Source organism: Engystomops pustulosus, chromosome 5 (assembly GCF_040894005.1).
Source record: "Engystomops pustulosus chromosome 5, aEngPut4.maternal, whole genome shotgun sequence".
Classification (NCBI taxonomy): Eukaryota; Metazoa; Chordata; class Amphibia; order Anura; family Leptodactylidae; genus Engystomops; species Engystomops pustulosus.
In genome coordinates, this window is record NC_092415.1 from 91049588 (window position 1) to 91107592 (window position 58005).

The 58005-nt window shown below is 40.1% G+C and overlaps 1 protein-coding gene across 1 annotated transcript; it reads right to left on the bottom strand.

Annotated features, from left to right (window-relative positions):
• Positions 1-15486: 15486 nt before the first annotated feature.
• NUP153 (nucleoporin 153) lies at positions 15487-56103 on the bottom strand. The gene is made up of 22 exons (XM_072152651.1): positions 55658-56103; positions 46767-46998; positions 46400-46648; positions 46147-46286; positions 44643-44765; positions 43825-43938; positions 42563-42604; positions 42133-42186; positions 40861-41013; positions 39535-39587; positions 38521-38635; positions 37270-37395; positions 36580-36675; positions 35478-35562; positions 32815-32937; positions 28119-28718; positions 26362-26559; positions 25242-26120; positions 19191-19916; positions 18749-19012; positions 17996-18146; positions 15487-16693 (listed from the first exon to the last, which is right to left on the bottom strand). Exons 1-22 carry the CDS (start codon positions 55772-55774, stop codon positions 16621-16623), a joined length of 4713 nt encoding a protein of 1570 aa, XP_072008752.1. The 5' UTR covers positions 55775-56103; the 3' UTR covers positions 15487-16620.
• Positions 56104-58005: the final 1902 nt, after the last annotated feature.

Genomic DNA, 58005 nt, shown 5'->3' on the forward strand with positions numbered 1-58005 from the left:
AGCAACCGGACAAGTGGTTTGTGACTGTGGGAAGGGTCCAGAAAACAGTTCCTCAGAGTATGCCGGTTCAAATGGCAAATTTTGCTGGGAGGGGGCAGACTGGGGGGGAGGAGGCTGAGGTGCAGGAGCTGGAGGAGTGCCGATTTCGGTGACATGGGTGGACTGCGTGGAAGACTGACTGGTGGACAAATTGCTCGAAGCATTGTCGGCAATCCACGACATCACCTGTTCGCACTGTTCTGGCCTCAACAGTGCTCTACCACGAGTCCCAGTAACTTCAGACATGAACCTAGGGAGTGTAGCTCTGCGGCGTTCCCCTGCTCCCTCATAAGCAGGTGGTGTCTCACCCCGCCCAGGACCACGGCCTCTGACCCCTGCAGTAGTTGGACGCCCACGTCCCCGCCCTCGTCCTCTACCCCTAGCCCTCGGGTTAAACATTTTGAAAATGAGAGTTATAACTTTAATTTTTTTTTTAACTTTTTTTTGTGTTTTTTTTTTTTGTGTGTGTTTTTTAGTTTTTAAAACCAAACGATGCTATCCTATTGCTATGGCTATTTTCTAGCCAAGTATGAAAGCACACTGCTATGCCAGATGAGATGACACTGAGTTATTAAAAAAATAAACGTAAAATAAAAAAGGAAATGGCAGACTGTGCCTAATTGAAATCCAACCCCGGGCCCTAATAAATTTTCCCACTTCGGTCTTTGCGATGGATATGTGCGTCAATAAGCGCAAAACACAGTGGTCGCAAGTCTCACTCCAAATTGCTCACAATTTGCTAGTAGATGCACTGCAGCAACTACAGCCACCAGCAGATCAACCAGAAATCAAATATATATAACGCTACTGTAGGCGTAAGTAAGCCGTTTGGATTCTCCTATGGCTATTTTCTAGCCAAGTATTAAAGCACACTACTATGCCAGATGAGATGACGCTGAGTTATGAAAAAAATAAACGTAAAATAAAAAAGGAAATGGCAGACTGTGCCTAATTGAAATCCAACCCCGGGCCCTAATAAATTTTCCCACTTCGGTCTTTGTGATGGATATGTGCGTCACTAAGCGCAATACACAGTGGTCGCAAGTCTCACTCCAAATTGCTCACAATTTGCTAGTAGATGCACTGCAGCAACTACAGCCACCAGCAGATCAACCAGAAATCAAATATATATAACGCTACTGTAGGCGTAAGTAAGCCGTTTGGATTCTCCTATGGCTATTTTCTAGCCAAGTATTAAAGCACACTACTATGCCAGATGAGATGACGCTGAGTTATGAAAAAAATAAACGTAAAATAAAAAAGGAAATGGCAGACTGTGCCTAATTGAAATACAACCCCGGGCCCTAATAAATTTTCCCACTTCGGTCTTTGCGATGGATATGTGCGTCACTAAGCGCAAAACACAGTGGTCGCAAGTCTCACTCCAAATTGCTCACAATTTGCTAGTAGATGCACTGCAGCAACTACAGCCACCAGCAGATCAACCAGAAATCAAATATATATAACGCTACTGTAGGCGTAAGTAAGCCGTTTGGATTCTCCTATGGCTATTTTCTAGCCAAGTATTAAAGCACACTACTATGCCAGATGAGATGACGCTGAGTTATGAAAAAAATAAACGTAAAATAAAAAAGGAAATGGCAGACTGTGCCTAATTGAAATACAACCCCGGGCCCTAATAAATTTTCCCACTTCGGTCTTTGCGATGGATATGTGCGTCACTAAGCGCAAAACACAGTGGTCGCAAGTCTCACTCCAAATTGCTCACAATTTGCTAGTAGATGCACTGCAGCAACTACAGCCACCAGCAGATCAACCAGAAATCAAATATATATAACGCTACTGTAGGCGTAAGTAAGCCGTTTGGATTCTCCTATGGCTATTTTCTAGCCAAGTATTAAAGCACACTACTATGCCAGATGAGATGACGCTGAGTTATGAAAAAAATAAACGTAAAATAAAAAAGGAAATGGCAGACTGTGCCTAATTGAAATACAACCCCGGGCCCTAATAAATTTTCCCACTTCGGTCTTTGCGATGGATATGTGCGTCACTAAGCGCAAAACACAGTGGTCGCAAGTCTCACTCCAAATTGCTCACAATTTGCTAGTAGATGCACTGCAGCAACTACAGCCACCAGCAGATCAACCAGAAATCAAATATATATAACGCTACTGTAGGCGTAAGTAAGCCGTTTGGATTCTCCTATGGCTATTTTCTAGCCAAGTATTAAAGCACACTACTATGCCAGATGAGATGACGCTGAGTTATGAAAAAAATAAACGTAAAATAAAAAAGGAAATGGCAGACTGTGCCTAATTGAAATACAACCCCGGGCCCTAATAAATTTTCCCACTTCGGTCTTTGCGATGGATATGTGCGTCAATAAGCGCAAAACACAGTGGTCGCAAGTCTCACTCCAAATTGCTCACAATTTGCTAGTAGATGCACTGCAGCAACTACAGCCACCAGCAGATCAACCAGAAATCAAATATATATAACGCTACTGTAGGCGTAAGTAAGCCGTTTGGATTCTCCTATGGCTATTTTCTAGCCAAGTATTAAAGCACACTGCTCTGCCAGATGAGATGACACTGACTTACTGGCAGACTGTGCCTAATTGAAATCAAACCCCTAATAAATTTTCCCACTTTGGTGTTTGAGGTGGATATGTGTGTCACTAAGAGCTAAACACAACGGTAGCAAGTCCCCCTGCTAATTCCTCACAATATGGTACTAGCTGCACTACTAGTGCCAGCAAGCCCAGCCACAAGCAAATAAAAAAAAAAAGTATAACGTTATTGTAGCCCTAAGAAGGGCTGTTGGGTTGTTGTAGAATCACTCCTGCCTAACAGTAAGCTAATAGAACACCCTAACGCTTTCCCTGACCAGCAGCAGCTCTCTCCCTAGCGGCATCCAGACAGAGAATGATCCGAGCAGTGCGGGCAGCGGCTAGTCTATCCCAGGGTCACCTGATCTGGCCAGCCAACCACTGCTATCGACGTGTAAGGGTACCACGTCATGCTGGGTGAAGTGCAGAGTCTCCTGGCTTGTGATTGGCTCTGTTTCTGGCCGCCAAAAAGCAAAAACGGCGGGAGCTGCCATTTTCTCAAGCGGGCGAAATACTCGTCCGAGCAACGAGCAGTTACGAGTACGCTAATGCTCGATCGAGCATCAAGCTCGGACGAGTATGTTCGCTCATCTCTACTACGGACCAATAGGTCTCGTAAATTTTTAGAACGGCGTGCCGTAACACTAGGTTGGGAATTGATGTATTGTGATATTGTGGGATCGGTTTGTAAAATCGACCAATGTTTTAACAAAATGTCCCTCATATGCTGCCATATATATATCTGTTCCTGCTCTGTGTACCACATCCCACCCATCCTGACCTGAGTTATCCCTCAGGGTTTTTTTGAGGTAACCGTCTTTACGGTTCCCACTTCTACTCATTTTATTTGTTGTTGTATTTCTATATTTTTAACTTACATCTCATTTTGTCTTGCCACAGTGTTTTTTTGAGCCATCTGACTTTCCGTGCTAGGTTTACGTGCTGCTGCTGGAAATCTCTGCGATTCATCACAATATCCATGAGCAATTGATGGTAGATTTCCTTTAAGGGGGGTACCTGCAAACAACATTTGACCCCCAAGTAGATTATATGGTTGGGTAGGTTTTTTATGTTTATTGATGAACACATAACAATAAACAAAACAATAGAACAACAGACAATACATCCAGAAAGTAATGTAAGTATTGTGAATATTATGAATACAGGCAGTCCCCTGGTTACACACAAGGTAGGTTCCATAGGTTTGTTCTTAAATTAGTATGCAAGTTGAAACTATATTTTTTCATTGTAAATCCAGACAAAAAAATTTTTTTGCCCCAGTGTAATGGGACCAAGAACTATCAAGCTTCATTACAGACACCTGACAGCTGATCATTGCAGCCTGGGACTATAGTAAAGGATTCAGAGAGCTTCACCAGAGGTCACAGTGGGGAGAGGGATCCATCTTATACTAGGGGTCGTCTTTAAGTCAGGTGTCCTTAAGTAGGGGACCGCCTGTATACGTATTGAAAATTATAGAATATGGCAGAGCACACAAATATTAATTGTTGAAGGGGAGATATCTTTTCCCTATATACATTCTTTGGCTCTATGCATTGCAAGGCGCCTGATGGTAGGTAGTAAATAACTCAGATGTAATATATATGTAGAAAATGTGATTCAAGCACTCCAATATGCAGATAAGGGTTTTTAACCCCTACGGGACTAAGCCTCTTTTGGCCTTAAGGACGCGGCCCCATTCTTCAAATCTGACCTGTTTCACTATAAGTGGTTATAGCTTTGGAACGCTATGAGATATCCAGGGGATTTTGAGATTGTTTTCTCGTGACACATTGTACTTCAAATTAGTTAAAAAATTTGTATGAAATCTTTTGCGTTTAGTTATGAAAAAAAAAACAAAATTTGGAAAAAATTTGGAAAAATTCTTTATTTTCAACGTTCTAAATTCTCTACTTTTGATGCAGATAGTCATAGCTCCCAAATAAATTCATAACTTACATTTCCCAAATGTCTGCTTTATGTTGGCATGGTTTTTTAAGATTCCCCATATTTTACTAGAATGTTATAAGGCTCAGAATTTAGGTATCATTTTTCGTAAAATCACCAAAACCTGTATTTAGATGGACCTGCTCAACTTCTAATTGACACTGAGAGGCCTAAATAATAGTGAGACTCGTAAATTACCCCATTGTGGAAACTACACCCCTCAACGTATGAAAAACCACTTTTAAGAAGTTTGTTAACGCTTTACGTGTTTTATAGGGGTTAAAACAAAATGGAGGTGCAGTCTGCAAATTGTAATATTTTTTCACAATACACTCATTTTGGGGGGAAAATTAAACATTTACAATGGATTAAATGAATAAAGGTGCCACAAAGTTTATTACCCAATCTCTCCCGAGTACACGGATACCTTATATGTGGTGGTAATCTGCTGTATGGGCGCACGGCCGGGCAGAGAAGGGAAGGGGGCACCATGCAGATCAGATTTGCTATGTCACATTGTGCAGGCTATTATTTTTTTCTTTTTTTTAATGTGGACCTATAGGGGCTTATTTCTTTTGCCACATGAGATGCACTTTTCTGGTACGTAATTTTGGGGAATCTATAGGCTAATTGGTGAGATTTTATTAACTCTTTGTTGGTGGAGGAAATGAAAATCATCACTTTTCAGGAAGATTTTTATGGGGTTTTTTTTTGGCTGTTTACTATACCATAAAAATAGTATATTATTTTTATTCTATTCAATTACAAAAAGACCTCATTTATATAGATTTTTTATTTTTCCCTATTTTTACTGAATAAAAAGTAATTTGGCAAAAATGTTGTTAATTTTAGCATCACCGTCTTTCATATGCATAACTTTTTTATTTTTTGCCTCACAAATCTGTTTAAGGGCTTATTTTTTGAGAGAAGGATTGTTCTTTTTAGTGGTCTTATTTTGGAGTTTTTAAATCCCTTTTTAGAGCGTTTTTATAGGGTATTAATTGAAAATGATCTTTTTTCTGGAGCCAATTTGGAGAAAATCTTGTTCATTTTAGCATCACCATCTTTTCATATGCATAACTTTTTTATTTTTCGGCTGACAAATCTGGTTAGGGGCTTATTTTTTGCGAGAAGAGTTGTTCTTTTTAGTGGACTTATTTTGGAGTGCATAACATTTTTTAAATTACTTTTTAGAGCATTTTTTTTATAGGGTATTAATTAAAAATGATCTTTTTTCGGAACGTTTTTGCGTTTTTTTTCTACGGCGTGTACCGTGTGGGTCCAGTAACGCTTCTGTTTTATTATACAGATTGTTACGGACGCGGCAATACCAAATATGCGGGGGGTTTTTGTGTTTTTTATACTTTATTAAGTGTTTTTATGGGAAAGTGACATTTTAGGGGCTTATATTTTTATGTATTTATTTTTTATTTATTATAATGTGTAGTGTTAAGTGTTTTTGCATATTTTTACTTATACATACTTGAACTTGAACCAGTGATGCTCTGATCACTGGTTTAAGTTCAATACACTGCTCTACAATACTATTTTATTGTAGAGCAGTGTAAACTGTCTGAGCAAGCTTGCGCATGCTCAGACAGTTTACAGTCAGACCCGGAAGGGGTCTGACTGCCATGGAGACCGGGCAGTTCCGGGGCACATGCCAGTCCTCGGAGCTGCCCAGAAGAGGATCGGATCCCCCGGTAAGCGGCACGGGTGATCCGATCCACAGCGCAAACACCCTTACACGCCGTGGTCATGTTTGTTGTGTTAGCGCAGGCTGTCAGCTGTACTAGACAGCTGACAGCCGCTGCTTCTGGTACCGGCTCCGTTCGTGAGCCGGTGCCAGAAGCAGGACGTTATAGAACGTCCCCGTGCGCTAAGCATCTAGCCCTGGGGACGTACTATAACGTCCTGGTGCGCCTAGGGGTTAAATTGGACACACGGGCAAAAAAATAATGTAAATGTTTGATATCAAATGGAGAGGCTCCATCTAGTGCAGGGGTCAGGAACCTGTGGCTCATTTGATGGCCGCATCTGGCTCGCCAATCTGGGAGCTGGATGTAGCAGCACGGGAGATTCATACAGAGGAGAGAGCTGCATACTCTGGAGACATCCAGCACCTGAAGAGTGAGAAGAAGGAGTCAGCAGCCAGAGCCAAGTCCTCCCTCCCCCCAGTGTCTCCTCACACTCTGCACTAACCCCTTAGTGTCCTGTGTGCAGGAGCAGGAAGCTCTCCTGAGACCCCTCTGCATCATTCCCACACATCTTCCCCCACCACTGCATTTCTATATTAATGTGAGGTTCTGCAGCAGCTTAGACACGTTATAGCTAGGACCCAAGACAAAATTGTGTTGCATGTCAGTAATAAATGTGGCACACGGTATGGCTACACAGTAACAGCCCCTTTAGATACACATTTTTCTGTCTTGGACACAGAGCAGCCGCCACACAAAACTGATGCAAACACCACGTTATAAATACATGTACAAGCTCCAAAGATGTTCTATCCAGTGCAAAGTCACCAGAAAACTGGTGCAGACACTTTAACCCCTATGGGACGCAGCATCTTTTGGCGTTAAGGACGCGGTCCCAATTTTCAAATCTGCCCTGTGTCACTATAAGTGCTTGTAGCTTTGGAACGCTATGAGATATCCAGGGGATTTTGAGATTGTTTTCTCGTGACACATTGTACTTCAAATTAGTTTTAACATTTGGATGAAATCTTTTGCGTTTAGTTATAAATGAATTCTTTATTTTCAACGTTCTAAATTCTCTACTTTTGATGCAGATAGTCATAGCACCCAAATAAAATCATAACTTACATTTCCCAAATGTCTGCTTTATGTTGGATGTTTTTTTAAGATTCCCCATATTTTACTAGAATGTTATGAGGCTCAGAATTTAGGTATAATTTTTCACATTTTTTGTAAAATCACCAGAAACCATATTTAGATGGACCTGCTCAACTTCTAATTGACACTGAGAGGCCTAAATAAAAGGCTCTTTTTTTTGGTGGAGGAAATGAAAATCATCAATTTTTTGGAAAATTTATGTTTTTTTGGTTTTTTTGTGTTATTATACAGATTGTTACGGACGCGGCAATACCAAATATGCAGGGTTTTTGGTGTTTTTTAAACTTTATTAAGTGTTTTTATGGGAAAGTGACATTTTAGGGGCTTATATTTTAATGTATTTATTTTTTATTTATTCTAATGTGTAGTGTTCAGTGTTTTTCACTTTTTTTTTTACTTATGCATACTTTACCAATGATGCTCTGATCACTGTTTCAAGTTCAATACACCGCTCTACAATACTATTTTATTGTAGAGCAGTGTAAACTGTCTGAGCATGCAGGCGCATGCTCAGACAGTTTGCAGTCAGACCCGGAAGGGGTCTGACTGCCAGGGAGTCCGGGCAGCTCCGGGGCACATGCCAGTCCTCGGAGCTGCCCAGAAGTGGATCGGATCCCCCGGTAAGCGGCGCAGGGGGATCCAATCCACAGTGCAAACACCCTTACATGCTTGAGGGGTGTGTAAGGGGTTAACACCCGCGATCGGAGTCGGCTCAGATCGCGGGTGTTAGCTGACAGCCGCTGCTTCTGGTGCCGGCTCCGTTCGTGAGCCGGTGCCAGAAGCAGGACGTTATACTACGTCCCGGTGTGCTAAGCATGTAGCCCTGGGGATGTAGTATAACGTCGTGGTGCGCCTAGGGGTTAATAAATGTATATTATAATGTTCTGCAGCGGTTCCATGTGTATTGGGATGTTCTGCAGCAGCTGGCGTGTGTATTGGGAGGTTCTGCAGTGGTTGGCGTGTATAATGGGATGTTCTGCAGCGGTTGGCTTGTATATAGGGAGGTTCTGCGGCAGATGGCGCATGTATTTGGGGGGTTCTGCAGCTCCTGTTCCTGCTTATCAGTGAGTTTAGTAAATTGAAGCTACAAGTTCCCTATGGGACTGCGCACCCTCTTTATATGTTTACTTTATTTAAGACCAACACTTTCAAAGGGCCAGTGCCAGTCACTTAGTACAGCAAGGAGTGTTCCAGCCACCACGGGACTGAAACAATCTTGTCCAGCACTCTGGCATCTTTCCTCTGCGCATGCCTGAAAGCAGGCATCTCTCATCATCACGTGGGAATAATGCCAGCTTCCAGTCATACACATTAAAAAGAAGCCAGAGTGCTGAACGAGATGTCATGCATCGCAAGCACCAATGTAAATTATCTATTTTACAGCAAATTACAATTTTTCCGGTCCAGTTGTGGCTTTGTACAGTAGGTAGGACCACTCCTTGCTGTGCTAATAACTGCTGGAGCGATTGTTCTGTCAGTCTCTCTTTAAATATTGTACGACTCCCGCAGAATTTTATTTTAAAATATGTGGCGCTTATGGCTCTCTCAGCCAAAAAGGTTCCTGACGGCTCACATGGCAACTCGACAAGGTATGTATTCGTTGTGCAGTTGGGCTGGTAATATGATTCAGTGTGCCTTCGTTGCCATGATAATCACGGAGCATCTTTCTTTTGTAATGTTTATCTAAAGAGGAAACAGAAAACAAAAATATATGATTAACTCAAATATTGCCCAAACAGAATATAAATGGGGTTACTCTTCATGATAAAAACAAGTGAACATAATATTAAAAATAATGTTAAAAACAATGTGGCTACCGTTAATACAGTGGAAAAGAAGAGAGGAAAATTTGTTAATCGAAACGATCGCATACAAATGAGACTACTATGTTCCATTGGATGCAAGTATAAATAGGACTATAAATATAATAATAATTAATCTGGGAAGAGTTCTAAAAGTGTGCAGAATAGAGAGGAAGATTTGTTATTTGGTTCTAAATTGTTATTCAATGTTTCTGTCCTGTTTATTTGTGTTTACTTTCATCACTGTTCCTCTGCGGACCTAGGGACCTGATTTGAGGTAGTCCAGAGTGATTCAATAATGATACAAAAATTCCTTTTTAAAATTCAAACCCTTGGGATGGCGTGTGTCTAAATGAAAGATCCAATATGCCTCCCGTTTGCTTTTTAAGCTTCCTCCTCTTGGGGGCCTGTAAACTTTTTCAAATGCAAATGTCCGAAGAGAACGGATATGTCCTTGATGAACATCAGTGAAATGCCTGGATGCTCCAGACATTCCTCTGAAGTCCTTTTTACTAATATCGTTTAAATGTTCTAGAAATCTCACTCTAAATTTGTGTCCCGTCTGTCCAATGTACATTAAATCACAATCTGTGCAGATAATGGCATATATCACATTAGGTGTGTTACAGTTGATGTAACTCTTTATTTGATATGTTTTGTCATGTGTACCGTTTCGAAATGTACTAGTTTTTTGTGTGTAGTTGCATGTGATGCATCGATTGGAACCACATTTAGTGAAGCCTTTATATGACAGCCATGTTGTTTCAGACTGGAGTGAGAAAAGTGAAGGTGAGAGAAAATTACCAAGTGTCTGTCCCCTCCGTGGTATTATTCTACATCCCGTAGATAGAATCTCTTCAAGAATGGGGTCTGTTTGTAGGATTGGAAGGTGTTTACGTATGGTATGTGTTATTTCTTTAAATTGTGAGCTGTAAGATGTTACCAGTGTTGGTGTGTAAGAATTTGGGGACTTATTCTTGATTGATTTTGAAGTCAATAGGGAATTTCAGTCTTTGTTGCCCACTATTGTTTTCGCACATGTAAGCATCCATTCCGGATATTTTCTATTTCTAAGTCTAATGCTAGTATTTTCTATTTCTTTGTTGTAATCACGATCAATAGTGCAATTTCTTTTTAATCTCGTAAACTCGCACACAGGGATTGCTTTGATGGTGTGTTTGGGGTGCTGAGAATGTGCATGTAAAATAGTATTGCCTGCCGTAGGCTTACGATAAGAAGAAAAATTGATATTTTCATTAACCTGGCCTCTAAGGGTCAGATCCAAAAATACTATTTCTTGTGGATGAATGATGCCATATGAGCCGTACTCGGAGTTGGACCCGCCGCAGAGGTTGGTGAGGAGTTTCTTCCTCGGTTGTGAGGTCCTTTCCTGGCCACACATCGCGAGCGGTGGTTATTTCATTATAGATCACATGATAGGACTCATCATGTGATCCAGTCACAAAATTTGACTCAACAACGCCTGTGTTGCCCTGGTAACCGGAAGCATCAGGGTCTTTTCTTATAATATGCATTCAATTTTTAAAACGATTGTCTTTTCTTTGTCTTGTATCAAATGCATTGTATGAAAAGCGAGTTATCATTTGCATTTATTATATGTGTAACACTTGTTGTTGCTTAGTACTCTGTCCAACCATAGTCTGACATGCAAACTTCCTGCTGTAGATCCACACCCTTTTACACACAGGTGGACCAATCTACTAGTGCATAAAGATGCAGACAAGACTTGGTTTGGACAGACCATGATTAAGGACGGTTAAGCCGTCGGAAACGCTTTGGTGGATAGAATCTACACTGTGGATGTTTTTTGATATTATTATAGAATAAAATTTGAACACTCTTTGGAACCTGGATTATTTCGACTAAAAAGGTTCCTGACCCCTGATCTAGTGGCTAACAAGTGATCCTCGGGTGAGACTGGAAGCACAGTGATGGTCCCAATTATGGGGGGAAAAAAAAAAAAAAAAGTAAAAAAAAATATGAGTAGTCTTCCAACAGGATAAAGGGAATGCAGTGTGATGGCTCCTAGGTATGGTACAACAGTACTCCAGGGGAACGGCGTGTGCTGGGTGGTCTGATGCAACGCTATTTGAAGGAATACCGCAGCCATGTGCGCGTGGTATGGTGAACCGCAAGTTGTGCAATTTTTGTACTACCGGTTCGGGGGTATATCGATGCCTAGCAACGGTTTGATGCGGTTGGCCGGAAGTTGCACAACTGGCTTCCGGTATTGACAGAATTAGGTAACCAAGGACGCTACTCAGGTGCTGCGCATGGGCAAAGGGAAGTTAAGTGAGTTGGACGGCTGTGTTAGTCTCCCCCACTATATTCTCTCACATCTCCAGACTGTATGGAGAGAGGAGGGGACGATTAGTGACAGGTAGTAAGGAAAGATGATGGAAAGAACTTGGGAGTTCTGTAAATATATATAACAATGGAAACTAGATGAAAATGAAGGAAATGACAAATGGAACTATATATGAAGTAAATGAAATAAAAAATAAAATAAGAATGGGAAATGAATAAAAAAAAGAGACAATGATGAAGAAAAAAAAATAAAATTATAAAAAAAAAACTAGGAAAAATTGTAAAATTATGAAAAGTAGAAAAAATGAATCATTTAATTTAATATTTTTATTTAATTTTATTAAGGGGAAGGGTGTTAAAGATATTACACTGGACTCAGACGCCATTTTCTATATTGTCGGACATTTTAAAGATTCAGTATTCATTTCATATAACTTTGTGTAGTGATAACTGAATCTTGGGTGGAGCTCATTCCTCTAGCAGAGCACACAAAGACTTAGTGCTCACTAGCACTACCTAGAGGAAGGTATCCAGGCGAACACCTGGGAAGTTTCAGTATTTGCATGTAGCCAATAGTATTAGACTCCTTTGTGTGAAGTTACCAAATAGTATTACATTTCCTGGGTGAGAACACCCAATTATAGTTGCTGCTTTTCTAATTACACGCCTTATGTAAAGTGCCTTATGGTTTTCTATAAATGTCAGTCCCTCAATAAAACTTATCAGTCTTGTTGTTTGCTAACTTCCTGCAAGGACAGGTCTTGTCTTTTCTTTCAAGTTAGCCAAATTCCAGCGCTGGACACAGACTCATTTAATTCGGAACCCACTTTTGCAATGTGGACGAGGATGGTTAAAGCCTCGTGAATCAAAAGACCCTTATGGTCGTATCTCCATGATAATTGACGCCCGACGCGGGGCTCAGGTGTGGACAGCTGACCACTGAGGCAAGCTTCATATTTGTCTGTGCCGCTCTTGTGAACTGAACTGACAATGGTGCACCCGAGGTAAGCAATTTAATACCTTGATATGTCACTTCACTTCATGGAATGGTTAGACAGAGTAAGGTTGCCTGTGTGTGTGCAATTTATTTAAACTGTTCACTATAACCTGAGTTCACTGTAATGATGATAAAGGACCTTTGCAAAGTGTGTTATAAAACTTTTTGAGAACCTATGTATGTTGTAGAGAAAGGTCTGCAGTGCCCTCTTGTGGATTGTTGAGATAGTTCAGAAAGTTTGTGATGGTGTTGAGATTTTCGTTTATGTAAGCGCTGATAGAATCTGGAAGTTTGCAGAGACAAATTCTGGCCAAATTTACGTATCGTTCCTTCGGGATTGATGCGGCCCCGTGATGCGGAAAATACGGTAGAGGCAGGAAGGACACTGACGGGAATTTTACAGTTGAGCGTAATCTCCTTGATTTCTGAAGTATTGTGTGAAGGTCTCTAATTTGTACTTACTGATAGGTAGCGGGGTAGTCTGGAGCTGTATGTACGGAGGATATCTATAGCCCTTGAACAAAATCAGGTATTCCACAGATTCCACAAAATGGGTGGAGTGGATAAAGTACAGTGCAGCTAGTCAAAACAAGACCGACTGTATTGTGTGTGGCATGGCTAGTTCACTGTTGTCCGTTCCTTTCCCTGCTACTCCATCCTCTGACCAAGACAGTGCTTTTGCATGCCTTATGTCTCTGTACCAAAACAAAACCTCTTCCTCTGCTAAGTGTAAACCTATAACTACCGAGTACCATACACTGCCCCATTATAAGCCCACTGCTGGAGCTCTGGGACACCCCAACCAGGACTACCTTTGCATCTATAGAGCTGACCAGATTGCTCCCAAGGTAGGAAACTTTACCTACGGTTGGTGCAACCAGACATACTTTAACATCAACAACACGGGTAATCATGTGTTAGCAGTGTCCGACGTGTACTGGATTTGCGGAGATGGAAGAATCAGGTCAGGCCTACCTAGAGGCTGGGAAGGTGAGTGTGCTGTGGTAAAATTTGTGCATCCCTTCCTCGCAATTCCCAGGGATAAGTTTGATCAGGCACATCAAGAAAAGGTAGAGAATTCCAAGGGAACATGGAGGTCAAAGAGAGAGGCACCCAAGGGGTCACTAGATGACAACGTTTATATAGACGCGGTAGGAGTACCAAGGGGGGTCCCAGATGAATTCAAGGCCCGTAATCAGATATGGGCAGGTCTAGAGTCCATTATTCCCCAGATAACTATTAACAAAAATGTTGATTGGATCAACTATATCTATTATAACCAACAGAGATTTGTAAATTATACCCAAGATGCTTTTAAAGGTGTTGCTGAGCAGTTGCATGCGACCTCCATCATGGCGTTCCAAAACCGTATGGCTCTTGACATGATTCTAGCTGAGAAGGGAGGAGTCTGCAAGATGGTGGGTGCGGCCTGTTGCACATACATCCCCAACAACACCGCCCCCGATGGGTCCATCACTCACGCCCTCGAGAAGATTGAGAGACTGTCTGTGGAACTCAAGAAGAACTCCGGAGTGGACACTTCATTCTTCACAGGCCAGCAAAGCTCAAAAGGGGGGAATTGTTAAAGATATTACACTGGACGCCATTTTCTATATTGTCGGACATTTTAAAGATTCAGTATTCATTTCATATAACTTTGTGTAGTGATAACTGAATCTTGGGTGGAGCTCATTCCTCTAGCAGAGCACACAAAGACTTAGTGCTCACTAGCACTACCTAGAGGAAGGTATCCAGGCGAACACCTGGGAAGTTTCAGTATTTGCATGTAGCCAATAGTATTAGACTCCTTTGTGTGAAGTTACCAAATAGTATTACATTTCCTGGGTGAGAACACCCAATTATAGTTGCTGCTTTTCTAATTACACGCCTTATGTAAAGTGCCTTATGGTTTTCTATAAATGTCAGTCCCTCAATAAAACTTATCAGTCTTGTTGTTTGCTAACTTCCTGCAAGGACAGGTCTTGTCTTTTCTTTCAAGTTAGCCAAATTCCAGCGCTGGACACAGACTCATTTAATTCGGAACCCACTTTTGCAATGTGGACGAGGATGGTTAAAGCCTCGTGAATCAAAAGACCCTTATGGTCGTATCTCCATGATAAGGGGGACCTATTGGACCTGTCAAGATCGATAACAGTGTAATATCAGGAGAGTCGCTTACCTGTGATCTGCGTATATGCTGCAAACACCTATCCCAGAACTGCCAGAGAGCACCACAGGTCGACCAGATACATAGCACACGTCTCCTCACTCTGTGCCACCGTGCCAACATGAGTCCAAGACAGAAGGGAATGTCATGTGAATTACTTTCGGTACCATCTAGAAATTGTATACCTTCTCCTGAGCAGCACATGCAGAAGAGTAAATAGAAAAGAGCGCTGCCATTCTTCTTTCGTTTTGGGTGTACCCAACTCACGTTCCCAGCTCTTAACAAATGTGAGTTCCAAAATGTCTGGGCTTGTGACAAGAGTAGGTAAATCTGTGAAATTACCTGTGTTGGAGGAGAATCTAGCCTAAACATTCCCTCACATGCTGTGAGGGGCTCAGCAAAGGCCGCAGTTGCGCCAGCTATGAAGGATGTAAGTTGTATTCGAACTACAGTGGCTTACTGGAGTCTGGGCGCAGGAGAAAGTTACCAAGGGGAAGGGGGAGCCCTTCAGAATATCGCAGAGACTGGGAGCCTTTCAGAATTCCCCAGTCTATGGTTGGGTAGGTTTTTAATAATGTATTCACTATCTCAATTTCTAAATGAAACCAATATCTCTACAATAGAATTTTCATGCATAGGACTAAAAATATTAACCTTTAGCTGGGAGGAGGGCACACTCAGACGTGAAATAGAAGGGTTTTTCTTAAAAGACAGTAGGTAAAAGTTCATTTTAATTCTTATGAACAGAACATAAATGTGAGAATACCTTATTGTATGCATGAACAACATCCTCCGATAAAATAAATCACTTGAAATCACAGCATAAACACTGTAGAGTTAAAACCATTTGTATTTTATAATTTTATTGATGGCATTTATCCCATGGTTTAACATGTTAATTATACTGTAATAAACATGGCTTTAATATTAAACTTACTTATTATCCAAAGTCACCACAGTCCATTTGTGTAAATATAAAAATATATACTTAATACTTTGTACAATACTGGTTTTTGGTCCAAACAAAAATGGATCAGAAAAGCCAATAACCTAATACTTTAAAGAATTTCCAATTTTCTTTAAAGACTATTTGTATGGAATTAGGCAACTTTGAATAATGAGATTTACATAATAAAATCTGAAACAAGTCTAAACAAAGATTTGCTGCAACAAAAAAAAAAAAAATTAAAATTTCAAGTTCACAGATTTTTAGGTTATGCTGAAAAATACTCAGAAAAAAGAAAGACAAAATCATATTTACATGAATATAATAAAAACGAGGAAAAATAAAGGAGAGGAGGCAAAAGAAGAAAAAAAAGGAAAGAATATAGGTAGAAAAAAAATGGTAAAGGGGAAGCATATTTATAGAATGAAGAACTACATATCTAACAAATCCAGAGCAAAGGACCATCCAAGAATCAGTCTCAGCTATCAGAAAAGTCTTGGTGCACAATACACTCAACTTCACACATACACCAGCACAGACGAGGCATAGAAATCATTCATCTTCCTCTACACTATACAGAACCCCGCAACTTGTAATTACAATTCCAAAGCGTCAGTAAAATAGTGGTGCAGATGAAAGAGGTATTATACAAAAGCCATTCGCTGTGCAGGCTAGATTGCTTGTAAAGCCAGATCATGCCGAGTTTGGTTCTACAGTTGCTAGAATTTTTTTTTCGGTTTTCAAAAATCTTCCTTTTGTCACATGAATTGGGGGAAAGTTTTTTTCTTTTTTCAGCAAGTCCTTGGGCAGATCTGACTTCCACTAAACACAGCATGAGGTACACTCCAGTATTTGCACAATGCAGGACACCATTATTTAAATTTATTTTTCTAACCAAAGGTTGGGGAGGGAGGAAAAAAACAAAATAAAGAATGGGGCAGGGCAGGAAGGTTTGATATATTGAAGCCTATTTTCGTCTTCTTGCAGTCTTTATTTTTCTATTAGAAATTGCAGAAGGAGTTGCAGTTCGTCCGTTTGCCCTATAAAATAGATGAGACAGTAAATGTATTTTGTGTTTGTAGAATACAGGATATTATTACACTTTGCGAGAGAGTTAATATGACTACTTTGTGAAGTAACCCACCACAAACTAACTGGATAAAGCTACTGCCAAGGCTAGATGTGTTACTTTATAATTCTCTTTATACTTCCGATGCATTTTGGGAAGTCTAAAGCGGCAGAATTGAAAATTTATACTAGTCACCCTTCTAACAGATCTAGGAACAGTTCACACCACTAGGTCTGCATTTCAATGAGCAAAGTCAGGAAAAAGGCAGCAACATTTTTGGCTTAATATATTATGATATTTAAATATAAATTGAGTTTAAAGGGAATTCTACCAGGTCCTGAAGTATAATTATGTGTGAGTACTCAAATGATGTGCATGTAGAGGGGAGGGGAAGTCCTAGAGGGAAATTGATGGCAGAAGATGGCAGATCCTGGCAGGCAAGACCTCTTCACCATTCCTTGTAATTCCTGCCCTCCAATCCCTCTTCTCCGTCAACTACTGGATAAGATACCAATGAAAATTAAACAAGGAGTGTAATAAAAGCCTTAAGGGGCGGAGTTGCAGGTAAAGAAAATATTAATCAGACTGGGCTAGTCATCAATTGTAAATTGGGATTTCCTAGGTTTGGTGGAGTGGAAACCAGCAAAGGAATGTTTGAAGAAATACTCTTAGTTTATATTATGTGACTTTGCAGTGTTAGGCTCCAAGTACATGTACACTTTGTGGACGGTGAACGAGGGAATGTGATCCTTTGTTTGTGGCTGTTTGACACAGGTAGGTGAGCACCTCCAACACCGAAGGTGTAAATACAAAATGACCGTAAAGACAAGCAGGATTAAGACCGGCGCTATTTTGTGGTGCGCACTAGAAATGTAGAGAAAAAGGTCTCATAGCTCTTCACTTCAGTCACCAGATATGTGAATTGTTGCTAATTGGTCAGGTGTATCACTTTGTTTTACGATGAGTTTTCAAGTCATTTGTATTATACCAAGACTAAGGTTTCTTATGAAGCCGAAACTCGTAGGTGTGCTGTACCTACACCTACCATGCACACTCCTTGTGAGCTGCATTTAATGAGTATTCAATAAAGACAAGATTTGGATTTTATCTTGATGTGCCCTGGTCTTCCCTCAGCGTTCCGGTGATTCACTATTTTGTGGTGAAGGCAGTTGGCTAGCACGTGGGACATAATAGAGCCTTGTGTAACTACGTTATTACACATTTGTGTACAAGAGGCCTTAATCCATGCACGAGTTGTAATGCATATACTCACCCCATATTAAATGCAGGGGCCTGGTTAAAGACAAAAGCAGGGTTTGCAGGCTGTGCTGGGGCAGGAGCGGAACCGGCTCCAAACTGGAACACTGCTTGAGAGTTTCCACCTGTGAAGTTGAAATTTGAGCTTCCAAACTGAAATCCAGAGCCTGAAAAAAAAGGTATAATATAATGTAATGTGTAATATCAGACATCCTACAAAGAAGGAAAACTGCATTGCATATTGCCACACGTTACTCATCCTCCAATAAGTTCAGAGGATTCCCGTTATCTTCCCTCCAATACTAAATGTATATTAAAGGGAGTCTTCCACCTCCAAACTGCACGGCGCGGCTCACCACTTCTTGAGAGTGGCCAGTGTAGTAAAACGGCGAAATATAGGACATGTTGTATATTTCACCATGCGTGAGGCAACATTTGTTCAACACACTGTGACCGGGCGCCATAGACGTCAATGGGGACCAATCTTCGGTCGCAAATTGTCCATTGTTCAGCAGCATAGAAAGAGGCCACACAAGTAGGCATGACTTTTCTCAGGGACCCAAGGGCAGTTTATCTGCATAAACATTGAAACAGAATGGCAGCAGGAAAGGGCATATCATATTTTTCGATATGCACAGTCACGGTAAAGTCAGCTCACTTCACCATAACCAGGCGCCATAAGCGTCCATGGGGACCGATATACAATATAATCAGTCCCCATTATGTTCAGGTTAATGACCTACAGACCTGTGAGCAGACAAATACTTACCACCAGCAGGAGCTGCACTGGATCCAAATACAGGTTGAGAGCTTTGCTGTCCAAACACTGGTGGCTGGACATTGCTTGTCAGCGATCCGAAAGCAGGGACATTTTGAGAAGTAGTATTAGGAAACAAACTAGAAGAAGTTGATGAGGAGCCAAAAGTAGGAGGGGCATTTGTCTGGCTGACAGGCTTCCCAAACGTGGGAACAGTGCTGGCAGCAGCAGTAGGAGCAGGTGCAGCACCGAAGATAAAGGGAGATGAGCCGCTACCTGGAAAGGAAAAGTAGAGGTATAAATGAGACGTCACCAGGCTGCTGTAGCTCTTTCCATTGCATAACATTGTTATTGGCCCTACAATGTAAAACATTTTCAAATATACCCATGTTGTAACCCCTCACTTTCTGAGAAGTGTCCCAGAGAATTCCAGCTATATTGTAGTATAGTTTACCTGCTACATTGGACGGGTTTGCTCCAGTGAAGTTAAAGCTTGGAGCTGCTGGTGCTGCACTTTGACCACTTGCTCCAAAAACAAAGGGTGTTGCAGCAGCTGGAGCACTGCTCGCAGAGGTCACTACAGGCTGGCTTTCCTGTCCAGAGAAAGCAAAGGTAGACTTGGATTCGTTGGGATTTCCAAACATAGAATTGCTTGCGGTGGTGGCAGGTTGTCCGAAAACAAAGGGTGTAGTTGAAGAGTTGGTGGATGCACTTGAACTGCCAAACATACTGCTGGAACTTGTTGATGTGTTTGTGGAAGCTCCAAAAACACTACTAGCACTAGTTGTATTTATAGGGGCAGCGGTGCCAAACACATTGCTGGAGTTAGAAACAGCGACTGAAGGAGTAGCACTTCCAAAAAGCGTGCTAGAATTTGCTGCTGTGTTTAAAGCTGCTGCACCACCTAACACACTGCTTGAGCCAGTGGTAGCAGGTAATGCAGAAGATGTGCTAAACCCAGTGCTGGTGGGTGCACTAGCCGCAGCAGTCGAGCCAAAGCCACTAGAACCAGATGTACTGTTTGTCTGCACCCCACTTGCAAATAGGTTACCAGAGCTGGACTGGGCACTGGGCTGCTGAACGCTACCAAATGCACTGCCAGCACCTCCAATACTGCTTGGCTGAGAAGCGGTAGAAGATCCATTGTTTTGAAATCCAAATCCAAAAGGCTTTGTAGCTCCTGTGTTATAATAGAAGGAAAAAAAAGTTAATTTAGCATTAATAACCAATGAACATTCCTCTAGCCCCAGTGATTCGTCATCTTAGATATACAAAATCAATTTTACTGCACATTTACCATAGCAGTTCAACTCAGTAAAAACTCAGGGGTTTAGAAAGGGACTTGGGGTGGAAGCCCAGTTGGAAAGTGCCTATACATGTCCTGGAGGAATAAACAGTTGGGGGCGGTATACCCCATGTTGGCTCTACAATACAAGGTCTGAGATAGGAGGGAGAGTGTGTTGGGCCTAGAGGGATTGAGAGCTCATATTCCCATATGGCATAGCTAGGCTTTCAGGGGAAACTCTTAAAGCTGGAAGAACTCTAGTTTTGGTTCAGCAAAAGAATCACAATCAGATATTCAGTGTGTGAGTGTGTGTGAAAGTGTGAGTGTGAGTGGATCTTAAAAATGTCAATGTTTTTAGAGAAATGTATCATCTACCAAATAATGAATTCTAAAAGGTATTTGAAACTTCATCGTGTGTAAGATTCCCAGAAGCAGGATCTTAACCATGGCATTGGCAGTGCTGTAGACATTGTTACTTCCTGGCTCATCCAGGAGGACTGACCACCTTGCAGTACAGGGCATTGAATACTGAATTTCTTAAAGGGTTACTCTTTCCTAGGAGGCCTAAATGGGAGGCAAGTGTAGGGCCGCCAATCACCGGTCCTCAGCGGTACACAATTCTTTCCTTGACTCTACCTCCGTGAAAGTGAGTGCATTTCACATTTATGGTTTATATACAGGGCTTACAAAACACCAGGGGTTGTGGTAACTGTTGGTATGTTCTTACTTTTGTTGAAAAAAAAAAATAAAAAAATGGAGGCACTGCATTATAAATGTTTTTAGCCAACAGTGGAATATATGCACAGCGCACTATACTTATAGTAGGTTTTCTGCTGGGATAGGATGTAGCTCCCTCTATAGGAAAATTGAAGAATCATCTCATAGAAACCAAGAACTTGGGTATATAAGATTGTTGGGTATATAAACACGCTAGTGTATGAATAACGTTACTTCTAGGCACTGAATACAGTGTGTAAACTCTACCCCTACTGACATTTATAAAAGTGGAGCTTACCAAAGAGTGAAGAGTAAATGAGAAATGAGGATCTTTAGGTTCCACCCCACCAACAAGCACACTGTATGTATTAACGTACAGATACCAAAAAACTGCCCACACTGGTATTTGCCTTTTCAGGTTCTCAACACAGTGAACACAAAATGCCAGGGATATCACCAGCGAGGAAGTGAGGAATGAGGATGTGCGGGCTCAGTGATCACTTCTGTGATACAACCGGCGCCCAGGTCATTCTCTATGTTGACAATACTGTGCCGCCATATGTACTGCCCTGGGACTTGTGTATTTTCACCATGGCAATTTGGGTGGACTTTGTCACAAAAAGCATAGCCAAAGTGGGTTAAACAATAATATAAGTGAACTGATCTAAGAGCTGTGACTACAAAATCACTAGATAAACACAAAACCACAAATAGGGTTTGTAGTTTCTAAGTACTTCCTAAGGAAGACAGTAAGTAGGCTTCCCCTCACCATTTGAGGACCTGCTGGGAGTTGGTATCACAAAGCAAATGTTGAGCCCTCACAGCCGCATTCCTCACTTATGTTGGACTGGTCTACCGTCACCGTTGTCTCCACAGCTGTTTTGGCATACAATGTAGTGCAGTGATGGGCCACCTATTGAGCCTGGTGTGTGAAGATTTGTTAAATTAAAAAAAAGGGGGGGGTGGGGGTGGCAGTATGTCACTTCAACAAAATCCATAATTTTGTGCCATTTGTAGCTCTAACAAAAAGTTATATTTTTCATATGATTAGAATGGTTGAGCAGTAACTGTGTTGGGGTACAGGGGCGCACAGTGAGGTCATGTCACAGTAACGGTCTCTGGTGAGGAGCTCTCTCCCCCATTATTCGTGTGGAATAACTGTGGTGGCAGCACGGCAAGATTTTGGTAACACTTTAAAATAATGGCTGGGGTGTAAGGAGCCATTATCTTTCCCCTGTAGTCACTGGAATGGACTTTAGTCCAGCCGTCTGTCACTGACAGGGCAACAGTTCTACTAAATTTAATGCAGACTTGCACCCAGAAACACTAGGAGAGACAAAGAGGACCCTTGCCTCACATTACTGTGGGCCAGCAAAAAAGCTCCTGGATAACATATGGCACGTGTGACGGGCAGTGTGTGTGTGTGGGGAGTGGGGGAAAGGGGGGGGGGGGCTTTAACTGTTTTTGAGAGGCCTAAACAACAGTAACCCCCCATAAATTATGCCATTTTAGAAACTACACCCCTCAATGTGTAAAAAAATCAACTTTAAGAAGTATGTTAACTAGAGATGAGCGAGTATACTCGTCCGAGTATACTGCTCGGTCGAGTATTAGCATACTCGGACCGGCTCGTTACTCGGACGAGTATTTCGCCGGCTCGAGATCGAGCAGTAAATTAATAAAATAAATTGAATAAAAGTATTTTTATTGTAAAAAAAAAAAAAAAAAAAAAAAAAAAAAAAAAAAAAAATATTACACATGTTTGCAGATGTTTTACTTGTAAGAACACATTGAAATAACACTATTCTTCACTTTCCAGGTGTTCGCGCGTGTCTCCCACTAGGTTCGGAGATGTTCGGAACATCTGGAATGTGAAGAATAGTGTTCTTTCAATGTGTTCTGCACTTAAATGGTCCTGTATTCACCGTTTTTAATGTTTTAATTCTATTCTTCACTTTGCAGCTGTGCGCTCGTATCTCCGAACCTATCGGAAGACACGCGCGCACAGCTGCAATGTGAAGAATAGAATTAAAACATTAAAAACAGTGAACACAGGAGCATTTAAGTGCAGAACACATTGAAATAACACTATTCTTCACATTCCAGATGTTCGTGCACATCTCCTAACTTAGCGGGAGACACACGCAAACACCTGCAAAGTGAAGAATTGTGTTATTTCAATGTGTTCTTACAAGTAAAACATCTGCAAACATCTGGAATTTTTTTTTTTTTTTTTGCACTGTTCTTTTACTGTTCAGTTTTATTAAAAAAATGCTCGGGTCTCCCATTGACTTCAATGGGGCTCGTTATTCGAGACGAGCACTCGAGCATCTGGAAAAGTTCGTCTCGAATAACGAGCACCCGAGCATTTTAGTGCTCGCTCATCTCTAATGTTAACCCTTTAGATGCTTTACAGTGGTTAAAACAAAAAATGGAGGTCTAATTTACAAGCTGTCATTTTTTTTAGGCAATATATTAATTTTGGCCAAAAATTAAACCGTCACAAAGTATTAAATGACAAAAAACTCCACAAAGTTTGATACCCAATGTCTCCCAAGTCAGAGGATGCCCCATATGTGGTGGTGACTATTGTATGGGCGCACGACCGGGCATAGAAGGGAAGGAGGCGCCATTCAGAGCAGATCTGCAATGTCACATCTTACAGGCTATAAAATGTTTATTTTTTTGTAATTTGGACATATGAGGGATTAATTTTTTGTGGATGAGATCCACTTTTCAGGTACATAATACAGGGGGGCTCAATAGCTAATAATCAGATTTTATTAATGCTTTCCTGGTGGTGGTTAAAAACAACATTAATTCTTGCTTATGGTTTTTAGCATTTTTTTCCTCGGACGTTCTCCGTACCATAAAAATAATGTGTTATTTTTATTCTATGGGTCATCACGATTATAGCGACACCGCATTTATATGGCTTTTTTATGGCTTGTTTTGCAGAATATAGAACTCATTTTGTGAGAAATTTGCTTGTTTTTGTATCGCCATGTAACAATGGGCAGAACATTTATATTTTTTTGTTTACAGAGCTGGTTTAGAGCTTACTTTTTGCGGAACAAGCTGTACTTTTTCTTGGTATCATGATGGGGTACATTTTACTTTTTGATCATTTTTTATACACTTTTTATGCGGTCAGATGTGAAAATGTAATAATTTTTGTGACGTTTTTTTTGTGTTTTTTTACAGCGTTCACCGTACGGGTTCCGTGACCATTTTATTTTATTGGACGGGTTGTTACGGACATTGTGATACCCAATATGTTGCGGTTTTTTGGTGATTTCCACTTTTTTTTTTGTTTTATTTGATTACTGCATGGGGCGGGACTTAAGGGGACTTTTATTCTTTTCAAAAAAAATTTTTTTATAGTTGCACTTTTTTTAAACTTTTTTTTTTACTGTTTTATTTTGTCCCAGGGTGGGACATGAACAAGTGATCATTTGATCACTTGTTCATTGTAATATGCTGCAGTACTAATGTATTGCAGCATATTACATAGTCAGCCTATGCATTCTGCATAGGCTGACAGCTGCACTGTTAGATCGTGCACAGTGCACGATCCTAACAGGCAGGTACTACAGGCAGCCCTGGGGTCCTGATCAGAACTCAGGGTTGCCATGGTAATGAACGGAACCTCCGTGCCCTGCACGGAGGGTGCCGATCGTCGCGCCGATGCACCACAGACCGCGGCGTCTATAGGGTTAAACAGTCGGGATCGTGATAGTAGCGATCCCGGCTGTTACTGCGGGATCCCAGCAACCGCGTACCGCTGGGATCCCGCAGCGATCGCAAGGGCTCAGCTTCTATGCCCGGGCGATCGCCATGACGCGATTCTACGTCAAGGTGCGGGAACGACCCGCATCCTATGACGTAGAATCACGTCAAGGTGTTTAAAGGGGTTAAAATGATGCTAATGATCAGATTATCAGAGGCCCCAGATGCTGCAGATTACAGGCAGTTACATTCTGAAGGAGATTTAGGCCCCTCCCAGTGTGTGCTCACTGTGCCGAGATTACAGGAAGTGCAGGGGCAGGTCAAGACTTACACTGCTGCAGAGTAATAGCTTATGAAGCAAGGACAACTTCTGTAACACGCCCATAGCCCTTCTAGCTCATTAGCATAATTTTAAAAGTCTTAGAAGGCCATGGATAACAAATAGAATATAACCAGTGTCACAATGCATGGATCTATGTGCAAGTTTCCCTGGTTTATCATGCTTAATTTCAACGGTAGATCTTCTTTAAAGATCAATGGGGTTTTTCATTAATCCTTTATAGTGTAGAATATTTTATTTACAATTTTTTTTTTTTTTAATTCCCACTCAGATTCCTGATGCATATTTTTGATTGATTGATGCTATAAATCCAAGTGTACATATGGCAGTTATTTGAGTTAATCCATACTTTGCCACTGATCAGTGATTAAACAACATAAAACTATTAAAATGCAGAGAGTTCCGCATTCTTTATGTCAAAAATTAGCACTTACCTGTGGCGGCAGCAGGAAGTCCAAAGGAAAAAACTGGCTTTGCAGCCTGATCTGCATCCTTTTTCTCTGCAGTGTTAGGTACTCCAAAAGAAAAAGCAACAGAAGCAGGGGAATCACTTTTGGCTGCTTCTTGATTGCCAAATAGAAATGGCTTTGGCTGCTCTCCCTCATTCTTTGATCCAAAACTGGATTTTGCTGGAGTATTAGTCTCAGATTTTTCATCTTTCTTCCCAAAAACAAAGGGAGAGGTTCCCTCTTTTTGTTCAGTTTTGCCAAAAGAAAAGCCACTAGCCACAGGAGTTTCATTCTTCTCTTCAGCCTCCTTAAAACCAAATGACACAGTCAAATTAGACTTCTCATTGGAACTAGAAACTTCTGAAATTTCCGGTTTAGGGGCAGAAGTTGATGCACTGGGCGCAGATCCAAACAGATTATCACCAGACAATGGTTTAGCAGTAGTGTCCTCAGCAGGCTTGCCAAAGCTAAATAAACTTGATGTTGAACTGTTGGTAGAACCAAGCGTAGAAAATGTAAAGCTTGAGTCTTTCTTCTCTTCTGCTGACGTTCCAAATTTAAAACCCGAATCTTTCTTCTCATCTGTAGATGTCCCAAATTTAAAGCCTGTGTCTTTCTTTTCATCCATAGAGGACCCAAACTTAAAACCTGTACCCTTCTCCCCTGTTGACTTAGAAGGTGAAGAAGAATTTATACCAAACTTAATCTCTCCAGAAAATTTGGGGAAAGAAAATCCGCCCGATGAAGATTTTAAGGAGTCCGTGGAGGCAATTGATTTAAGTTCTCCAGAGTTGCTTGTGGATTGTAAGCCAAATTTAATTGTTGGAAGTGTGGATGTACTTGAAGCAGAAGACGTACCAAATCCTAAAGAGAAGAAAAAGAATCCCAAAATGAAAAAAGTATACAAGCAGTCATATTAACCAAACCACTTCTAAAACCCCAAAAAATTCTTCACCAATCGCTCCGATTTCATTTCCTTTGGAAACTATTCAGAAATCCCAGACCAGGATAAATCCAAATCGCATTGGTTGGGCTGGCATCTATACGCCATAAATGGACTACCCGCCCCCCTCACCCCCCAAAGCACATTACATTGACTTCCCACCTGGTAACTCCGCTTTGCTTCCTGGTTTGGCACTCTGACAGGCGACACAACTTACAGCTTCTGCTTTATTATTTACAAGACAAACATCACAGTCCCAGGTTCCAGTTGCTTTCTTGAACTGATCTAATAATCCAAGCTGATTCTGAGTTGTAGGTGCAGAAGAGGGAAGTGACAAACTATTTACAGGTGTGGATGTTCCTAAACGAAGGAGGAAAAAAATTTGGCATTAATACATTTCCCATATTAACTATTGAATTTTCACCCAAATTATGTTTGCTTACAGGGATTGAAAACTCAAAATCTGCAGTATGCTAGTAATCTGGATATAAACATTGGTTTTACAGTGCAAATATCAAAAATTGTGGTTCCATTTTAACTTTTTTTGCCTTTGTTTATATATTCCAACAGCATTCACGTGAAAGTTTCTTGTTGGTGGCGCTTGAACATGTATAATACATAGCCCACAGGCTAATTAGCATAATTTTAAAAGCTGATTTTAGAAGGAAGGAGCCATGAATAAATATAATAGGATTGTCACAGTCGCAGTATCTGAATCTACAAGTGCCCCTGGTTTAACTATGCCCGATTTTGATGGTAGATTTCAGTAGTGAAGATAAACTTCAGTAAAGAAATATGTACGTGTTCCCTTTTCCTCATGCTGCTGAAAAGGAGTAGTATTAAAGGGTAAAAGAAGCAGTTTTCCCTTAAAGAATCATATACAGGCAGTTCTCGGGTTACATAGAAGATAGGTTCCATAGGGTTATTCTTAAGTTGAATTTGTATGCAAGTCAAACTGTATATTTTATCATTGTAGATCAAGACAAAAATTGACAATTGAAATTTCAAATTTTTGTTGCTGTAATGGGACCAAGGATTATCAATAAAGCAATACAGCTGATCAAATAGCTTCACCAAAGGTCACAATGGGCAGAGGGGTCCGTCTTAACTAGGGGTTCTGTAAGTCGGGTGTCCTTAAGCATGGGACCGCCTGTAAAAAATTATTATAAGCTGCAGGGCCAGTTTTGGACAAAAATAAAACTGTTTTATGAACAGTCGGTGTCAGTAAGAGGCTCTCTCTAACATGGCACAATAATAACACTGCCTCATACATTCCTTGTAAAGTACAATTTGTAGTATGGTACCGTAGGAGAAATGTATAGGAGATGATAGGGAGATTGAAAATAGATAAATATGACAGATTTACTGTATAGATGAATAAATATTAAGTAGATTATATATAGATAGCTAGATAGATGATAGCTAGATATGAGAGAAGAGTAGGAGAGATAGAAGATCGACTGATACAAAAAGCTAGAAAAAAAAAAAAGATCTATAGATAGGAAATGGACAAATTATAGGAATAGATATAGAGACATGAGATGTATGATAAGTATCTTCACCAAAGAATTCAACCAAAGGGGTATTAAAGGAGCAATACACCCTCTGCCCACAAAAGTCCAAATGCAGGGGACAGGAGGCCATGGGCAAATGCTCAGCTTGCCACCTCCTAATGCCGTCCCTGCTCAGCTGCTCTATTAATTTCTGCAATTAAAAAATTGCCTAATACAATGGCTAATATGGGTCTTTAACTTTAAACAGTTAATAGACTGTAAGCTCTCGCAAGCTGGGTCCTCTGTTGCTCTGTAGTGTCTTATTTTATATGTTAATGTTCCTCAGAATCGCTACAAATGCTCTCTAAATTTTGAATGGCGCTATATAAAGATTGTTATGTCTTAGAGCTGGTAATTTTTACAAACCTGGTTTAGGGGAAGTGCAGGCAATGCATTTACCATCTTCTGCTTTATTTTGCACGAGGCACACATCACACTCCCACGATCCGATGGGTTTTCTAGCCAATGCCTCAAACTTAAGGCTTGCAGATGTTAAGCTACTGTCAGAAGGTACTGTGGGGTTATCAGACTTAGATGTGGGGAATAAGAGTAAGGCAGCTTTAGCTGCAGCCACTGGCCTGGGAGTTTCACAGGCTATACACTTTGTGGTTTCAGGTTTGTTTTGTACTAAGCAAGTATCACAATCCCAGGTTCCTGGAGCCTTTTTAAACTGTTCTCCAAATCCCTGCATGCTTGTTAAAGTTGAGGTGTCCTTAGCAAGGGGGACTGGTGTTGAAGTGACGGTCGCTTTTAAGTCTCCAGTTGGCAGTTCTTTTGGCGTGCTGCAAGATGCACATTTACTGTCCGATGCCTTGTTATCAGCTAAGCACTTGCTGCAATACCAAATCCCCAAAGCTTGTTTACTGCTCTCACTAAAGGCAGTAGAAGGCTTGGAAAGGGGAGATGATGTGCTTTTAGTAGGAGTAAAAGTTGATGCAGTCTGTTGGGAACTTGAAGCAGAGAAGCCTAAAGGAAGAACGAAAATGAACTGTAAACAACAAATAGAAAAGCAATCAAATATACATATACTAAATCAAGATGTAGTGATCACCTGTATGACTGCTGATTAGCAATTTGAGTAGAGCAATGAATATGGACTCTACTAGATCTCCAGATAAATATACAAGATAGACGGTACAGCCTCGCTCTCTCCAAGCCCATCTGGTCACTTTTTCAGCCAAGAGGCGTTCAAGTGAAGTCAGCCTGAGCACAGCCACCTCATTTACATATTTTTCGTCGTTTTAGCTGCAAATATGCCATTTCTTTATGCATTAAAAATGGTTCTAATTAACTAGGACAAGTCAGTTTTGTTACCGGTAACACCCAATCATACTATTACTACTCTGATAGGAGTGCCACTGCAAGAGGTAAGTTTAAATACTTGGAGGCAGAGGTGACGCCAGACCCAAGGGATTATATTAAATACAGACAATTTAGAGCCATTGTTATCCAAATTTGCCAACAAAATTAAAGTTTGGTGCAAACTGCCACTATCCCCGATCGGCAATCTTATCAAAATGATGCGGATGCCTCAGTTGCTTTCCATACTTCACAATTCGCCAGTTTGGTTGTCGACAGAAATATTTGCAGGATTAATAGGTTATTTAGGAGGCGGATTTGGAAATGGCTTAATTACACTACAAAGGAGTAAGCTAGATGGAGGTCTGGCAATACCAAACGTTATAGCCAAAGGAAACTCGGCCAGTCGGCTAATAAGTCTGGACGAAACATACAACACCAGTGCATGCCCTGGAGGTGAAATTTGTTGGTGGGGCTATGAGTAGTAAGCCAACACTTTCTCTTATGTACAAGGTATGGCAAAAGACCAAAGAGATAATAGGTGTTCCCAAGTTAACTTCAGACACCCCGATCTGTCAAAATCCAGCCTTTCCAGAAATATTCCGGTTGGAAGGGTTCACTCCATGTGAGGAAAGAGGGGTAAAACATCTGTGTTCAGAGGGCAATTGCAAAGATTTTGATCAGCTACAAGCAGAATTTCAACTACCACATGCTGAGGCTGCTACTAATTCTTTCCCCTAGTGAAGCACATAGGATGTTGTTACTTCTACACAGGGCTTACAAATCTTCTCAGCTGTTACATCATATAGGCGTCAGACCCAACTCTGAGTGTCCTAGGTGTGGAACTGAGGAGGTGGGAATAATCAACACGATGAGTCCTAGATATTATACACACTGTCTATTTAAAGGAAACCTACCACTCAGGGTGAGCTGGTGCCGGAGCTTACCTTTGCTAGTGTTATAAACCGCTATATCGCGGTTTAAACACATTTTGATGAACAGCGCCGAAGCTACCTCGGGTCTGTTCATCAAAATGTGTTTAAACCGCGATATAGCGGTTTAACCCCTTAAGGACGCAGCCATTTTGTAGCTTAAGGCTCAGCCCGATTTTTTGGATTCTGACTTGCTTTGCTTTATATGGTTATTACTTTTGAACACTTACTTATCAAAACGATTCTGAGATTGTTTTTTCCCCACATGTTGTACTTAAGTTTTGCGTTTATTTACAAAAAAAAAGAAAATATGATAAATTTTTTGAAAAATTTGCCATTTTTGAAATTCAAAATCATTGCGTTTTCAGGCAGATAGATGTACCACCTAAATAAGTTGCTGAATAACATTTCCCATTTGTCTACTTTACATTTTCATAATTTCTGAAATGTCTGGATAATTTATTTTGATGTCACGCGGCTTACAAATAGAATATCGCTTTTCCGGATTTTCAGAATTAACTATTTTGGGGATAAATACAGTTTTGAATGAAATTTTACATATTTAGCATCAAAACCCCCTATATAATCTACCCATTTTCAAATCTGCACCCCTCAAGCTATCAGAAACAGCTTTTACGAAGATTGTTAACCCCTTGAGATCTTCATAGTAATTGAATCAAAATGGAGGTGAAATTTAGAATGGTCATATTGTTCCCTTATACGTTCATTTAGCACTAAAATTTACACATTTCCAAAATATAAAAAGAGAAAACCCACCATACAATTTGTACTGCAATTTCATGTGGGGGGTACAAAGACCCCCCACATGTGGCTGTGACTTGTTTTATGGGGGCACAGCGAGGTGCAGAAGGGAAGGAGCACCCTGCAGCTGCCAGGATTTTAGTTTCCTCATTGGCCCCTTTTGAAGGCTATAAAATTTTCGCTTTTTCGTTATTGGGGCCATGTGACGGCATTTTTTTTTGCGGGATGAGATGCTTTTTCCATTGTTACCATTTTGGGGTTGGTATCACCTATTGTTGAAAATTTAGGAACTTTTTTTTGAGGGCAGGAGTAGAAAAGCATCAATTCTGTACTGGATTTTTTACTTTTTCTTTTTTGGTGTTCACCGTATAGACTAATAATCATGTTAGCTTTATTCTATGGGACGATACGATTACGGGGATACCAGACACGAATATATTTTCTTATGTTTTACTAAATTTGTCAAACAAAACCCTAATATGGGGAAAAATCTATCATTTATGTATTGCCGTCTTCCAAGTGGCATAACATTGTTACTTTTTTGGCTACGGAGCTGGTTGATGGCTTGTTTTTTGCGGGACATGTTGTACTTTGCACCAGTATCATGTCTGAGTACATATGGTTTTTTGATCACATTTTATAGCATTTTTTGTGGGATTGAAAAGGTAAAAATCATTTTTGGAGGGTTTAAGTTTTTTTTTTACGGCGTTTATCGTGGGGGTTCAATAATGATTTACTTTTATTCTACGGGTTGTTACGGACGCGGTGATACTATATATGTGGTGTTTGTGTTATGATTTAGACTTTTTTTTATTTATATGTCTCTTTATATGTTTTGGGGGTTTGGGGCATTTTTAGTGATTTATGACTATTTTTTTTATTGAATAACTTTTTTTTTTTACTTTTTCACTTTTATACCATGGGACATGAACAAGCAATCATCTGATTGCTTCTTCATGATAATATTCTGCAATACTGATGTATTGCAGAGTATTATCAGTGTCAGCCTATACACTTGCATAGGCTGGCACTGTGCCAGTAAGATGACGTCACAGACGCCATCTTACCGGCAATTCTTGCAAGTAACTCTGGGGTCCAGATCGGACCCCAGAGTTGCTATAGCAACGATCGGCGCCCCCCGAAAACGGTTCGGGGGGGGGCGATCGTGGGGGAAAGACCCCCCAGATGCATGTTAGATGCCGCGGTCGCACTGACCGGGCCATTTAACGGGTTAAGCACCCGCGATCGGAGACAACTCCGATCGCGGGTGTTACACTGGGGTGCCGGCTATTAGTTACAGCCGGCACGGCTCTGATCCAGAGCCGAGCCGGCATAAGCGCCGTGGCGGATATATCCGCCAATGAGCGCTAAGTCACGGCGCTCCGTGGCGGATATATCCGCCACGGAGCGTGTAGGGGTTAAAACACTAGCAAAGGTAAGCTCACCCTGAGCTGGTGCCCGGTGTTTACAGCTAATACCTACCATTAGCAGTGGTAAGTTTCCTTTAATCACTGTTGAAGTGACTCCATTGGCGTGCCTACTAGGTGTACTTAACGTCCATAATCTGACAGAACCAACTAATGTAGCAATACAGAATTCCCAGTATCAAGCCAGGAAGGTCTTATGGGGCAGATGTTCTATACTCCTGGTTTACCTTCAGCTGCCCTAGTTAGAATTAGAGCAAGTCTAAAATATCAGCTATCTTTGGTGAAATCGTGAATGGAAGGTACATACACTGTAGATGATCTAGGACCGCAGGGTCCTGGGAAGGAGCTGGCTCATTGCGGGGAAGGGGTTTCTAAAGGGGTTTGTAAGGAATGTATTTGTGATAACGATGCATTAAAATGCAGGGAAAAAATGTTGAACTGGAAAATCTTGTAATACTTAAGTGGAACTGTACATTTGCAGCAATACAAAAAAAAAAACTGTTCTTATTAGTGCATAAAGAAACAAGTGTGTCATGAATGTGGGACATCTACCATCAGTCAAAATAGAGGTAGATGTCCTTTAAATTTGGGTAACAAGTCCTTATAGACATTTCTACAGCTGTCATTACAGCCATTTCTTACCTGGACTTTTCAGAATATCAAGAACACTTCCCTCTTTTAAAGTTTTTGCAGGTTTACAGAATCCACTATACTCCTCTTCTGTCTTTTTTACATTGCTGCTATTCACTGCAGCAGGAGTTTTAACTATGGGAAGGTGGGAAAAAAACTAGTTAATAAAGCGACAGAAATGACAAATATACAGCATAAAATGGCAGAAGACTCAATTACTATTTTTGCTTCACTACATTCAAATGGAACCAATTTTAGTACACATTTTACTTATGGCTTTTATAAACAAATACTGTTTGTTGTGATCACAGAGATACCAATTTACTTGTTTTAATACCTTCCATTTACTGACACTTACACAATGGTGTACAGAGCTGTAAAGTGTCTTTTTGAGGGGTGAGATGACATTTACATCAAATCCAATTTGGGAACTATAGAACCTATTGCCATTCGATGGCCAGCCATAGGAGCCTCACAGACGCTCCCAGGCATTACAGCAATCCATCAACAAAAAGGAGAGTGAAATGTGAAGCCTTTTAAAACCTATCATCAGAATTTGGCCTAATAAACTAATACAAGTAGGTGGTCTAGCAGATTTACGCCTTCCGGGTTTCTTTCATGACCATGCATGGTTCCATCATCCAGAAAATCAACTTTTAATTGAGATGTAAAGTCAAGGAGGCAGAGTAACACTAAAGTCAAGCTCCCCCTGCCTCTGAACACCCCTTCCTGAGGGGATTCATGCACTGGACTTTTGGAGATTTGCTTAGTGAAGTTTCTGGTGCAAGACCATCAATTCCAGTGAAGGTGGTGTTGTAAGGCAGAGAGAACTTGAATTCAGTGTAAAACTCTCCTCCTCGACTTTATACAAGCAATTTAAATCTCAACTCAAAGTTGATTCTCTGGATGTTCCTGCCACACTGGACCTTGAAATAAACAGTACCTAGTAGATGTTCAGCTGCTTGACACCACATCAATAGTGGTTTATTAGGTCAATTTCTACTGACAGGTTCCTTTTAAGCATGTGGTATGTTCCAGGATCTCCATTGCATTGCGTCCTCTGTCTGCTAAAATGTATATTTTGTTTCCCATGCAAGGGTGTATGTTGTGTTGAATATGCACCCATATACCTGCGAGCATTTAGGGGTGCCCACTATTAATGATATACCTACTTGTCTGTTTTGGTATATCTTTGCTTAATGAAGCGATTAAAAAAAAAAAAAATTCAAGCCACTTACAGTGGAAATCTGTTATGTAGAATTGATTAACTGACACTCCACTTCCCTTTTGTACATGTGCAGTACATGCAATTTTTTCCATTTTTGCAATTCCATTTTTAATCGCACTAGAGAGCAGAACACCACTGCTGACAGATTAAAAAGAGCCAAAGCCCTTTATTGAATCTGACTGGCAGTGGAGCTTCAAAGAACCGTTTTATTAAATGTCCCCCATATAAACTTCTAAAAAAAAAATAAAGGGAACACTAATAATACATCCTAGATCTGAATGTACAAAATATTATAATTGAATACTTTGTTCCGTACAAAGTTGAATGTGCTGACAAGAATCACAGTAAAAATATCAGTGGAAATCAGATTAACCAATGGAGGCCTGGTTTTGGAGGAATCCACACAATTAAAGTGGAAAAACACTACAGGGGGATCCAACTTTAATGTAATGTCAGTTAAATAACAAAATGAGGTTCAGTATTGTGCGTGGCCTTCACGTGCCTGTATGACCTCCCTACAATGCCTCTGCATGCTCCTGATGAGGTCTGTGGTGTAACGTGGTTGAATGAGCAAGACATGATGACCCATATGCGCTCAATCGGATTCGGGTCTGGAGAAAGAGCTGCCCGGTCCATAGCTTCAATGCCTTCATATTTCATCTGTGAAGAGCACAGGGCGCCAGTGGTGAATTTGCCAATCCTGTTGTTCTCTGGCAAATGCCAAGCGTCCTGCACGGTGTTGGGTCATGAGCACAACCCCAATCTGTGAACGACGGCCCTTATACCATCCTCATAGGAGTCAGTTTCTAACCGTTTGTGCAGACACATGCACATTTGTGGGCTGCGGGATGTCATTTTGCAGGGCTCAGGCAGTGCCCCACCTGTACCTCCGGTTCTGCTGCGGGGTTGTTGCCCTCTTTTAGCCCCCTCCAAGTCTCCTGGCAGCACCTTAGACAGACACAGCAAACATTCTTGCGACAGCTCTCATTTTTTTGCCACCCAGGATGAGCTGCACTACCTGAGCTGGTATGCTGAATATGGAGTTGAACAAGATCAGCATAGGTGATAGCTATAGGTGTGAGAGGTGACAACCATGTATCGACGAGCTACCCTTTATAAGAGCAGTCTTGTTTAACTTTCAGCACCAACCAATATTTAACATGTTTGTCATTGGCAAGTGAGAATTTTCTGCAAGGTTTATCCTGCTCTCACTGGGCATAATGGTATCCAGTCTAGACAATGTTCTGCAAGCTAGTCAGCCTAAACATAGGATACATTGTACTAAATTATATGAGTAAACTGCAAAGCTGTTAACAGCTCACAGACAGTTCAACAGACATACATCTCGGACATAAAATACTATGTACTTAACTAATCTATGCAAAATGCAATGCAGTGTGCAGGTTGGAAATTGAAAGAATGCCTTGCAGCTACTTATTCTACTTACCAGGACTGCTCCTTGCAGATAGGTTAATAGTCTGGGAAGAGAATGACGATACTTTCATAGCCGGCACACTAAACGTAAAGCCAACCTATAAACAGAAATGCACTTGTTAAATACCTTAGCAGGGTTTTCAATCTTAAGAAAAAAAAATGAAGTGGCTAACTTAAAATACAGTCCTAACTTGGTAAATGGCTACGCGCTTCATTGAACGTGGCTATCTGATCAGGACCATTCGTACTCGAAAAAGCCACTGCGGTTAATCGACGGAGTCTATTTTCCAAAACAAAAAAACAAGATGAAAGCGAAGCGAGATTTGCCTTGCTTTTTTTTTTTTTGGTTTTACACGTGTTATTGTATGTTTGGGCATTATAATATGCTTATTGTGTGTACACATGTTTATGATTGCAAGACTGTTGTTATGTATCTATTACAATCTACCAGGGCTGGTGCTTACATCACGCATGCTCCGGGAGGGTGAAGTCAGAGACTAGAGAACGCACTTTGCAGCTTAAAACGGCCCGTCGCCTTGCCGCATGTTGGCGTCCTGTACTGTCTGTGCAACCATTAAAGTTCTGATGGGTTACTCCGGTGAGTGCCGCTTCGTTCTTCTGTTTGTCTACATGATTCTCGCTATATTTCCCTGCTGAGCGCCTCCGGTTTCCTCAGTATTGCAGAAGGTGCCAAGACACTCTCCACTAAAATGGATACCCCTCTACACCTGGAGTGGTTTTGAATGTGGGAGCATTGCCAGTGACGATTTTCTTCTACTTAGTAATTCCTGACCAAAGGCAGGCAGCATGTGGTTTATTGTACACTTGCCTCTAATTGTTATATGGGACTTAGCTGCCAGTGAGGCAAACTACTACATGCAATTAGGAGGGCACTGATTGTTTACCCATCCAAAAGAGCATTAAAGTTCTGAGGCAATGAGCAACACTACTGAACTAAATAACAATTCCTTAAAGGAGTTGTACACGGCACAGTCCATGATCACGGCCATGTGCTTTGCACCTAAGAGTACGAATTTTCTAGTGACAGATTTAAAAAAAAAAATAACATTAATTTCCAATACGTGATATTATTGGAAATATATCATTCTACTTACAGATGACCCTGGAGATTGTGCATTGGATTCAGTTGATTTTACAATAGGAGATGAGAACGTGAACTCGGGATTGCTTGTGGAGTTGGTGGACTGAGCCTGTCAAGAAGAAAGGATATTTCACATAAAGCTTTGCAGCAAAGTGCACAAACGTTTCAAAATGAAGGAGAAAAAAAAACAGACAAAAGAAGCAAGAACACAAAAATAGAGTGCGAAACCCCTCTCCAAAGTGATGCAAGGCCAACGGGTGTAAACATGGGGAAGGATAGAACATGAAAGGGGCATTATAGAGAACAGATGGCAGTTTTGTAAATAACTGTATTCTCCATGACACACTAAATTGGTAACAACTACTTGACCAATGTCATGGCTTGTATAATGGAAAGTTGCTAAATTTTCCAATAAAATTTCTCTGCTTGCTGTAATTTAACTGGAAGTTTTGTTTACTTCCAATGGATAGAAATCTGTCCATAATCAGGTGATAAAACTTTTCATCGTACAAAATAAACAATAATTACTGGAATGATGCCCTGCACCTTCTTTCCAGATGAGATCCATGAGACTGTAGTAAAACACCAGGTTTTGCATGGTTATAACCAATATAGGAGAAACAAAAAAATGGGATAAAATAAAAAAAGTAAAAAGTTTTGGGGACTAGGTCCGTTCACTTATCAAAGAGGTAGTCTGACTTACTGTGCTAAAAACAGATTTACTAACAGTAGAGGGCGGTGGTGTAGTCTTGAGACCAAAGGATATCTTTGGAAGTGCCGACGTGCTTATTGGTAAAGAGATCTCCGGCAAATCTGGAGCCTCTAGCTCCTAAAGAGAAGACAGATAATTACCAACATAAACAGTGGAATCCAACTATAAAACATCATACAAACTCCTAAGCATTTCATGTATTTCATGAAGGCCACTTTAAACCTTTCAGTATCAGGTCCATTCCATACAAAAAGCCTTCACTTATTTTTTTGCATTTATAGAGCTGTAAATGCAGCTTGTTACGGGTATGGTATTACAGCAATACATTTTATTTTGATACATGCTGTACAGTTCTGATCTATGTAAGGAGTCTTTTTGCAGGATTGGCCATTTTCGTCTATACCATTTGGAGAAGTGTACGACAATTTCAAATGACTTTTATAAATGGCAAATGAGTCATCCTAGCCTGCATGGTACAGATTATACTGTTACTACCCCATACACTGATTTGGAGGGGCCAACTAGCTAGTTTTTTTCTGTGGTGTCCCAAGCGAATGGTAACAGAATGCAAATGTATTAATGAATCTATTTTACCATTCCTTTTACACAGATCTTATTTTGTAGGATAACCCTATCAATAATTAATGTAAACCAACTGTGTATAGAAGTGTTTTGGGAGATGAATCCTACTGTCTACATGTTAACTGCCCACTGGAAACAATTGCGGACGCTGAGGGGGGTGGGCGGGAGTTCTCTTTCATGCCCTTTTCTACAGCCATCTTACATGTGTATTTGGGACCCCCATACTAACAGTTCACTATTTTTTGTCATCTTTTCTTTGTCAAGTTATCAAATGAATGTATTTGAGCACACTACTGATCTCTGCAGTGGTGTGTAGTTCTCCATCATACCAGGTTGTTATATGCTCTTGTGTTCCCTTTATACTATGCCATTTTGATAACATTTTTTTAATACAGCTGTATATTTCATGAGCCATTACACAGATGTATTTTTAGTGAATTAAAAGCAAAGTTCTATTGGATTTTCATTTTCCTTCTATGCATTCTTTTAGCCATCTTAATGGACAGGAGCACTGGCTAATAAGACAACTGGCTGACCAAGGAAGCAATAACATGATGTTATACAAATTCATAAAAGGGCATTTTCAAGTAACATAAAATCTTTTACATACATCGGCAATGAAGTGGGCAGGCACTGTGAGCCAATGTTACAAATACATACCTCATCTGGTTGTTTTGTTGTGTAATGCGCACCTTTCTCCCTCATCATCTTGCCTCCACCTCTGCCCAATGGGAAACCATTAGATGCTGGAGTACTAAACTTTGGGTAGGTGAAGCTGGGGAGGAGAGAAAAAAAAAATAGAATAAAACAGCAATACCCATTTAACCCCTTAAGGATGCAGGGTTTCTCAAGTAATTTTTTTGCTCTCCGCCTTCAATAATCTATAACTTTTTCATTTTTACGTGTACAGAGCTGTGTGAGGCCATATTTTCTGAACAAATTTTTACTTCTCAAGGAAGTTATTTATTATTCCATGCCGTCTACTAAGAAGCTAAAATAAAAATTCCAAATGTGGTGAAATTGGCAAAAAATAAAACATTAGTATCACTTTCTTGTGGGCTCCGTTTTTGGAGCTCACAGTGAAAGTTGTAAAAAACAGCTCTGCTTTATTCTTTGGTTCGGTACGATCACAGTGATAATACATTTATATGGGTTTTATTGTGCTTTAATACATTTTCAAAAATTGACACAAACGTGTATGAAAAAAAATATACATGCATTTTCTGGCGCTAATAACTTTTTCATACTATGGTGTGAGCGGAGCTGTGTGAGGTGTAGATTTTTGCGAGATGAGCTAACCTTTTCATTGCTACCATTATGAGGACTGTGGGTCCTTTTGATCACTTTTTATAGCATTTTTTATGCGATGTAAAATGGTGTAAAAGTAGCATTACAGGCATTTGGGTGCGATACCAATCACGTTTACAGTTTATTTGGTTTTATATCAGTTCTTGGGAAAGGGGAGAGATTTCAATTTTTAGGTTTTTCAAAATGTTTACATTTTTTTTTAGACCTTCTCGGGTGCATTAGCCTTAGCTGGTCTAATTGTGAAAATGCTATATACTGCAATACAGTAGCATTGCAGTATATGGTAGGAATGCAGTATTCATAACAGAACTTGGGAACAATAATCCTAAATATCCCACTATAAAGTATATATTTTACCATACTAACCTCTCTGTGTGTTGTGGTGCTGGTGGATCAATGGCACGGCTATTTGGAGGTTGCTGTAACCAAAAAAACATTGACTTTCAATTATATGTGTAAACATGAGAACAATTTTACCAGTTGCAGTGGCACCTAAAAATATAATTCTGGTGTCATTAAAGATGAGAATCTCCACTTTAATACACGATGATTGTTTTTAGGTGTAAAAGAACCAAAGATATCCACCATTAAATTTACAGACCGTAATTGAGAGCTGTACATGGTAGTTACCATTTATTCTGCAACTTTCCCCAGCACCTAGAAACACAATCCTCATATATTAAAAGCGTGATTCTACTCGGTGCCATGTTACAGAAGATATAACCATTTGAAGTGGTTCACTGTCATGAAGTCTATCAACATGTTTCTGCACAGAGTGTTAAGTGGTTACTTTTATGGTCTTTGTTAATAGTAGATTTAATTCCTTCTGCCTTCTTGCCCCGGTTTTGTTAACAGCATTAAGTAATATAGTTTACAGTAAGCAAGATGTCTCAGGCACCAATAAGCGGGAGCAGATTCACAGATCTAAAGACATTTTTTCCAGGCATGTTCTGTGCATGAAGGAGGTGTAAATGAATTTAAGTCATCCATTGTCAGTAGTAGGAGTAATATTATTGCTAAAGTTTAAATAAACTTTGTTAGCATTATATTTGGCTGCAATAACACCCTTGTGACTTGCTTAATTCCTGCTTAGATGTTACCTGGAAAAAAGTGAAGAGGTGCAGAGAATACCCGTAAAGTGTATATTCATTCTATAGATCAGTGGTGGCGAACCTATGGCACGGGTGCCAGAGGTGGCACTCTGAGCCCTTTTTGTGGGCACCCAGGCCATCACCAGAGAAGACTCCAGGTATCTTCCTACAGTCCCAAACAGCCCAGGACTTGCTGTGAAAGGACTACCTGGGACTAGCACAGTGGGAAGGTGTGGACAGATCTGGATTCTTCCTGTTTATGGGACCCTAGAGGGAAGCTACAATGATCATCCAAATTTCTTCTAGCTTCTGCTTAATTGGTGTCCTCAGGGTGCTGATATGAATGAAAGCTGTGACAGAGCAGGAAGTATAAATCACTTTGTGACAAATAAGTGGGACTTGGTTGTAGTTTGGCACTCTGTCTCTAAAAGGTTCGCCATCACTGCTATAGATTGTTCGTTTTCCTAATAAACCAGACAAACCCAAAAGCCATCAATAATGATTTTTAGCAAAATTAAAATAAAGCCACCTAGAAAGAAGATCTAAACCTTCAGCTAAGTGGGGTAGGTGTAGGCTGTCATGAGGATTATGAGACACTCACTTTGTGCTTGTCAATTCTTGGTGTTCTGCGAGAACTTGCACTTGCTGTGGAGGATGGCGTTAACGAAGGTTTGATGTACAAAGATGTGTTTGTAGCAACAGAAATTGATTTTGGAGTCACAAGCTTCTTGACAGGAGGGTAGGAGGCTTCCACCTATAAAAATTTGTAAAGAACAATATTATCCAGAACACTTTCTTCCAGCCAATTCAATATAAAAGTATAAAGGCACATCAATGACCCATCTTCATTCATTTCAACGCCAATCCTCTTGTATTTGTATAATTTACTGGCACAAAGGCATCGGTCAATTATTAACAGACTGTACGTAGACGCTAAATCCATAGAACTCATGAATGGGCCATTTTTCTAGGCAACAGCTGCAAACCTTGTCTTGACAACAACTGCCATGACATCCACACGTGTTAGAACAAACCCCGACTGTACTGCCGGAAATATGGACACTCGGTACAGTACCAACTACTGCATGACAACATAATAAACTTCGCAGTGCTTAGACTAGCTTACACATCAAACTATGTATACAGAAAGCTTTCATGCCATGAAGCATTTAATAGATCACAGTACATGGCTTACACATGCATGTGGGAAGGATACACATGGGAAGGCCAGGAGGCATGTATTGTATCATCATCCATGAAGGATTTTTCACTGTAATTTATGGCATCTCCATAATGGTGAGTGGTCTGTTGAAGACAACACTGGCGGGGACTTTGTCAAGCTGCCAGTGTCAGAACTAAGAGTAATTTGCTCCCAAAAAAAATTCTACAACATTAAGGGTATTGGATCATTTCAGGTACTTTCCTGATGAAAAAGGGGTGTGGTCTCAGGAAAAATTATGTGCAATTATGCAACGCCACAGTTTTCAAGTGTAAACTACACCAATTAATAGTTAGTCTAAATTATAACTCCACAGCAGGGTAAATTTGGCACAGAATATGACTGTGTACTCCAGGTCTGCACTGGTCTATTCGGGGACACTAAATTTTCTTATTCCATAGACAGATAATAGAGCCACATGACCTTGTTAACCCCTTCTAAAATAAAGAGCCACTGTAGGTATAAACCATCCACAGATAATATCAATTACATTTCTAGTAATACTAGATTTAAGTCAGATATTGCATGAAGGTGTGAGGTTCACAAGGCCATGGAAAGCTTGGGCAGATAGCATGTAATTTATCAGGACAAACCTGATCAAATCCTTAACCTCTTACCCATCCGTAATGTCCAATGATCATGAAGAAGTCTTACCTTTTTCCTTTTAGATGAACTATCTGGAACATCATTGATCGTTGATTCTGAAGTCTACAAAGAAAGCAATTTTTTCCAGTTAATAATGTCGGTCACAGTGCTCTAATCTAACTGCAAGGCTGTGCAATGATATAGCTGCTATTAAAGGGGAATGTAAAAGCAGCAGAACATGTAATGTTCAAATAGTGTTAGGTAGTCTGGTGGTCTGACAGGTTTCCCACATTTTCACTGCTACCATTTTGGGAACCCTACAACTTTTTGATGGCTTTTTGCTCTAATATTTGCACTACAACTGTATTGAAAGAATATGGGGATTTCACTAGTGACCTGTACCAACCGGATTATGTGTAGAGTGATAAGTGTTCGTTCTAGGATAATTCCTTTAAACAAGACACAGAATCAAATCATACAGTTGTGTATAAGAACTCACCATTGCTGAAGAAGAGGAAATTGATGGTATTCTTCTAGCATCCTAGCCAATAAAAGTAGGGAAACTTAAGCATTTATAAACATTTTTTTCTGATTGTAAATATTTTTTTTCTTCTATATTTTGTCAATGATTATGGGGCTACCATCTTGCCTGAACAACATCAATAGCTGATAAGTTAAATAGAAGCCTCATTGTGATTGGCAGCTACAGTCTGGAGCCCACTTTAGAGTTTATGGCATCTACTTGGAAGGGTGGAGGGGGTCCTTTAACTAAATTTCTTTTCCATGAAAAACGCATGCGGTTTTTGAAAACACATCCCTTTTTGACCAGTTTTAATTAAGATAGTTGGTAAAACCTGTCAAAAACAGATGCATTTTCAAAAAACGCATGTGTTTAACGGACTGCTTAAAAACTGACCAAAAGCGGGTTTAAAACGCCATGTGTGGCATCTCCCTTACTCCAGCCTGAGCTCAAACTTTTTTGCAGTTATTGTGTGTAAATGGACCTCACAACACAATCAACCAAATACAAAGTATATTTTCATGCGCATGTAGGTTAACACTTTGTGCACCAATAATGGTAACAAGTACAACAAGAGTAAAGGAAAAAGCAGAATCATCATATATTACCAATTATAATCTATTGCTAGAAATAAAAGCCTCAAAACTGGTAGGGTTGCAAAAAGATATTTATAATGTTCATGTACAATTGTAGAGGATAACTGGATTGTCCCATTACAAAAAGGGGAGAAAAGACCACAGCATCCAATATGATGAAAAAAGGTTAAACCTTTATTCACACAGGCATAGAAAAAAGTGCCTGTGTGAATAAAGGTTTAACCTTTTTTCATCATATTGGATGCTGTGGCCTTTTCTCCCCTTTTTGTCTTGCACTATGGATCCTGCACACTAGGACCCTGGGCTGCGTGCATCAAACAAACAGCTTTTGCCGTCTTCTTTTTTTGGATTGTCCCATTAATGTTCAATCCTCTATCCACATGTATTATCCATGGATAGGTTTCTTAGGATCCCAGCAATCGCTCACTTGTCATCCTGTGGTTACGGAGCATATGTCATTAATGACACAATTACTAATAATGTTGAGGCATATATATTAGAAAAAACTAAGATGCATTAAAAGGGTTGTCCCAAGTTTGCATATTACCCCTCGGCTATTCTAATATATGAGGGCTCTACAGCTAAGATAACATGAGGATAATTGCAATCCCAGAACAACGTGTTTAATAGCAGTTGGAAACTTACCGCTAAAGGGCTTGACATCTTCTCCAAAGACTGTAGAATTCTCCTTGCAGTGGAGCTTGTAACACCATACGACTGATTTGCTGGCTTAGGCTTCACTTGTCTTCTTACGGGTGCCTAAAGTATATATAAAAGAAAATGCAAATCAAATGTCATTAAGGGCAGGAAAAATTCAGAAACTCCTGGCACCCCCTGCCAAAAAGACATCACTTATTTGGTCAGTTCTGCTGGTATGACCCTTCCTGCATCCATGTCAAACTATTTTATTTTAAACCATGTTCACTTTACATGCAAAACCACCCATAATGTAGAGATTTACAAAACTGGATGCAAATTGGCCTTCTTTCAATTAAAAAAAATAAATAAATAATAAAAACCCTGTCAAACACTTGTAACAGGCCAGAATTAGGATGTAAACCAACAGGAACTAATCTGTAGACAGTTTACACAATTAATTACCGGATCAAAGATTAAAATTGGTGCCAAACCACAAGTGAAGCAGGAAGAAGAGCTGCAAGCATAAAGGTAACCAGCAGATAACAGGTGCCCAGCTGAACATGCGCAGGCAGCCAAAGTAAAGGACAGGGAAAATAGACTGTAAACACATGTCAGAGTGCAGCAGCTGGGAAAGACATCCACGACTTCATGTCACACACAGAAAATACACCAAGATTCTAATCTAGAGCTTTCATCTTCTTAGTAACAAAGAGCTTTTTGAATGTGCCAACCCTTAAAATTTGAGTGTCAGGTAGTTATTCAAGTAAAACTATTTTTTTCCATTTTTAGAAAAATAAAAAGACAGCCAGTTGCTGGACATTTACCTGATATGGAGTACTGCGATTTTTTGATGTCCGTGCAGCAGCTGCACCTCCATAAGTCGTCTTTCCAGGATAGAAAGGAGAATCCCCAAGCTGACTGTTTAAGACTGAAGAGTTTCCAAGAGACTGCACACAAAATTTAAAAAAAAAAAAAAAAAAATCACTTAAAAAAAAGGGGCATTCCCACAAGGACAAGTTTCTTGTACTCAGCATAACAATAACACATTCTATAATTCACCGTTATTAACAAACGTACAGAATTTCACAGATACAAGTCCAACCTGTCTATCAGTCCTGGTGTACACAATTTCAGTTGCCCCTAGATCTTCTAACTTTAGGGTCAGGCTGCCATCTTCCACTTGTGTGACACCACGCTGCAGAGATTTCTGACTAGCAAACACACTGAGCAGAGAGAAGCTGCAAACCACCAGCAGGTAAGTTTTTCAGTGGAATTGCAGGAAGGGGGGGGGGGGGTGTTTAGGGGAATCTCACATATCTCTGACCTGTATCTTTGTGTCAGTACGATGTCAGAAGCTAAATGAAAGGTATTTCCATCTGTACCCTGATTATCTAATTGCGCTCACCCCACAAAGCTAGATGGATCATAATGTGTCTGCCCACACTCTGGAATTTTCAGCGGAACAGCCTAGGGAGCAATAGGAGCTAAAACTGCAATAAAACTGAGTAACATTGTAAAGTAAGGGGTTAAAATGATCTTTACAGTGTAAACCTCACTAGGGGATTGAGATATGAGAATTTTCTTTCATGGGAAAACCCCTTTAAAAAGGTCCCAGTATGACCTTTCAGTAACTAGCTACTAACCATTCAAATTAAACCAGTGTAATCGGCAAGCATCATCTTCTAGAGCAGGAGGAATTAAGTAGAATGATCAATTCCAAGTTGTTTATGTATTTAAAGGGGTGTTGCCATTTCGCTAAATTAATGTGATTATTTGTATGATTAAAAATCATACAATTTTCCAAAATACTTTCTATATCAATCCCTGATGGCACATTCAAACGATGCGTTGCGTTTGATGCGTTTTTGACCCATTCAAAAGGCTTCAGCCTTGATCACATGTTTAAGTAACATTGCATTTTAGCAAATGAAATGGACGTGCAATGTTACTTCAACATGTGATCAAGGTTGAAACTTTTGGAATGCATCAAAAATGCATAAAAAAAAAAACACGACGCAACGCATCCTGTGAATGCAGGCTCACGGTTTTATGGATCTCTGCTTGCTTTTCTTCTATAGATAGCTTCTATGTTTACTTTCAATGGACTGAAATCTGACTACAGGTGCACTGCTCGATAGTATCAGAGTATAATGAGATTGTGTTATAACAAGCCAATTTGCTCAACTTCTCTGTAAAGATAACAGCACATTTTCATGGTAACAGGTTCTCTTTAAAAATCTTACAAAGATCTGCATTAATCACGGTGAAATCCCAGAGAACACAGTCCAGTCATAGCCAAACTAGGAAAACTAAAAATGAAGTGCATACCGGTGATAGAGTTCCAAATGTTGAAAGGTTAAATGTTGGTTTTCTAGAGTTCATAGAGGAGTTATGTGAAAGATTATGTGAGCGATCAGCTTCAGGTGACCACAGAGGGGGTGCATTTAGACTTTTTGTGACAGCGATATCTGGCAAAAAAAAAAAAATGGTGAGAAAAAGGGCTTTAATATAGTTCTATTTAGGAAACAACATTAACTAGATTCACATAAGAGAAATAAAGTCACCCATGAGCCCCTTTTACCTTTATCAGATGCTCGTGAGGAAAAACCACTAGTAGTAGAAATATTATCATCATCGTGTTGGGAGGTAGAATCCTTAATTTCCTTCACCAGTGAAAAATTTGAAGTGCCAGTAGGGTAGGTAGAAGAAGTAGAGGGTTGGCAATTAAGTGCTGGAGAATCCATGATATTGAAGTTAAGGTTAGCTCTGTGAAGCGATGGTCGGGTTAATACATCAGGCAGATGTAAAGTCATTCGATTCGTCGAGTGATCTGCAAAGTTAAACAAATTATATCTTCAAAAATCACAGGCTAGACCACCATCTGACAGATCAGCAGCAATTTACCTCAAACACAAAGCCAATCCCATGTCTGAGAACGTTTAGCCTACCTTCCTGTGTCCTAATGGGCTCCGGGGCGATTCTATTGTCTGCAGTTGAAGGTAGGTCATTCTGAACATACACTTGACCTTGTTCCTCATTTTGTCCATCACTGACATTGTCTTCAACGCGATCCAAGCCGGAGGATCTTCCAGGTGCCGCCTCCTCCTCTTTGTTAAAATATCTCTGTAACCAAGCTGGAACAATACTCTTTACAGTGTGTGTGACACGGCTGATAATACCCTGCAGGTGAAGTAGAACAGACCAGTGTCATGATCTGACCATAATAAAAACATTATAAAGACAAACAAATGAGAAAGCAAGCAGATTTAATTAAACAAAGTTTTCACATAAAACCTAGTCTTTTCCCTGCCTGGAAATGTAAATTTCATTAAATTATCAAAAAAGGCTTGGCTTATAACATATAACTACTCTAGGCAGAGCTCTTGATAACTGCAGCATAAGGGGTGGGAAGATGGCAACTAAACAAAAAGACGACACACCAGGACCACACATACTGCTCAAAAAACATGGACATAATAGGTTGTCTCACTTGATAGAGCCTTCTTTGCTCCTTTTAAGAAAGACATCAAAGTTGAGGACCACGACTCAAGCTTCTTCTAACAATCACAGAATCCCCTCTAGCTGGTACTTGTACACTGAAACTTTAGGTGACCCTTGTGGCAGACATGATTTTCCTTTAGACACACCCAAAGCATCAGCAGATCACTAGTCAGTTTTACCATGGTAACCCTTATTAGCTTCAAATCAAAGGGATACTGCTTATTCTGCATAGTCTGAATACAACCCAACCGGAAGTAGCTTCTCAGAGGACCGTGTCTGGTGTTTGTGCTCTGGCTCTAAATGCTGCTTTAGAATTAGCTTGCACAGCAAATGTGCAGGCTTTCGAGAGAAAGGAACATGCTGTGGGGGTATGCTCAGGAGAAGTTCATAGGAATATAGAGGTTTTTCATGTCACATGACAAAAGACAAAAGATTTCCTTTAAATTAAATGTGTCACCAAAAACAAACAAAAAAAAACCCCTAATTCTTTATTCACAAATTTTAGTGTGCATTTTTAAATCTTTGATCCATATTAATATACATATATTCAAAGAGTTTCCTGTATTTTCATGACTATAAAAATTGTAGATTAAAACGGAAGGCATTAAAATTATGAATTTACACGTGTGGAATTATAGACTTAAAGAAGTGTGAAGCAACTGAAAAAATGTCTTATATTCTAGGTTCTTCATAGTAGCCACCTTTTGCTTTCATTACTGCTTTGCACACTCTTGGCATTCTCTTGATGAGCTTCAAGAGGTAGCCACCAGAAAAGGTTTTCACCATCACAGGTGTGGCCTGTCAGGTTTAATAAGTGGGTTATCGATTGCATGCGTTTCCCTGGAAACGCATATGCGATCGGCCGTGGCCCGTCCCCTGTGCGATAGCATTGCATTATGAACGGACTGCTAGCGGAATGTGTGACTGCAGCCTCCGGTGACTACCTCTTGAAGCTCAACCGTGCCAAGCAGTAATCAAAGCAAAAGGTGGCTACTATGAAGAACCTAGAATATAACAGATTACCAGTTTCACACTTTTTTGTTAAGTATATAATTCCACATGTGTTAATTCATAGTTTTAAAGCCTTCAGTGTAAATTTTCAAATTTTATAGTCATGAAAACACAGAAAACTTTGTCCAAACTTTTGGTCCGTACTGTGTAAATATACACTCACACCATGTTAATTAAAAAAAATAAATAAATGTACCCGTGTGAAGACAATGTCTGATAAATGTGGCAATGTTGTCCCTTAGAAATGATATTGCTTCCTTGGAGATGACCACCCCTGCACATTGACAGCGATTGTCAAGCATGGACAATTTAGCTATCCCTGATCAACTGGAGTCAGCGTTCATTACCACAGGACAGCTCTGGGACATGCAGTAACTCCTAACCATTTCATATGCAAAAACTATTTGCATCTTTGTGCAATCACTACAGCAGAGGTGGTCGTACCCAAGAACAACAATCTTGCCTCTATTGCTACATTTAAGGGAAATTATCTTCACACTGGTACATATTTCTAATAACATCCAATTCAAGAAATTTTTTTTGCAGATGAATTAAATGTCAATGTCCAGATGGTAAACTTCTGTATTAAAAAAAGTTTCAAAGAAAAAGGCTTCAGGACTACAGAAATCCCTATAAATCTCCTTTAAACACACAAACTGTGGAATAAATCACTTGTGCATTGCTGCTGTCAAAATGTCTTCAGACTTCAGTGGACCAATACAACAATAAAAGAGCAGAAGAAAGCTACGAGTTACAGCAGTTTTCCCTAAACCTACGAGATGGCACTGAAGTAGAGGATCACCTGATTCTGGTAGAAGCCATTATGAGGAGCTGCATTCCTATAGCATTAGACTGCTTAGCTGAAGCCTGTAAAAGGAGCTGTTCTTTACTGATATTTTCCATTGACATCCCAGATCCACTGACAGCCATTCAGAAACAATTGTGGGAAACAGTAAGAAGCAAAACTAGGCTATACACCAGACAACTAGTAAACCATCAAGAATACAGAAATGCAGCCTTCTTGCAGCTTAACCCTTTAACAACCTGGCCCTTTTGTTTTTTCACTTCCATTTCACACCTTCAAAAATCTACAACTTTTTTAATTTTTACACGTTAAGAGCTTTGTGAGGACTTGTTTTCTGTGTAACAAATTGCACTTCATAGTGAGTCTACTTTACTCTTTAGGTCGGTACAATCACGGGAATACCAACTTTGTAAAGGTTTTATAATATTTTCATAAATTTACAAAAATTAAAACCTCCTGTACAGAATTTTTCTGGGGGATTTTACCGTCTTCTGGCACTAATAACTTTTCATACTTTGATGTACGGGTGGTGTCATTTTGTGAGACTTTTGATGATTTTTCAATGCTACCATTTTTAGGACTGTACGACCTTTTGATCACTTTTTATTACATTTTTTATATTTTTCAAAATGGCAATAGTGCCATTCTTTACTTTGGGGTTAAACGCAGTGAAAAACCTTTATATTTTGATAGCATTTTTGGATGCTGCAATCTAATGTGTTTATAATTTTTACTGTTTATTTATATGACTTGTAGGGAAAGTGGGTGATTTTTAATTTTTAGGGTTTTATAATTTTTTTTTTTACTTTTTTAAAAATGTTAACTATTTTTCAGACCCCCTAGGGTACTTTAACCCTAGGTTGTCTGATTGATCCTACCATGTACTGCCATACTACTGTATGGCAGTATATGGGGATTTTCCTCCTCATTCATTACCATGTGCAAATTGGGTCAAAAATGCGGGAACACAAGGAGAAGCGCAGCCTCCTGTGATACAGTATGACCACTAAAGTATGTGTACAAGGATGTCAGTAGACTCTCACCTGGTGACCGACTTAACAAGGCATGTCACAAATGTAGATTGGAGCAGCCGGTCCTGATAGACCATGCTTCAATGTGCAGGACCAGGATCCCGGAGGCGTGTAAACCATAGAGCTAGATGGGTCCCAAAGGATAAAAGAATTGTGGAGCAGCGTTTTCTTCGTATCACCCTACTCATCTGTAATCTGTTAGCATACTAGGGCATTGATGATCTTTTACCTTTTTTATCCCTACATTGCAAGCTGTCTTTGGCTTTCCCATAGGGGCCATGCAATAAAACTGGTAGGTTTTGGACCATTTTTTTTTTCCCATCAGCTAGCACACATCCCAGTTTCTTTCTATGGGATCATACCCACGGCCCTGAGCATGCCGCAAGTTCTCAGCCCGCAAATTAGGGCAGGAATTCATCCTGCTCCATCTTTTTCAAAGGACACATCGGCTGTGAAAGCTGCACTCACCCACCGAAAACGGACCCTAGTTATTAACCAACAAACACACATATTCATGTGGTCTATCCGTGAAACTTAAAGCTTTAAATGCCCAGAATCTGACTTTGGGGGTTCTGGCAGAGCACATGCTTATGCCAAAGTACTCAGGGTGCTGCTCCGTGCATCTCTGTAAATAGAAGGTATTAACTGTAAGTCAAAGGGACGGAAACCTTTTCATACAGCACACACACAAATGCTAGCAGAGAAAATAAAACGTTACCGCCCCTTGGCCATTATGGGCTAATTTACAAACAAACATTTTGAGGCCACGTATTTTGGGAAAAAAAGAAAAAGAAAACGATCACATAATGTTTAGGGCACCACAGATATTGATTAAACTTGAAACCTTATTTTTAGTTTTATTTGGGCTTAAAGTTACAATATGCATATTTTGTGGCAAACAAGTTTACTACGTGCACAGGAGATGACAGCAATTATTTTTGACAGAGCTGTACTGAATCTGATACCTCTTAGATACACAGCTATCACATTACAGTGGGGTCCATAATGGCATCACCACTCATTAACTACTTCTACTAGGGTCTGACAGCCAGTGACCCCATTCCTGCAATCCATGCAGGAGAAACTGCGGCTTTGCAGCGTACCAAGGACTAAAACCAGTCTTCTTTAGGACTTTTGAAAACTTTTTTTTTTACAAATATTTAATGATTGGCACAATCCCAGTAGTCATAAAGTACAGACTAAAATTATAGAAAGTTAGTGTATTACATAAAAGAAAATAGTTTAGACCCCTTAAAGGGGTTGGTTACTTTACCCCATACATCATTTCTGTAATGTGTGCAGGATATTAGGTATTTCACCAATATACATGCACTAAAAGTCCTGCACCGAATAAAGCCATTGGGGGACATGTATCAAACTTTTGACTTGTCTTTTTGAATTTGAGACCTTTAATGGTTCATGTGCTCATATTATGCCCAAAACCGTCTCCCTTCAAAGTTCACTTTTGTCTAATTTTCTACAGTGTTCCCTGAGTTATCACCTAAATCCAGATGTGAAAGTTGTGACTTAAAAAAAAAAGTAGCAAATTTTAGTGCAAATCTACGGCTGCCTCTGACCAGGCGTAGATATTAGCTGGGGAACGGTTTACGACTTTTGGAGACGTCACTTCAAATTCATTAAAGACCAAGCAACGTATGCATCAAAAAGGAAAAACTTCTAAGATATATCTGAACAGCAGGAAAGCCAAGAAAGGTCTCAAACAGATGGAAAAAGACGGACTTATGATACATGTGCTCCATTAAGTGAGAAGTGTCTTACCTGCAGCCTTTCCTGTACTTAACTGCTTATTTGTGTATTGGTTTTCCACATTAAAGGACATCCGTCACCAGGATGAAGGATTGTAAACCAAGCACACTGACATACTGGTGTGTGCCGCCTCTGGCAGAATCCACTCGTCTCTCAGCTTCTTATGCCTTTTTTGTAAAAACAAAGCTTTTATGCAAATGAGCCGGAGTCTTCATAGGTGTTGATGGAGCCCAGAACCCCTCAGGCCCATTTGCGTAATTTTTAAAGCCTTCTTTTATAAGAAGCCAAAAGCATCACATATCCTGCCAGAGGGGGCATATACCAGTATGTCAGTGTGCCTGGGTTCTAATCCTTCATTCTGGTGGTAGATGTCCTTTAATGTCCAGGCCATTTTTTAGCTTTTTTTCTTATTTCCATTTCTTGTGAAATCTATAAGGTTTATATTTTTTCTGTCACAATAGCTTCATTTGGGGAAAGGGTGGGGGTTGGGGAGAAGGTCTTGAAATGTAGTTATTAATAGCACCATTTTTTGCTTTTATATGCCCTACTATTGAACTATTATTAACTATGTAGTATATTTAAAAAAAAAAACAACTAAACAAAGTTTTTTTCAATAAACTGTTTCTTTTTATATGGTCAAACCTAAATAACATAATAAGCATTGTCTTTGGGTCAATACTTATACACAATACAGAAGGCATGTCAGAAGAAGTACCCTCAACGGCTGCTGTAAAAAGATGATACAGCAGTGATTAAAGGGAACCTGTCACCACATTTTTTCACAAATACAGAGCCCTAGTAGCTAACTGACATTTTCAGCTACAAAAAATGCTTCCCTCAGATCCCCATAAAATCTGAGTTATAAACTTGCCTGGTATCCACGTATACCAAGAAATCGTGGCCTACATGGACTGAATCCAGCAACTCATCGCCATCCTTTCTCAGCATTCAGCAGTAATGTCATGTGACCAGACATGTGGAGACATCTCTGGTCCTTAAGCCTCCAAACATTAGCAAACTGTACACCATGCATATATATCTGAGCTCATGAAATCACAGCATGCCTCCATGAACTTTTACACCTCTCCATGCGGTGATTTAATGTGAACACATGTGTGCATGGTGTGCAGTTTGCCAATGTTAGGAGGCTAAAGGACCCAAGACATCACCATGGTCACATGACATTAGGCCATGCCTTCCAACTCACTCCCTGGATTTTATGGGGATCTGATGGAGACAATTTTTAGTTAAAAGAAGGGGGTCAGTTAGTTAATAGGGCTATATGGCAACATGCCACTAGCTGTATTTGTGAAAATTGTGTTGACAGGTTCCTTTTAAGGGGTTAAAATGGCCACCGGAGGGTCATGTGATCTCTAACTGTCCATGACCATTTCAATGAGTTTGTGGAAAAAAATATTTTAAGTGCAAATCTGGAATGGGTGTAATTGTACTGACCGAAATTATCAGTTTATCACATTCATAAGATCAATGTTGGATTTGCAGTTTTATACAATATCATGCTAAAAATATTGAATAAAAAATTATAACACACTTAATAAGTTGTTGAACAGAGCTGTTCTATGCCAATTCTGTAAATTTCATAAAAGTGAATGAGTACATTTGCTAAAAACACTATGTGCAGTTTGCCTGTGTAGTGTTCACATGGCACCAGATTCATGAATTGTGGCACCCAGTGCACCAACTTTTTTTTTTTTTTTATTATTGGGGGGGGGGGGGGGCATCATTAACATGGGTTGTGAGACACATTTCTGTTGCATTTTGCATGATAAACATGACGGTCTGACTGTGCATCAGAACGCCCATTTCACTTACGAAATTTGTGTCGCATGCAGAATAGGTTCATGTGTGCTACGTATTTGGCCGGACACAAATACATTTGCAAGCAGTTTGCACTGAAGCTATCCAATTCATCTCTATGGGAGTTTCATTTAATCAAACCAAAAATACATGAAAAACCAGGTGTGCAATACTGAAAACCTATCCATATAATAGGTCATAAATGTAGTACAGATCAACTGATATACGACACGATGTTCTTAGTGTAGTATACACTCGAGATGGGAATGACCTTCCCCAAATACTAAGGCTTTGTCCGCATTTGCCCCACATTATTACAGTGTTCTGATCAGCTTTAGTATCTTCACTATGAAAATAATGGAATCATTGGCCTTAATGACATGGGGTTTCCATTCAGAAAAAAAGTTTGATCAAAATGTGGAATTATCCCGTAGGGTGAAGGCACCCAGTCCATGTTAACTTGTGGTACAGTACTTCATGTACATTGAAAAGAAAATGGAGAAACAGTGCAGGTTAATAAGTGTGCAGTTTATCAATTTAATGCTGTGGATTTCTTTTAGATTCATTGCTGCAAATTCTTGAGAACAGAACCTGGCACATGGAACTTCATAAATTTCCCTTTATTCAGTAGAACTTGTGTGTGGTTTTCAAGCTTCATGCCTTGAAGCAAAACAAACACCTCCTTGGATTGGGCAAAGGAAAAGGGGGCAAATGATGTCAAAAACATGCACACCACCTTGTGTCACACTGTTGGCATTCCGTGAACCCTTATTCATACGTGAGATACGCACTGAAAAATGGTCATAATTTGCCAGATTGAATACTGTGCAGGGACAGATGTACAACATAATGGTTATTGATAATATCCTTGTCACCCACTACTGTGCTGTATGGAGAACACGTATGGGGAACCTGTCTTTATGCGGTCTATCTCTTGAGGGCCTAAAGGAAACCTACAATGAGGAATCTACCATCAAAAGTGTATCTGATGGTAGATGCCTCAATATCTAATTTAATAATCCTGAAACCGAACCTAAACTTGTTAAAAACTTTAAGTAATATGTAAATTAACTGAGAAGCCTTAGCTCCCAGTGCCCAGCCAGGCTAGTACACAACCCAGTAGCATGTGCAGTTAAATTAAATATTCCGAAAATAACATTTTTAACAAGGTAGGTTATGTTCGAGAAGTATTAAAATTACAGATTAGGGCAGTAGAATAATAATAATTTGTTATTTACATAGAGCTACAGATTACGCAGCGCTGTACAAAGCTTGCCAAGTTGAATCTTCATGGTAGGTAGGATAATGGACATTTCAGACAAACTATGAAAAAGGTATGATATATCCACAGACATAAGTATTCTGTGTGCATAACACTAGAAGAATCATAAGATGCCTTCTCCACCTCTGAGGCCATCTTGGTACTCCATTTCCCTCTAGGAACTGGGATCCATGTGCATGTTGTCAGCAATGATTCTCAGTTTAATGTATTGGTAGAATTGATCAGTGAAAAATCACAGGAGAGATACCTGGTTAGGTGGGAAAGACTGACTGGACAGAGTAAGTCATGTTTAAAGAACACACCTTTAACTCAAGCAACACCGCTCCTAAAACTAGGTGTAGACTTCAACAGAGGTAAAGCAAGTTACTCTTAATAAGTATTGTGTATATAGTCCAGGTGATGGCTGCCACCTATAGTCACAGTATAAGCACATGGAGGGCAGGATCACACCCCCACCCCCTGGCCCCTAGTTTACCTGTGAGCAATCACGTGACCGTATATACAGTAACAACATAGAATAGATCATCTCTGAGGGATAATAGAGGTAAGAACATCACAGTGTGTGTGACAGTAGCAGGGAGCTCACCCGCCGAGCACATGGAGCGCGCATACACATGGACTCACCTGCTGCTGCTGGCCTTGTTGTCGGCTCTTGCTGTACGGGGTCCTCCCGGAACTTAGGTGATATCTCCGGGTTCGGATCTTTCCTCCAGTGCCCGCTCCACCTCCCGCTGCCGCCATCCGGCTGACTCCTCCTCGGGTCACTCTGGCCCGAGGACCCTCTGCGTCTACTACACTGGTAGGACAAACACTAATGGACGTGCTGACCGACGTCGCTAGCCTAGGCCCGGATGTGCGGGCCGGAAATAGATTAGCTGCTCAAACGAGGACTTAGCTCAGTTCCCGGTACGTGTGCGGAGAATCTTCAGGCCTCCGCTCCTCACACTGCCCGCCTGTGTCTCACTGCGCTTGCCCGCGTATTCGACAATACGAAGACGTAATGATGCAATTCAACGAGCACGCGAAGGGCTTGTCGGGAAATGTAGTTCTAGAATGTTAGGAGCAACGATTGCTCAACACAGGGGAGCGGGGACGTGAAGGGGGAGAAGCTTCTTCTTATTGGTCGGTGGTAGACGCGGGAATGAGCGCAGGGGAACTGTGTGCTGCTGTTACGTAACTCAAAACAACACCACAGAGAGATGAGCCGTGGTGGCGAATTTCCAACACGTGACACCAGCTTATACAGTTCTACACATAGATATATAGGGGATACGTGTATGAAGTAGTATATATTTATTATGTGATAACTGTGGCGCTGCTCCTATGCACTGCTTAACCTGAGCCATTTTGTCAACCATAACTTTTATGTAAATTACTGCGAGAGCTATTGATATTTTTGGAACATGTATTAATGTTGTGTGAAGGGATGCGATTAACTTACACAACTGTTTTTCTAGCAAAATACTAATATAAGCTTTTTATACATATTGGCATTCGTGCATGTATTTGTATGGCTGGATTCACACTGCCGTCATACATTACCACTGACTGACGTGTATGTTGAGGGTACATGGCAAAAGTTTATTATTTTTTTTATTTATGTAACAATTTAAAAATGAAATTAATTTTGTAAATTAAAAAAGAGAAAGGCACTGGTAATGATATCAACTTATCATATGCAATAAATGAGCCCACCCTCCATCACACACAAATACTGCCAGAAAGAAAACTAACCCCTGAATGACCAGGGCATTTTTATCAAAGTTTTGTACATATTGGGTCATAACTTTTTTTTCTTTTCTTTGCGTGCTAGCTTTAAAATATTTGCTGCATTTTTTGTGACACAGAGCTAGTTAAAATGAACGATTGTTAATGGATTTTTTTAACATTTTCTAATTAACTCGAAATTACCATTATAAATTAATTCCCTAATGTGTAACATGTAAAGTCTTGGGCCAAGGGACGACTATGGCAATGCTATTTATAGTTTAGAAGGGGATTTGATTTTATAGGAAAATATCAATGTTTATTTCTATACATGTATTAATATCTGTTTTTTTTCTTTATGTGTCTCCTATGAGGTCATAAAAGAATCCTACACATACTTCTCCCCAAGACACAATAGCTACACTAGAATAGTGATTATAAAACTCACCCTCGGTGTATAGAAGCAAAGATAGGGAACATCATGTGTTCGGATCACGCACCAATCATGTTAAGTCTACAAGACGGCTCCCGAGAAGATCCTACCCCCGCATGTGACTACAACTTTCGCTTTTAAAATCTCCAGACTGCCAAACTATTTTAGTGAATGAAACAAAGACATTTTTTGAAATTAAGGATATTAAGGAAATAAATGAAGAGTCACTCAGGAATACATACAAGAACAAAATAAAATAAGAGTACAGAATGTGAGAAAAAAACAAAAAGATTAACAGAATTGAGGTTACAGCTCCGTACAATAATGCTGGGAAATAATGAACAAGACATGCTAAAAAGATTAAATATTACTCTATGGGCAATAAAGCAAGTAAAATCTTAGCAGCAGAAATAAAAATGCGGAGACCTAAACCAAAAATAGAGTATTTACCATACTTGACCCAAAAAATAAAACAGTTAAAAACCCAATTGAAATACCCTGTTTCCCCGAAAATAAGACAGTGTCTTATATTAATTTTTGTCCCTATAGATGCACTAGGTCTTAGTTTCAGGGGACGTCTTATTTTTCCATGAACAAGAATTTACATTTATCGTTGAACAAAAAATCAACTTCTGTAACATCCTTATTACTCTCCAAACTCTGAATTTCCTGCTGTATTTCTTGTGACTCCATTTCTATTAGAATCATTGGCCCCAGTCTCTCATGTTTAGTAAAAACACTTTCCAAAAATGACCCTTCTTATCCTGGTAGCTTCTGGTATCACATTTGCAGCACAACAGACATGTCACAACCTTCTTCAGCATCTAAAAGA

Bases quoted from the DNA above. Each gene is read 5' to 3' on its own strand.
- NUP153 (XM_072152651.1), bottom strand. From the start codon at position 55,774: ATGGCGGCAGCGGGAGGTGGAGCGGGCACTGGAGGAAAGATCCGAACC. The intron at 32,938-35,477 runs GTAAGTAGAATA...ACCTTCCCATAG, and splicing joins ATCTGCAAGGAGCAGTCCTG to TTAAAACTCCTGCTGCAGTG. The intron at 18,147-18,748 runs GTAAGTATTTGT...CTTTTTTTTCAG, and splicing joins CAGTGCAGCTCCTGCTGGTG to GCTCTGGATTTCAGTTTGGA.